We start from the raw sequence: 70,292 nt of genomic DNA, 5'->3' as shown, positions 1-70,292 counted from the left end.
AAAGGAATTGTATCTGCTGAGCCTCCTTGGAAAGGCCACTTCATTAAGGAAGGCTGATGAGGGCCTGTTGTCTACTTCTCAGGTCCTACAATCAAGGATGTGTTGCAGACAGCCTGCTCAGCTATTGCAAAGCCGCACAGCAAGCAAACGATGCTCATGAGGAATGCAGCTGAGCAGCCAGGTAAGGCTGGAATGCAGAAGAGCATTACAAACAAACAAACACCCTCCGGCTTTGCTTAATTAGCCTTCAAAGGAAAGTCTGGTTCCGGTTTCCAAGAATATTTTACTCCTGGCTTACAGCCGGTTTTCCTTGCTCATCAACCACCTTCGTAAATAAAGTGGCACCATTCTGGCCTCTGCCATCAGTCAGAGGATGCTCTGGGAGGGTGCCCTAACCCACCCACCCCACCTCCTTGAAAGGGGGAGACATCAGCTGCCTACAAAATACTGGCTGCAGTGAGGTTATCCTTATTCTGAGTTCAGATCAAAGCTGGTTTGGGGGAAAGTGCATCAAAAGACAGTGGTGCAGTCAGAGTAGTGAACAAAAGTGTGCACAATTTTTTTTTTTTGGCTCAGCCTGAGACAGAACAGCACATCCCTGCCCCCCCTTCTGCAAAGAATCCTGGGGGAAACTTTAGTTTTCCCATCACATAGCTACAATCCTCAGCATCCTTAACAAACTACTTTTCCCAGGATTCTTTGTGGGGGGCAGAAATGTGGATTAAACAGAGCCTAGGGCTTGCCGATAAGAAGGTTGGCGGTTCGAATCCCGCCGACGGGGTGAGCTCCCGTTGCTCGGTCCCTGCTCCTGCCAACCTAGCAGTTTGAAAACACAAAATGCAAGTAGATAAATAGGTACCGCTCTGATGGGAAGGTAAACGGCGTTTCCGTGTGCTGCTCTGGTTCGCCAGAAGCAGCTTAGTCATGCTGGCCACATGACCCGGGAGCTGTACGCCGACTCCCTCGGCCAATAAAGCGAGATGAGCGCTGCAACCCCAGAGTCATCCATGACTGGGCCTAATGGTCAGGGGTCCCTTTACCTTTATGTATGCAGTCTAAGTCGAACTAGTGCCTGGGTTTGTTTTGTTCCTCCTCCCTCCCAATCCCTTTTCCTTTTGTGTCATGTCTTTTGTTAGGATGAAGGCAGAGACTTTCTTACTACTACTAACTGTTATAAGCCACTCTGAAAGTCTTTTTTTGACCGAAGAGCAGTAAAAATGCCTATAAATAAAAACACTTACCAGGGAGTAAAGCCCCACTGAACTAACTGGGACCGCTTCATAAACATGCAAAGTATTTATCTGCACGCTTGGCTTACACATAGTTTGGAAGTAAAGCCCTGGTGGTTCAGCGGACTTTACTTCTAAGTACAGTGGTACCTCTGGTTACATACTTAATTCATTCCAGAGGTCCGTTCTTAACCTGAAATTATTCTTAACCTGAAGCACCACTTTAGCTAATGGGGCCTCCTGCTGCTGCTGCACGCCGCCGCCAGGCGATTTCTGTTCTCATCCTGAAGCAAAGTTCTTAATCCGAGGTACTATTTCTGGGTTAGCGGAGTCTGTAACCTGAAGTGTATGTAACCCGAGGTACCACTGTAATGCTATGGTCTACTTCATGGGTAGGCAAACTAAGGCCCTGGGGCCAGATGCGGCCCAATCGCCTTCTAAATCCAGCCCACGGACGGTCTGGGAATCAGCGTGTTTTTACACAAGTAGAATCTGTCCTTTTATTTAAAATGCATCTCTGGGTAATTTGTGGAGCATAGGAATTGGTTCATTCCCCCCCTTCAAAGAATAGAGTCTGGCCCCCCACAAGGTCTGAGGACCGGCCCCCTGCTGAAAAAGTTTGCTGATCCCTGGTCTAGGTAAAGGGACCCCTGACCATTAGGTCCAGTCGTGACTGACTCTGGGGTTGCGGCGCTCATCTTGCTTTACTGGCTGAGGGAGCCGGCGCACAGCTTCCAGGTCATGTGGCTAGCATGACTAAGCCACTTCTGGCGAACCAGAGCAGCACACCGAAACACCGTTTACCTTCCCACTGGAGTGCTACCTATTTATCTACTTGCACTTTGACGTGCTTTCGAACTGCTAGGTTGACAGGAGCAGGGACCGAGCAACGGGAGCTCATCTCGTTGTGGGGAATCGAACCACCGACCTTCTGATTGGCAAGTCCTAGGCTCTGTGGTTTAACCCACAGCGCCACCCACGTCCCTATGACCCCTGGTCTACTTTCTAGTATATTCCAACCTAGCAAACTTCTTGCAAGGCAGACAAAGTACCTGCTGTCTTGGCTGGTATGCCATGGTCCACGTCCGCAGACTGGACCCTGTCTTCAGAGTAATCTGAAGTATGTTTATTCAGAAGTTTGATCCAGTGGGGCTTCCCCCTAAGTGAGTTATTTGCAGACCAGAAGTTTAGCCCCCTGGTATGTGACAGTCCTGCTGTCAGCTGGGACACCAGAAAGCCAGGGTAGGGGCATTTGCAGACAGAGCTGGCCAGGACAACAAAGTCCTGTGGACAGAGAGATAGGCTAGGATAAAAGAGGATAAGCTCACGGATGTCGCTTCAAGTTGCTTGGAGAATGGATGGGTAAACAGCGGGATATGCAGCAACTTCCACTGAGATTTAGTGATCTCCACCCAGCCAAGGACTGGCTGGGTCTACACCTGCTTAGCTTAGCACAGAGTGTTCACAGGCATCCGGGAAACAAATCACATTCTCCTGGGGAGGGTTCAGAGGGCCAGATAAAAATACTTGGAGAGCCACATTTTTGCTTCCCCCATCTGAGCCCCCACCCCCGCAACAGAGTAAGTGAACGAATGTGCCTCAGATCCGGCTGCAATCCTGCACACACGCTTACCTAAGGGTAAACACCATTTAACTGAGTAGCACTTCCTAGTATATCACACGTCTGGGACTGTGCTGTTAATGTATAACTCCTCTGTAAACTTTAAGCAGGGACTTTTCTCGCGCCTTCGTCCCTGCAATTTCTGAAAGACCGCAGGGAGACATAGCAAAAGCGTGTGAAACTTTTAGAAACAGCTTCATCTCTCCTGTTCCTTTTAACCTTAAAGATTAAGGTTTGGGGCAGGGGGCGGGTGCTGCCGCCGCCAGGATTTATGTAGCGTTTTTTTCCTTAATGCACTTCACTGAGGCAAAGCAATGCAATTCCTGAACACACCCACTTCCACAAAGTAGAAGCTGTAAGGTGTGTCCCCCCCCCCCATGGTAACGTAATTCACCTGAGGGTAAGATACTAACACTTCTCTCTTGGAACTCTTCCTGGGCCTCACCTCCGCAGACACACTTTCCTTGACCTCCGCTTGGGAATATCTCCAAAACAGGTCAGGCTGATTTGCAAAGAAAGCGAGAGGCAGAAGTTTAGCTGTCAAGCATGGGGGGGAGGGAACGCAGAAGGGGCGGGGCCAAGGCACGGGAGGGCGGGGCCACGAGGTGGGGCGTGGGCGGGGCTACGGAGGCCAGGTGAAACTGACTCCGGGAAGAAGTTTCATCCTGGGCGCCGCCCCGGGGGAGAGCGCGCGTGTGCGGCGGTTTCTGTTCCCGAATGCCTCGGGCGTGCGGAACCGCGGCGGGGCTGGGGAGGAGATAAGCTTGGCGAGGTGGAGCATGGCTGGATGGAGGAGGAAGCAGCGGCGGCGGCGGCAGCAGCAGCGAGAGCCGTGCGCGCTGGGCCGGCGGAGGTGATCCGTGCGCCGGGGATTTCGAGGTCATCATGGCCAAAGAGCTGAGCCAAGCCGAGGTGCTGGACTTCCTCTGCCAGGCCGGCGGGAGCGCGGCCAACGCCGCCTTGCTGAGCCACTTCAGGCACTTCTTGCGGGACCCCGACGCGTCTCCGGCTCAGCTGCAGCGCCGCCGAGAGCTCTTCAAGGGATTCGTCAACTCCGTGGCCACCGTGAAGCAGGACGAGCCGCCCGGCGCCGCCAAATACGTGGTGCTCAGGAAGCGCTACCGAGAGCTGGTGGGAGAGGAGCCCAAGGCACCTGCCGACGATGGCGCCCAGAACCAAGCCGCCAAGCCGCCGCCACCGCCTCTGGAAGTGGCAGTCGGCCGGGGGGCGCTGCAGGGCCAGGCCGGGGCGCAGCGCGCGCCCAGGGCGCACGGCCAGGAGCCTCCCCGGCGCCAGGTGGAAGAGGAGCGCGCCGGCCCAGGCTCGGCCCACCAGCTTAGGACTTGCCCGGAACCTCGCAGGTGCCACCCGGGGGGGCTGGGAGGGCGATCGGGGGCGCTGTTTCCGCCAAACCCCGCGCTAGGCGGCCGGAGAAGCCCCTCGGAGCCGTGCGCCCTGCTTGGAACGGAGCAGCACAGCCAAAGGGAGCCCCGGCAGGCTCCTCGCGGGGACCCTCCGCTCCTACTAGGCGGGGCGCCGCAGTCAAATGGCCCCTATTTACCCGTCGGGAAAATGGGCGCGCCTCCAAGTGCCGCCAGCCCCCAGCAAAGGATCCGCGAGTGGGTGGAGAGGGCGCATGCCGTTACGCACCAGTCCGCCCTGCCTGACCCCCTTCTGCAGCGCGAAGAAGGTTCCTCCTGGCCAGCCCGCCCGTCGCCCCCCAGCTCGGTGGGGAGCGCCTGCCTTTCTCAGGATTCCTTGCCCGGGCTGGGTGCCCGGCGGGACCCCGCGCCCGTCTTCCGGAGCATCCGGTGCCAACTCTCCTTGCAAGACCTGGAGGACTTTATCGAGAAGGCGAGCTCGGCGAGCGAAGACGGCAGCAGCGCCAGCGGAGGCAGCGACTCCTATCGGCCTGAAGGGCGCGCCGGCGTCCTTCGCCAGCCCTTCCCTGCCAGGCAGAACGGCCACGGCGGTAATTCAACAGGGACAGCCCGGGCCAGGCCAGAGAGCCTTTGCTACAGACCCCACGGAAGTGGCTTGGCCAAGGATGGCGCCATCCCAGAACACCTCGCCTTGCTCAACCGGGTGGTGAGCAGAGCCGCCTCCTGGGACAAGCTGTGGGACTCCCCCAAACCCGGCAAGGAGCCCCCCAACCCCTGGAAAGTGACCAGACTGTCTCCCTCTCCCCTGGAGACCCCCCTGAGCCCACGGCTGGTCCAGAGGCAAGGATGCTCAGCCACTTCTAGTGACGTGCAAGGGCTGGGCCCAGATCCAGATGCTCCGAGCGAAGGCAGGTCCTCCTCTGTGCCCTTGGAGCCTCGAGAGCACGCCTGGCTGGTGAAAGTGGCCACCGGTTCGTGGATGCAGGCCAGGGCGCTCTTCCTGGAAGACCCCCACCTGGCCACCCGCAAAGACTTCATCATGGGCTACACTGTGCTCCACTGGCTGGCCAAGCACGGGAACGTGCAAGTGATGCAGGACTTTGTCGCCGGCGCCAGGAAAGCCGGCGTGGACCTCGACGTGGACGCCAAGTCCGGCTGCGGGTACACCCCTCTGCACCTGGCTGCCATGCACGGCCACCAGCTGGTCGTCAAGCTGCTCGTGCAGAAGCTGCGGTGCAGCACGCAGGTGCGCGACAGCAGCGGCAAGAGGCCCTGGCAGTACCTGAGCAGTGCCACGTCGGGGGAGGTGTGGCAGCTCCTGGAAGCTCCTCAGGGCAAGACCATCTTCCCGGCCCACCCCATAGCCAGGAGCTCCACCTCGCTCGGCCCGAAAAAAGGCAAGAGCCCGGAGCTGGGCAGGAAAGTCAGCAGGAAGACTTCCTTGGCGGCGTACTTGAAACCTCAGCACATCAAGTGGAAAATGGGGAGCAGGTTCCAGCTGCTGCAGGAGAAGGAGGAGGAGTATAATGACTGAGGACCGCAGGGGATGCTCTCAGCTAAACCAATGGAGAGATTCACAAGGGCTTTGCCTGCAATGTGGCTGGATTTGGCGAGGGACTAGAGGACAGCAGCATTGAGCACTTTATCCATATTTATTTTAATTGATTTTATTTTTTTCCAATTATCCTAGGCAGGTGCTTCTACCGGGGTCAATTGATGGAGAAGTCTCGCAGCACCCACTCCTTCAAGTCTTGTTGCTCTGTGCCTCATCGCAGAGAAACTTTTTTTAACCATGTTCTTATTAGTGCCCCGTCTTCAGGATCAGGTGTGGGAGAATGTACACTGTTTGGATGCTGGTGGGGACAGCTTTGACCTCTTAGGAATGCTTGTATGGAAGGGTGAACCAAACAGCTAAGAATCTCAAACCCATTTTTAACTCCCCCTCCAAAGAGTGGGGGTTTTCTGTATGCAGGAGAGCTTTTAATATGTAGGTGCCTGGGGAATTGGGGTTGGTGGATTTGTAGCTGAAACCACCATAATAACAGTATCCAGGATGTCACTTCGGGGTGAAGATGGCCAGGCTTTTGAACTGGGGTGTCATTTGCCACAATTAATTATTTGCCTTTAGGAACAGGTTGTGAATGAGACAGGCAGACTGGGGACTCCTTTTTAATAAAGCTGGGATCACCTTTTAGAGGAGTTTAAACCTAAGGAAAACAACCACAACAAAATTCTGGAGTGGGGTTGAAGTGTTATCTCAAATATCGGGTTAATGAAATGAAATCCTTTCCCTCTATGGCCACCCCAAAGCACAATCAGCAAAACCTCGGAATTTATTTTACTGTGTTATTTTTAAAAGCCTGTTAATAAATTTATTTTATTTTTCTTTGCTCCTTGATATATATTCAATATCATTTGACCTGTGTTAGGCATATTGTTTATGTTGCTGGAATGCTGGGTGGCACAATGGGCTTCCTTTTTTTAATCCACTTTTTTGTTGTTGAACAAACCTTGGTTACAGTTCATGGCAAGCGAGGGAAAGAAATTAACTGTGAGCTTAACTTGTTTTGGGCTAAGTCATAAAGGTAAAGGAACCTCTGAACATTAGGTCCAGTTGTGGCCGACTCTGGGGTTGTGGCGCTCATCTCACTTTATTGGCCATGGGAGCCGGCGTACAGCTTCCGGGTCATGTGGCCAGCATGACTAAGCTGCTTCTGGCGAACCAGAGCAGCACACGGAAATGCCGTTTACCTTCCCACCGGAATGGTACCTATTTATCTACTTGCACTTTGACATGCTTTCGAACTGCTAGGTTGGCAGGAGCTGGGACTGAGCAACGGGAGCTCACTCCGTTGCGCGGATTTGAACCACTGACCTTCTGATTGGCAAGTCCTAGGCTCTGTGGTTTAACCCACAGCGCCACCTGCATCCCTCTATGCTAAGTCCTACCTTGGTTTAACTCGGTGTGAGACAGCAGCAAAAAGGACCAGGGAGATGCAAAGTGTTTAACCCACAGCAGAGGGGGTCAGACTGCCTCGGCCAAAGGCCTGGTGGAACAGCTCTGTCTTGCAGGCCCTGCGGAAAGATGTCAAGTCCCGCAGGGCCCTAGTCTCTTGTGACAGAGCGTTCCACCAGATCGGGGCCACAGCTGAAAAAGCCCTGGCTCTGGTTGAGGCCAACATAACCTCTCTGTGGCCCGGGACCTCCAAGATGTTTTTGTTTGAAGACCGTAAGGTCCTCCGTGGGACATACCAGGAGAGGCGGTTCTGTAGGTACGAGGGTCCTAGGGAGAATACTGTTACACTTGGATCCAGCTATAGGCATCTGTTTGGCCACTGTGAGAACAGGATGCTGAACTAAATGGGCCACTGGTCCAAGCAACACCCACCCACACCCACCCACCCACCCACCCACCCCCCCCACACACCGCTGGCACTTGCAGCTGCTGCCCTGCTGGATCCTGAGCACTGTTCAGTTTCACTTGTTCTGCTCTTTTGTTGATGAAGGAAATCTTTCTCCAGCGCATGCAGTCTTGTTCTTTTCGTGCACAGACGATGAGGCTGCAGAAGAGTGAACATCTTGTGACGAGCACAGCATGCAGAATCAAGCAGCCTATTGCCATAGGAAGTCTCCTGCCAGCTTTATCCTCGCAGGTGTTGCCTCCTTTGTTCCAGAGCATGTATAGGAATTTGTGCCAAATAAGCTGCTGTGCGTTTTGAAGTCGGGTACCGTTTTTCTTTTTTTTAAAAAAAGAGGGACAGTGTTTAAATCACCTGAAGGTTTAGGCTGCACACATGATGACTGGGAGCCAGGATGGAGCTACACATTCTGAAACCTGCACCTGTCAAGGACATCCAAATTGGAGGGAATGGGGCATTTTCAAGGGACATTGGGCTGGAATGCAGATGGAGTTTTCCCAGACAGGTTTTACTTACACATTTTTCAAACACAAAGCTCTGAAAGTTAACAGTTCTTCTGACAACAGTGCAGAGCATACATGGGGAGGGGGGCAGGACTCTAAAAATAACAGGGAGGGATTTGCTCAGGGTTAAGGGACCATGTAGTTCCTTGAACTCTGCAGAGTAAATACAGTGGTACCTCGGGTTACAGACGCTTCAGGTTACAGACACTGCTAACCCAGAAATAGTACCTCAGGTTAAGAACTTTGCTGCAGGATGAGAACAGAAATTGTGCGGTGGCAGTGAGAGGCCCCATTAGCTAAAGTGGTGCTTCAGGTTAAAAACAGTTTCAGGTTAAGAACAGATCTCCGGAACGAATTAAATACTTAACCCGGGGTACCACTGTACTATAATGTGGGTCTCTCTGACAGTAAATTTTTTGAGGAGACTACAAGCACTCTGCTAGGTCACCACAATGGAATGTCTGTTTGCCAGGGGGGTTGGACTAAATGACCCCCCGGGATCTCTTCCATCGCTAAGACTCTATAATCTCAACTACATTGCTTGCTCTTACAGTGGTTTAACCGAGGTACCACTGTACAATTCACTTGTCCCAAGAAAGAGAAACACGCACAGGGGAAATGGAAATGGTATTAACTATGGAGTAAGGGGTGGCACTGTGGGTTAAACCACTGAAGACTCCCTGGGAAAGACCCTGATGTTGGGAAAGATGGAGGGCACAAGGAGAAGGGGATGACAGAGGACGAGATGGTTGGACAGTGTTCTCAAAGCTACCAGCATGAGTTTGATCAAACTGTGGGGGGCAGTGGAAGACAGGAGTGCCTGGCATGTTCTGGTCCATGGGGTCACGAAGAGTCGGATACGACTAAACGACTAAACAACAACAAAGGGTAGTTGTAGTTGGACGCGGGTGGTGCTGCAGCCCAGCTTCCTGTTCTCACAGTGGGTCCACTGTGGGTCCACCACAGAACCTAGGACTTGCCGATCAGAAGGTTGGCGGTTCGAATCCACGCGACGGGGTGAGCTCCTGTTGCTCAGTCCCAGCTCCTGCCAACCTAGCAGTTTGAAAGCACATCAAAGTGCAAGTAGATAAATACCTTCCGGCGGGAAGGTAAACGGCGTTTCTGTGCACTGCTCTGGTTCGCCAGAAGTGGCTTAGTCATGCTGGCCACATGACCCAGAAGCTGTACGCCGGCTCCCTCGGCCAATAAAGCGAGATGAGCGCCGCAACCCCAGAGGAGTCTGCAAGTGGATCTAATAATCAGGGGTCCCTTTACCTTAAGGCAGAGGTTTGTCAATTGCAGTCGCCAACCTTGCACCCCGAAATCTCCAAGTAGTCACTGTTCTTAACCTGAAGCACCACTTTAGCTAATGGGGCCTCCCGCTGCTGCCATGCAATTTCTTTTCTCATCCTGAAGCAAATATCTTAACCCGAGGTACTATTTCTGGATTAGCGGAGTCTGTAACCTGAAGCATCTGTAACCCGAGGTACCACTGTACCTCGGTTTTCGAATGTAATCAGTTCCAGAAGTCCGTTCGACTTCCAAAAAGTTCAAAAAATGAGGATCAATGGGCTGTCAGCAGGTTCCATTGAGAAAAAGGGAGAAATGTGCCTCGGGAGCCGTTCGACATCTGAGGTGCATTCAAAAACAGAAGCATTTGCTTCCGGGTTTTCAGCGTTTGGCTTCCGAAACGTTCGGCAGGAGACGTTTGGAAACTGAAGTTTGACTGACCTACTTCACAGACTGCATAGCTAAGCTTTAGAACTGACTTCCAGATGTGGCAGTGATAGCCACCAACTTGGATGGCTTTAAAATTCATGGAGGATAAGATTACCAACAGCTACTAGACCCCATGTCTATGCCTCCAGGAACAGGGGCGGTAATCCTTCTGATACCAGTTGCTGGAAACCAAAGGAAGGGAGAGAGCTGTGGTCCTGCTTCCATGTTTTTCTCAGGTTGACCCACTGTGAGAACAGGAAGCTGGGCTGCAATGCTGCCTTCCTCTTCCAGCTTTTGGATCATATATCTGTATTCTGTGTTTCTTTTCTTATTTCTTTTTCTTTTTATGATTTTTATTAAAGTTTCTGTTTTACCATTTAGAATATTGATTTAAACAACCCTAAAATATCAATGACTTCCCTTCTTTTCTTCCCATGGTTCATTTTACATAACGCAAATCCCTGCATATTTCATATAAACCAAACCAATCAGTATTCCATTATTACAGCCATCAAAACTTATTTACACTGTTGAATTTATCTTAATGCTGCCAATGTTTTGAAGTGTACACAATTCCCCCCATATATTCAACAATCATTTCCCAATCTTCTTTAAACGAATGTTCTTCTCGTTCTCTTATTCTATATGTTAGATCTGCAAGCTGCACACATTCCATCAGTTTAAGTTGCCATTCTTCTTTAGTTGGGACCTTGCTCGTTTTCCATTTTGGGGCTAACGAAACATGGGCTGCAGTTGTGGCATACATAAATAGCCTTTTTTGACACCTGGGTATTTCCATCTGAATTATCCCCAACAAAAAAGACTTTGGTTTTTTGTTTTTAAGTGCTTTAAAACATTTTTTTTTTCAATTCAATATAAATTTCCCAATACTATTACCCTTTTACAGGTCCACTGCATATGACAGAACATACCCTCAGCCTCATTACATCTAGCTGTAATGGTATAAAAGAATATGAAAAAATTATAATATATTAAGATTAAAGATCAGGATAAAATAAGGAGGGAAAGGAATTGCTGAAGTAATAAATTGAACTGGAATACAAAAAAGGGAGGTATGAGGAGGTCCGGGAAACAAGCAAATGAAAGATAAAAACAATTCCATCTTTTTGTCACTTAACTGTTTTTTACTTTGTATTCTTTCTTTTTTCTTTTTCTTTTTCATTATGTAATATTGTGAAAACTTTAACAAATATTTATTTTTTTAAAAAAACCTCATTGCATTGTATTCTGCCATTTCTAAGGTCTTCCAAGGTGGTGGATTAACAAGAGAAATGGAAAACACAGGGTTGACTTCTAAGCCACTCAAACAGTAACAGCAAGGACAGCAGCGGCAAAGTCAAAATGTCAGCACATTTTATAAGCAGTCTCAAGGCTGCACGGCAGCAAGGCGTAGGAAACTTGTGGGTTTGTTTTCGTTTCTTTTTTTTTTATGCGGGCGACTCGGTTCTGCATTCTGCACCAGTGGATGATTGCAGAATAAACACAGCCACCCTGGGCGTAATCTGCAGAGTTTCACTTCTGGGTGCCCACAGACAGGTGACAGTGACAGGACAAACTCCTTGTTGTCTTTAATTTGTACCTGTTTTCCTTGGCTTCCTTTGCAGGTGCCTGGAGAAAACTTCAAAGCGTTCGGATTTTACGAGCCATTATTACAAAGGTTATCATTTAGAGGGTGCTTTTACAGAATGGCCTTCTTGAAGCACAGAGGATTTTGACATGCAGAGCGAGAGCAATGCAGTCCTCCCCCCTTCCACTTTTTAAAACAAGCTTTTCTCCAGAGGCACCCAGGCTGCCAAGGGCAGAAACTGGCAGAATGGCCTTGTATGTGCTGGAGGGGTACACAAATAGATGCTTCATCTAGCAACACGGCAGCACATGCTCATTTGCGACTGCCATCTGATCTCTCCTTCATCCTCTCCATCTGTTTGCTGCAATTGCTAGGCCTAGGGATTGCTGATCAGCCTAGGGCTTGCTGATCAGAAGGTTGGCGGTTCGAATCCCCGCAACAGGGTTAGCTCCCGTTGCTCGGTCCCTGCTCCTGCCAACCTAGCAGTTCGAAAGCACGTCAAAGTGCAAGTAGATAAATAGGTACCGCTCTGGCGGGAAGGTAAACGGCGTTTCCGTGCGCTGCTCTGGTTCGCCAGAAGCGGCTTAGTTATGCTGGCCACATATAGCCATTATAGCGAGATGAGCGCCGCAACCCCAGAGTCGTCCACGACTGGACCTAATGGTCAGGGGTCCCTTTACCTTAACCTGCCCACCAACATAGCAAGGTGTGAGGCAGCTAGAAATTCCTAAACTTGAGAAGACGCTTTGATTCTGATCCTAAACAGAGCAAACAGCAGTCGATCAGATCTTATTACTCAAGCTGGCCTGAGATGTAAAACCAAATGGTCAAAAGGCATATCATTCTGAGACATCCTTTCACTCTGCATAAACGTAAGATGTTCTCGGAGACATGAGGACGGTGACTTGTTGATTGATTGTTGCTTAGCCTCCTCCATTGATTGTCTTGGGACTGGGAGCTTAGAGCGGGGAAATGGATGAGGACTGCAAGACTTGGCAGCAGCTGACCTCCAGGAAAATCAAACCAGACGCAGAACAATCCTGGTTTTTTGGGACATTTCACCCAGTGGCGTAGCGTGGGGGGTGCCAGGGGTGCCGGCCGCACCGGGAGCAACATTTGGGGGGGGCGCATTTGGCCGGCCCTCCTCGAGGAAGCAGGAACCCCACTGTCCTCGGACCTCCTCCGAAGCCTGGCAGTGGGGCGGAGAGACCTTCTCCCCGCGCCAGCCTTCGGGTGGCTGTCCTGAAGACTTGTGGTGGGAGCAGTGGCGTAGCGTGGGGGGTGCAGGGGGGCCTGCTGCACCTGTCACAACATCTGGGGGGGGGAAGAGACTCGAGTGCTAAAATCCACGGGTTAGGGGGCGCAAATTACTTGCCTTGCCCCGGGTGCTGAGAACCCACGCTACTCCACTGATTTCACCCGATATTTGGATTAAATGTATACCTGAAGGAGCGTCTCCACCCCCATCGTTCAGCCCGGACACTGAGGTCCAGCTCTGAGGGCCTTCTGGCGGTTCTCTCATTGCGAGAAGTGAGGTTCCAGGGAACCAGACAGAGGGCCTTCTCGGTAGTGGCGCCTTCCCTGTGGAGCTCCCTGTGGAGAGGCTTGACAACCATATGCCAGGAGTGCTCTGATGGTGTTTCCTGCTTGGCAGGGGGTTGGACTCGATGGCCCTTGTGGTCTCTTCCAACTCTATGATTCTATGATTCTATGAAAGGAGTCATGGCATCCTCTCTCTCCAGCTCTGAGAGAAGAAACAGGAAGAAGTAAAAGCAATAGTACAGTACAATAATACATACAGCGGAAGAGATAAGACTGTCTTCCGTTCCCACACTCTTCCCAGACAGGCATGTGATTTACAACCAATCTCATCTGCAGCATCGGAGGCGTGAAATACTAGCAGTCCTAAGGGAAAGCGGGACATTCTGGGATCAAATCAGAAACCAAGATGGCTTCTGTAAATCCAGGACTGTCTCAGGAAAATAGGGACATTTGGAGAATCTAGATTCCTGTGCACATGAGTGGGAGTGCTATTTTGGAGTCACATCTTTGTCCAAATGCTTTCGGAATGAAATGAGAAATAAATACGAGCTCCCCCTCTTGATTTCTTTTCTCTCTCTCTGACTATTAATGTTCTATAGGTGGCTGCAGGGAAGTATTAAGCCTTCTCCACTAGTCAGCAGGGGAGGCATTTTCCTCAATTTGGTCCCATTTTATTGATTACTTGGTGCAATTAAGTGCTGCTGAAAGGTGATAAGAGCTGACAGGTCTGGAGAGCAAAGCGCTGTCTCCTCGCAGCTTCCTCCTTGCCCTGATGAACTGACAGAGGAGCTCAAATTCCTTCAGACGTGGCCTGGGGCCTGAGGATTCCTGTCCTTTGCACCCTGGTGGGATTGTTGAGACAATCTCCCTGCTCTGCCAAAGGCCTCTTGTCAAATGACAGTATCCTTTCAAGATGTGAAAAATTCAGCTAAGAATGGGATTCAGGATTTCCACCCCACCCCCGAATAATAAGCCTCTTTTAGCAATGAAAGCTACAGTTAAAGCTATGGTTTTCGCAGTAGTGATGTATGGAAGTGAGAGCTGGACCATAAAGAAGGCTGATCGCTGAAGAGGAGGAGGAGAAGTTTGGATTTGATATCCTGCTTTATCACTACCCGAAGGAGTAGAGAAAGGTTGTTTTCTGCTGCTCCAGAGAAGCGGACACGGAGCAATGGATCCAAACTACAAGAAAGAAGATTCCACCTAAACATTCGGAAGAACTTCCTGACAGTAAGAGCTGTTCGACAGTGGAATTTGCTGCCAAGGAGTGTGGTGGAGTCTCCTACTTTGGAGGTCTTTAAGCAGAGGCTTGACAACCATATGTCAGGAGTGCTCTGATGGTGTTTCCTGCTTGGCAGGGGGTTGGACTCGATGGCCCTTGTGGTCTCTTCCAACTCTATGATTCTATGATTCTATGAAAACAGCTAACAATCTCCTTTTCCCTTCCTCCCCCACAACAAACACTCTGTGAGGTGAGCGGGGCTGAGAGACTTCAGAGAAGGTGACTAGCCCAAGGTCACCCAGCAGCTGCATGTGGAGGAGCAGGGAAGCGAACCCAGATCACCAGATTACAAGTCCACCTCTCTTAACTAATACACCATGCTTTTGAATTATGGTGCTGGAGGAGACTCTTGAGAGTCCCATGGACTGCAAGAAGATCAAACCTCTCCATTCTGAAGGAAATCAGCCCTGAGTGCTCACTAGAAGGACAGATCGTGAAGCTGAGGCTCCAATACTTTGGCCACCTCATGAGAAGAGAAGACTCCCTGGAAAAGACCCTGATGTTGGAAAAGATGGAGGGCACAAGGAGAAGGGGACAACAAAGGACGAGATGGTCGGACAGGGTTCTCGAAGCTACCAGCATGTGTTTGACCAAACTGTGGGAGGCAGTGGAAGACAGGAGTGCCTGGCGTGCTCTGGTCCATGGGGTCACAAAGAGTTGGGCACGACTAAATGACTAAAGAACAACAAGCAATGAAAATGCTACTGTAAAGGAGGACAGGGGATGGCGGCTCCCCAAATTAGCTTTTTACTTTGAGGCGTGCCAGTTCCACCAAGTGTGCATAATGATGCCTGAACGCAGTCACCCTTGGGTGCCTTTGAAGGAACAAACATAGGCCTCTTATTTCCAAGATCTGTGATAAAACAGGTACATTTGTCTTGATACTTAGCTCCCCTGCTGACCACAGGAGCTTAGCTATGAGAAAATCGAGAATTCTTCCTCTTCTACATCCTCTTTTCCATTTGGCGCTTTTAAAATGTGGCACAGATGGGCCAGAGGCAAAAAAATAAATAAATCTTACTTTGCACATGTTCCTTAAGTATGTGTTGTATGCTTGGTTGTAGAACAGCTGTATGAAAGCTACTGGTTTTTTCTTATTCTCAAAATAACATTTGGTTTTGAATGGTCCTGTGGTTTTTTAAAAAACTTTTCCACCAAGATGAATTGGGTTCAGTAAAGGTCATCGATTCACCTGCCTTCTGCTTTTAAAAAGCTAAAGGGGCCCCTGACCATTAGGTCCAGTCGTGACTGACTCTGGGGTTGCGACGCTCATCTCGCTTTATGGGCCGAGGGAGCTGGCGTACAGCACAGAGCCTAGGACTTGCTGATCAGATGGTCAGCAGTTCGAATCCCCGCGTCTTCTGCTTTTAGGTTTTTTTAAAAACACATTTATTAATTACCTTTCCAATAACAGAGCTAGAACAATGAAGCTCACCAACCAGAATCCAGTCACGTCTTTCAGTCTGGCCCACCTCACAGGGCTGTTGTTGGTTGAGGCGGGGACCATGGATGCTGCTTTGGAGGAAAAGTTTAAGAGCATAACAGCCCTGTTGGATCAGGCCAAAGGCTCAATATAAAGGCAGGGTTTAAATAAAATACATGCACACACACATATACACACACAACCAAAACCCTAAGTCTTTAAGATGTTTTACAACGCATTAAAAACCAATCCATCACAGCAAGAAAACACTATTTGGCAGCAGGAAGAACGCTTATTAACCTGTTCTCACAAATGCTTTCGAAAGAAATGATTTTCTGATAGCAGCACCGTCACACAATTATAATTTCCAGATTTCCTTGGCTGAAAAACCATAAAAGGTCTGAAACAGGTTTAGCAGAGGAGAAACTGGTTTGTCTGGGCAAAGAACTCATCAGTTAACTCCAGATGCAAGGCGCATAATGAGTGGTTAGCTGCAGATTTATGACATATTTGCAAATAACAACAAGTAGTTTACATGGCAGTCTTCATTCTTAACTATGTTTTAGGACATATACTGTGAACTGCAGCCAATTAATTCACTTATTAAAATGTATATTTGTTTCCTGTGTCACAGCAAAAAATGGGAGGTACCTGCATAAATTGCCCCAGTCAGACTAGTCTATTTCTTCAGATCCCGAAGTCTCCCTTGTGGCTTTGGCTAAGATTAAATGTCATTTACAGACAAAAAGGAGTCTATATGCTGACAATCAGTTGGCTGACTCTCTCTCTTAAGCTCCAAGCAAGCTAGTACATTTTTATTACCCCAAAGCTTTCATGGCGGTTTAAGGTGTTTCCTTATTTTAATGCTGAGTGGTTTTAACCATGCTCCCTGGTTTCACTGTTATGAATTCAATTTCAGCATTTGAACTGTTTTTATTGTAATTTTAAAATATATTTTTGCAGGCCACTTGGAGTGGGGCAGACATTTTGAGGCAAAAAAATACAACATTGCAAACTTGCTGGAGATAAGCAGGTCTGGCTCTGGCTGAGGGGCTGCCTAGGAACTTCATTAGTTCTTGCATTTATACCCCTTTCCTTCAGGGCCTCAAGGTAGTGTGCATTATTCTCCCCTCCGTATTTAATCTTCACAACAGCCCTGTGAGGTGAGCTTCATGGCTGTATGAGGATTTGTGTTTTTTTTTTAGAAAATTTTTATTGCGTTTTTCCAAATACAAATAAACAAGAAAAGCAAAAAGAAAAAAGGAAGAGAAAAAGATAAAAGAGAAAAGAAAAAACAAACCATTTCATCAACTTATTTCAACTTTCCAACGGACTTCCCCACATCTCCCGCACAGAGCATTCTTAGCAATAAATTTATCAACAAATTATAACCTTATTTCGTATGTTTCTTTTATACTTTCAGTTACAATTTAAGTTTAAATTCCTTATTTCCCATTTACTCTATAATATCCTTTTTTGACCGTTTAAGCATTGATTTTTCCATTAACATTATCTAATTTCATATATATTCCACTCTCGTTGCTGGGGCTAACATTCAAAGTCATGCGAAAACCTATAGTTCATATAACTTATAAAACTTTTGCAAATAGTCTTTAAATTTTTTCCAGTCCTCCTCCATTGCTTCTTCTCCCAAGTCTCGGATCCTGGCAGTCATCTCAGCCAACTCCATGAAGTTCATCAATTGCGTCTGCCACTCTTCCAGTGTGGGCAAATCTTGAGTCTTCCAATATTTGGCGATAAGAATTCTTGCTGCCGTGGTAGCATACATAAAAAGAGTTCTATCCTTCTTTAACACCTTTTGGCCGACAATGCCCAAAAGGAAGGCCTCCGGTTTCTTAGGGAAGGTGTACTTAAACACCTTTTTTAACTCATTGTAAATCATTTCCCAGAAGGCCTTCACTCTTGGACAGGTCCACCAAAGATGAAAGAATGTCCCCTCAGCCTCCTTACATTTCCAACATTTATTATCAGACAAATGGTATATCTTAGCAAGCTTGACTGGGGTCATGTACCACCTGTATACCATTTTCATAATGTTTTCTTTCAGGGCATTACATGCCGTAAACTTCATACCGGTGGTCCATAACCTTTCCCAGTCCTCAGACATAATATTATAACCAATGTCTTGAGCCCATTTTATCATGGCTGATTTAACCATCTCATCCTGAGTATTCCATTTAAGCAGCAAGTTATACATTCTCGATAATACCTTGGTCTTTGGTTCTAGCAACTCTGTCTCAAGTTTCGATTTTTCCACCTGGAATCCTGTTTTTTTATCCAACTTAAAAACCTCATTGATTTGGGCATAATGAAACCAATCTTGCACCTTACCCTTTAATTTTTCAAAACTCTGCAACCTCCAATTATCTCCAGTGTTTTCTATTATTTCCCAATATTTCGGCCAACCGGCCTCCATATTAGGTTTTTTTCCGAGCCTTGGCCTCATGGCTGTATGAGGATTTGAACCTGCATACCTGAAGGAGCGTTTCCACCCCCACCAGTGGCACCCGCTTTGTGGAACACCCTCCCATCAGATGTCAAGGAGATAAACAACTATCTGACTTTTAGAAGACATCTGAAGGCAGCTCTGTTTAGGGAAGTTTTTAATGTTTGATGTTTTACTGTGCTTGATGTTTTAATTTGTTGGATCCCACACACAGTGGCTGGGACAACCCAATCAGATGTGCAGCAAATAGATAATGATAATAATAATAATAATAATAATAATAATAATAATAATAATAATATTTTTTTATTTATACCCCACCCTTCCCAGTTCAAAAACAGGCTCAGGGTGGCTAACAACAAATTTAAAACACTTAATTGTAAAAGCGGCATAAAATGCAGTATAAAAACATGAATAACAATAAAATTCAAAGTTCAAAAATCAATTTGGGGAAAATCAATCCAATAAGCATTAGATAGTCACCAGGGCTAGCTGGCTGAATTAGTCCTACTTGGGCCAGCGAGGAGGCCAGGGGAGAATTTGCTGTGGGGTCTCAGAGCAGGTGATCTTCATAAAAGGGGAGGGGGGAAGAGAAGGGAAATAAAAGATAGGGCTGAATTCAAATTAAAGATGATAGATAATTATTTATTAACTCCAGGACTCAGCTATACAGCTGCAAATATAACGTTTTAAGTGTACTTTAAGTGTATTATACAAATGTGATACTAGAGGGCGATGGTGAGCTTATGGTAAATTCAATGTTTTTCAAAATGTTTTTGAAAAAGGCCAAAGCTCTAACCATTCCTCCAAATACCCCTTGAGTTTCATGATGGAGGACATGTGGGATATATAATCAGTTGTGTAGTTGGGCAGCAAGGATGAAGTCCCATGAGGGATGGAGGAGGAATCCCCCAATTTGGATTCCAGAGCAGACTCACCTGGGCCAGAACAAGTGGCTCATAGAATCATAGAATCATAGAGTTGGAAGAGACCACAAGGGCCATCGAGTCCAACCCCCTGCCAAGCAGGAAACACCATCAGAGCACTCCTGACATATGGTTGTCAAGCCTCTGCTTAAAGACCTCCAAAGTAGGAGACTCCACCACACTCCTTGGCAGCAAATTCCACTGTCGAACAGCTCTTACTGTCAGGAAGTTCTTCCTAATGTTTAGGTGGAATCTTCTTTCTTGTAGTTTGGATCCATTGCTCCGTGTCCGCTTCTCTGGAGCAGCAGAAAACAACCATTCTTCCTCCTCTATGTGACATCCTTTTATATATTTGAACATGGCTATCATCTCACCCCTTAACCTCCTCTTCTCCAGGGTAAACATGCCCAGCTCCCTTAGCTGTTCCTCATAAGGCATCGTTTCCAGGCCTTTGACCATTTTGGTTGCCCTCCTCTGGACACGTTCCAGTTTCTCAGTGTCCTTCTTGAACTGTGGTGCCCAGAACTGGACACAGTTCTCCAAGTGAGGTCTGACCAGAGCAGAATACAGTGGCACTATTACTTCCCTTGATCTAGATGCTATACTCCTATTGATGCAGCCCAGAATTGCATTGGCTTTTTTAGCTGCCGCGTCACACTGTTGGCTCATGTCAAGTTTGTGGTCAACCAAGACTCCTAGATCCTTTTCACATGTACTGCTCTCAAGCCAGGTGTCACCCATCTTGTATTTGTGCCTCTCATTTTTTTTGCCCAAGTGCAATACTTTACATTTCTCCCTGTTAAAATTCATCTTGTTTGTTTTTGCCCAGTTCTCTAATCTGTCAAGGTCATTTTGAAGTGTGATCCTGTCCTCTGGGGTGTTAGCCACCCCTCCCAGTTTGGTGTCATCTGCAAATTTGATCAGGATGCCCTTGAGTCCATCATCCAAGTCGTACAGACATAGTGTGTAAATAAATACATAGTTTAGCTCTACGATGTTTCACACTTCTTGCTGCGTTATGCTAGAAGATTAGTGTGCATATATCATTTGATATCTGTCGCTGAAGTGCACTGGAGAAGAAGGGAAATGCCTTTTCCAGAGCTGCACATACTGGAGGATACCGGAGGACGCTCAGAGTTTCGGGGCTGCAGGGCAACCCCAGCACTTTACTTCCGAGTTTCGCTGCTTGCACATGCACAGACACTCAAAATGACATCACGTGCATGCACTGAAGTTGCAAAACATGACCTGCACAAACGCAGATGCGCTGTTGGATCTTACGTTCCATTCAGGATGCGAACAGGGCTCCGGAACACATCCCATTCGCATCCCAAGGTACCACTGTACTGCAAACCTGGAAGTGAGTGTTCTGGTTTGCAAACTCTTTTCAGAAGCTGAACGTGCTCCGTTTTGAGTGTTACACTTCCAGATTGAGTGCCACGCTTCCGTTTTGAGTGTTATGCTTCTGATTTGAGTGCCACATCTGTTTTGAGTGTTACGCTGTGGTCAATGGCAGAGCTTCATGCTCTGGCACCAGGGGGCAGAGAGCAGGCGGGGGCAGGGTTGGCACGCATCCTGGGGGAGTGGCGCGCTGCCTGCGGGGGCGTGGCGCCCAGCGCGGGCAGGGGGGGCAGCTGCAATGGCACCCCACCAGGATCGCGCTGCCAGGGGTGGTACGCTCCCCCCGCACTCCTCTTCCTCCTCCAGTGGCTGTGGTCTATCTGTTTTTGCTATTTATTTTGTGGTTTTGTTTTTAAGGCTTTTTTGTTTTGTTTCTGTGACACTGTGGAACCCAGTTCAGCTACTGATTGATCATAGCTGTCAACATTTCCCTCTCTTTAAGGGAAATTCCCTTATTCCGAATAGGATTCCTCGCAAGAAAAGGGAAAAGTTGAGAACTATGTGATTGATTGATTGATTGATTGATTGTGTGACTGCAGTCGATTGTTTTATTGCTTTCATTTTATGGATCAATGGTCTTGTTAGATAGTAAAATTCATGTTAAATTGATGTTTTAGGGGTTGTTTTTTAAAAGTCTGGAATGGATTCATCCATTTTGCATTACTTCCTATGGGAAAGCGCTCCTTGGTTTTGGAACGCTTTGGTTTTGGAATGGAATTCCAGAATGGATTAAGTTTGAGAACCAAGGTACCTCTGTATATAGAAAGCAACCACCCTCTCACATGAGGACTTGGGAAGCTCCGGGCTGGGCCTGATGTGGCCGATGACATCACAATGAAAACAAACTACCACCAAAGAAAACACCAAATGGAATGGCTCCTCTCTTCCTCTCCCGCAATTGCAGGGATGGAGAACCTTTTTCCGACTGAAGAACACATACTGAGCAACCTTCCGAAGACCTCCTGCTGGTGGTAGGCGGGGCCAGAGGCAAAAGTGGGCGGAGCCACAAATGTGAATTTTACCTTTGTACGGTACGCTAGTTTCTACCTGCACTCAGGCAGTCCTCTCTGCCCTCCATCCAGACAATAATAAAATAGTAGAATTGTAGAGTTCAAAGGGACCTCAAGGGTCATCTAGTCGAACCCCTGAAATGCAGGAATCTCAGCTAAAGCAAGAGGTATTTTTTAAAAAAATACTTTTCAAATTTATACATTTCATTAATTTTACAATCCATTTAACAATTTGACTTCCTTCCCCCTCTTTCTGTGGTTCCTTCAGTTTATTTTTTCATATCTGTCTTGGGTCTCCCGCTGTTTTCAGACTACAGTTCCCATCATCCCTGACCACTGATCTTGCTAGCGTAGAACAATCTGGGGGCCTCCAGATGTTTAGAACATGCTGTCTGCAGCTGATGTGAGTTGTAGTCCAAATCGTTGACCTAGGTCTGCTGTTGTAATGTAGTCTGACCAACCTAGAAAGCTTCTCCTTTAATGATAGCTGCCAATCTCCTACCAATTCCCACATTTCATATGGGGACAGATAAACTTTTCCCTGCAATTATCTTTTAAAATTTTTTTATTGATTTTAACATATAAATTATAAAATGTACCACAAAACTTATCACTTATACAATATTTTTAGACTTCCATCAGCACCTCTGATGATCCACCATTTTAACCTTATGAGGAACGGCTAAGGGAGCTGGGCATGTTTAGTCTGGAGAAGAGGAGGTTAAGGGGTGATATGATAGGCATGTTCAAATATATAAAAGGATGTCACATAGAGGAGGGAGAAAGGTTGTTTTCTGCTGCTCCAGAGGAGCGGACACGGAGCAATGGATCCAAACTACAAGAAAGAAGATTCCACCTAAACATTAGGAAGAACTTCCTGACAGTAAGAGCTGTTCGACAGTGGAATTTGCTGCCAAGGAGTGTGGTGGAGTCTCCTACTTTGGAGGTCCTTAAGCAGAGGCTTGACAACCATATGTCAGGAGTGCTCTGATGGTCTTTCCTGCTTGGCAGGGGGTTGGACTCGATGGCCCTTGTGGTCTCTTCCAACTCTATGATTCTATGAACCACTTCTTATGCATTTCTTAACTTTATATTGCCTTTACATCTCTTAACAGATCATCCTTCCCCTTCTCCAATTTTGCAATACTTCCAATAATACTCCTCACAAAACGTCTTGCAAACCTACAAACGTCATCTGATCTTCACAAATACTTTTCAAGTAGTCCGTAAATTTACTCCAGTCTTCCGTGAATTTATGGTCCTGCCGGTTTCGAATCCTTCCTGTTAGTTTATCTAGTTCTGCATAGTCCATTAACTTCATTCTCCATTCTTCAATCGTCAGTAATTCTTCTTGCTTCCTGCAAGAATTATCAGCTCTATATGCAGCTAGCCAGCCGCAGACCGTGGGGTCTCAAATTTCAGCGGCACCCTGAGCGATGACAAAGTTTGGTGCTCCCCCCACCTCTCGCCTTCCATTCTACGTCATAGTTGTGGTGCCCCCCCTGTTGGGATGCTGTTGGGAGTTGAGGGCAATTGGCAGGCCCCCAGCTGGCTCCAGCCACCGGCCGGCAGCCGGGCGATACTCCGGTTCTCAGGACAGCATCAAAACTGCGACTCAAGCCCCAGAGACCTTTAGAGACTCTGAGCACACAAACCAGCAGAGATAAAACCTCTTTGCAGCAGAAGAGGCGGACAGAGACATGTGTAAGCATTATTTGTTGTTGTTGTTGTTGTTTAGTCATTTAGTCATGTCCGACTCTTCGTGACCCCATGGACCAGAGCACGCCAGGCACTCCTGTCTTCCACTGCCTCCCGCAGTTTGGTCAAACTCATGCTGGTAGCTTCGAGAACACTGTCCAACCATCTCATCCTCTGTCGCCCCCTCCTCCTTGTGCCCTCCATCTTTCCCAACATCAGGGTCTTTTCCAGGGAGCCTTCTCTTCTCATGAGGTGGCCAAAGTATTGGAGCCTCAGCTTCAGGATCTGTCCTTCCAGTGAGCACTCAGGGCTGATTTCCTTCAGAATGGATAGGTTTGATCTTCTTGCAGTCCATGGGACTCTCAAGAGTCTCCTCCAGCACCATAATACAAAAGTATCAATTCTTTTGCGATCAGCCTTCTTTACGGTGGTACGTATTTACAGGCATTTTATTCAGCATAGTTCAGGAACAAAGGAAAACATGTCTGCTTCCCTTCGTCTCCAGCAAAACAGCAGCAATACGAAAGCTATATACAAACGGAAGTTCCCAGCAGATCTGTGCTGGAAGTAAACAGGTATGTGACACACAACAGTCATGCCTGTACCCTTATAAGGTGGAACGGAACTATATCCTAACACCCCCAGGCTCTGCACCCATTGCGACGAAACCAGTTGCACCCCCCTAACTCTGACTCCAAGTTAGCTTCTCTGCCTTGTCAACTCAGTTAGACTGCTCTTTAGACACGGCATAAGTTTTTGGCCAGACAACACGCACATCCCTGAGGCTGGCTGATTTCTGAATCTCTCTGGGCTTTTCTCCAAGTCAAATCCCCCCCCCCCAGCAGGGCCTAGAGAAAATAAAATGTTCATGATCAGAATAATCGTAACTGACAGAACTTATTAAGAAAAATGCGAGTCTCTGCTCCCTAGGATTTCTCTCCCTCCTATCAGGCTTTGGAAAATAAAATAATAATCATTTTAGCAATATTGACAGTCATGAATTGCGACAACAGCGCGGTTCCATGTCTCAGACCTCTCAAAAGAATCCAAAGGCATCGGCCAGCATCTGAGCATAACGACTGATCACTGAGTAATTGGGAAAATTTGAGATGAATTGGAGCAGAGAGGAATAGGGAAATGGTTGGCAAACAGATATTTGGGGACTCTTAATTTTAGGGTTCTGGATTCCCATGTTAGGCAAAATCTTCCTGCATTGACCTGCATAATAATAATAATAATAATAATAATAATAATAATAATAATAATAATTTATTATTTATACCCCACCCATCTGGCTAAGTTTCCCCAGCCACTCTGGACGGCTTCCAATCAAATGTTAAAAACAATACAGCATGGTCTCTTCCAACTCTACAATTCTATGATTCTATGAAATGAATGGAGACAGAAGGTAACAATGATTTATGGCAGTGATGGGGAACCTATAACCCTCCAGATATTGCTAGACTACGGCTCCCATCTTCCTTGGCCATTGGCCATGCCTGCTGGGGTTGATGGTATTTGGAGTCCACAAAATCTGGAGGGATTCCCTGCCGCTGCTATAAAGAGGGAGAATATTTTTAGTACCTTTGGGGGCTGGTGATTGTGTTTGACTGCTGCAGAAGACAATAAGAAGTGCTTTGCTGGCCCACACCAAGGTTTACCTAGTTATTTCCATTTATTTAAAATATTTATAATCTGCCTTTCATCACAGAGTGGTACCAAGGCACAATAAAAGGAATTAAAGCCAAGAGATCTCAATAAAACAGATAAAAAGGAGCAAATAAAATCGCATCACCATCAGTGGGACATGTTGTTTACATTCTGACATTTGTCATTGAGAAGTATATTGCCTCTCAACATGGGGGTTCCATCTGTTAGAAATATTTCCATGGTGCAGCCTTCTCAAGGCAGTTCACAAAGAGTTTCCATAAAATCACACCAGCAATTTACTAAATAGCCCCACCTACTGAACAGGTGCAGATAAACGCAAGTACTGTATTGGTACATCAGTCAGACAGAGACTGAAATCAAGTCTTCAAGGTCGTCTTAAAAGGCAGAAGCAAGAGGGGGATGCACAGCTCTTTGGGGAGTGAATAACAAAGGCATGGAGCCACCCAGTGCCGGATTTACGTACAGTGGTACCTTGGGTTAAGAACGTAATTCATTCTGGAGGTCCGTTCTTAACCTGAAACTGTTCTTAACCTGAAGCACTACTTTAGCTAATAGGGCCTTCCGCTGCCGCCGCACCGCTGGAGCACGATTTCTGTTCTCATCCTGAAGCAAAGTTCTTAACCCGAGGTAATATTTCTGGGTTAGCGGAGTCTGTAACCTGAAGCGTCTGTAACCTGAAGCGTATGTAACCCGAGGTACCACTGTATAAGCTAAACAGGCTATAGCTTAGGGCCCCACTCTCTTGCCCCCCCCAAAAAAAAAAATTTAAAGGGGAAAAAACGGGATGTACTGTACATTTCCAAAATACAAGATAAAAAACAAATAAAATAAAACCTACATACAGCAACAGTGTTTTGTGTTGTGTAGGCTCCTATGATGTGAGTAATGGGCTCCACCTGCTAGCCTGCTCCCTAAGATATCATGGGTTTGCTCATTTCTATATATAGGGTGCCTACATTCTGCATGTGCAAATGGCTTTAGAAACCTATTAGGTCCATAAATTACCATATAGCATCTATTCAACACGGAAACAGTGACAATTTGGTGTTGACAAAGGACAGCTGGACATAGAAAGGGCCCCATGACCTTCAGTAGCTTAGGGCCTCATCAAACCTAAATCCGGCCCTGGGGCCACCACAAAAAAGGACCTGGTTCTGATACCTGCATATCTAGCATATCATAATGGCAGGGCATAGCTAGCTTATAGCTAGGAATGGATTTTGACTCTCCATTATTTCCTCTAATGCTATAAGTATATAACACCACACTTGGCAGTGGACCCTGTCCAGCGATTTTTAAATGACCCTGCTCTGGGGCCACTTCGCCAATAAATCAGAAAACAATAGCTTAGACAAAAGTATTGTGAAAAGTTAATGCTTACAGCAGTATGTCTCTGCTGCTATCAGGCCTCATGCAAATACTCTTTACCTGTCTGACAGCATCCACTTATTCTCAGTCTTTCCTGGAAGTAAATCCTCCCCTGACTTCAGCGATTCTTATTTCCTCTTAAGTACAGTTAAGACGGCAGCCAAATAACATCCTTTGATGCTCCACGTTTCCAACAAGCTGTATTAACGTGCCAGCTCCTTTCCTTGACAGCACAGCTTGCAAAATCGAGAAATTATATCAATGGAAAGATTCAAAGTGACAACCAGCCGCCTGATGTGATGCCACCAGCCTCAGATGGAAACAGGGGTCTTGATTCTGCCGTGAGCGTCTCTTCGTTCCCTTCAGCTGCTCACACAATTAATAACAGGGACAGACATTTCAATGAATAAACAGAAGGGATTTGGTCTGTGCAATTAAAAGGAAGTTCGGCAGAACTCTGCAGAGCTTTTATTGATATATATAATCATAATAACCATAATTACCTTTTGTTGAGGGTGAAAGAGCGCAAAATATGGTCTGAAGCTCAACATCAAAAAAACGAAGATCATGGCCACTGGGCCCATCACTTCCTGGCAAATAGAAAAGGGGAAGAAATGGAGGCAGTGAGAGATTTTACTTTCTTGGGCTCCATGATCACTGCAGATGGTGACAGCAGCCACGAAATTAAAAGACGTCTGCTTCTTGGGAGAAAAGCAATGACAAACCTTGACAGCATCTTAAAAAGTAGAGACATCACCTTGCCAACAAAGGTCCGTATAGTAAAAGCTATGGTTTTCCCAGTAGTGATGTATGGAAGTGAGAGCTGGACCATAAAGAAGGCTGATCGCCAAAGAATTTATGCTTTTGAATTGTGGTGCTAGAGGAGACTCTTGAGAGTCCCATGGACTGCAAGAAGATCCAACCAATCCATTCTGAAGGAAATCAGCCCTGAGTGCTCACTGGAAGGACAGATCCTGAAGCTGAAGCTCCAATCCTTTGGCCACCTCATGAGAAAAGACCCTGATGTTGGGAAAGATGGAGGGCACAAGGAGAAGGGGACGACAGAGGACGAGATGGTTGGACAGTGTTCTCGAAGCTACCAGCATGAGTTTGACCAAACTGCGGGAGGCGGTGGAAGACAGGAGTGCCTGGCATGCTCTGGTCCATGGGGTCACCAAGTGTCAGACACGACTAAACAACAACAACAACAACAATAACCATAATATTATTTCAATCCTGCCTTTTCTTCAGACAGCTTACAGCTAAAAATACAAAAACACAGGGCTTGAGTTTGATCTGCGTCTGTCCCTGTTTCAGCAGAACATTATAGGTAGCCAAATTTGTGCGGGGGAGGTTTCTGTCCCCAAAGGGCTAATCCAAAGGAATAATTCACCTGTTCATCTTTGAGGGAATTGCATAGGAATGCTTTTCTCCTTTGCAGAATTGGAACAGCTAGTCACTTTGTGAATGCATATGCAAGCAACAAAATCACAAACAAATGTTTACCGGGCAAGGACACTTGTGACTCTACTCTTAGGAAACTGTCCGGACGTGTCTTTAAAAATGCCTTGAACTATATGAATGAGTAGGCGAAGGTTTCCAAAGCAGGGAGATAAGCCATTTTGACCTCCCGGTTGCTGCATTTAACAGCTTCTGTTAAAGGCACAGCCGCAGAACCTGATTGGAAAAACTGGCAGCTCCAGAATCTGCAACAGCTGATGCAACAGCACCCCACGAGGGCAGAGGGATTTTTAATGGTCTCTGCAAGTCTTTGAAGATGCCTTTCAAGCTGATTCACATTGCTGCAAGATTGCTGCTGACACTTTTTTTTTGCTGCTGCCTCTTGCACTGGGCCTCTGTAAAGAGTCTGTCTCCAACTATGAGGAGAAATTAATGGACCTGTCAACAATGTCGATTAATTACAATGCGCACCCCTCCCCAGCATTGGGCCAACATTAGATGCAACCCAATATTATCTCCCCTCCAAAACAATCTGTATATATAGAAATGTTGTATTTATGAACTTTATATTTTTAAAATATTATGCCACAATGTACTTGTTCAAAGGAAGCCTGGTTAGAGTCATGTCAGGCTGGGACAGGTGACAATCCAGTCACCTCAGCCACAATCCAGTCTTTATTCTCCAGCCCATGGGTAGGCAAACTAAGTCCTGGTGGCCAGATCCAGCCCAATTGCCTTCTCAATCTGCCCCACGGACTCATGTTTTTACATGAGTAGAATGTGTGCTTTTATTTAAAATGCATCTCTGGGTTATTTGTGGGGCATATATTTCCCCCTTCAAAATATAGTCCGGCCACCCACAAGGTCTGAGGGACAGTGGACCGGCCCCCTGCTGAAAAAAATTGCTGACCCCTGCTCCAGCCCTTCCACACTGAAGACCAATAAAAGTATTTTAACAGGGTGTTTCCCAAACGTGGGTCTCCAGCTGTTTTCAGACTCCAGTTCTCATCACCCCTAACCATTGGTCCTGCTAGCTAGGGATGATGGGAGTTGTAGTCCAAAAAAACAGCTGGAGGCCCAGGTTTGGGAGACCCTGCTCTAACTCCTCCTTTTCCATTGGCTCAGTTGCTTGCTGGCCTAATGTTGTGATGTGAATGAGAGGAAACCATGTACGCCATCCTGGGTTTCTTGGAGGAAGAGTCAGGGCAAAGATGTCCTCTCCAGACGTTTTGGACTACAGCTATCATCACCCCAACCTGCACAGGTGAGGGCTAATCCTGATGGGAGCTGGGGCCGCCAAAGCATCTGGAGGGTACCAGGTGAATGAAGGGCAGCAGGAAGACATAGCACCAGCCATGGGGGAACTCCCCCCCCCCATTTTCCTTTGCATGAGATTTTTCTTTCAATGCTGTTCTTTCAGTGCTGGTGATATCAAATTAGAAATCAATTTTTCTGTACATGCTATAGTTATCTTTCAGTTTACGACTTTTGCTGATATGTCATATTTACACTTGGGATAAGTGCACACTGACACGTTGATCTACCCTAACCACATGGTAATTATTGTATTGCAAACTTATTTTTTTCTTAATTTTTACAGTTTTTTAAACCTAAATATTTGTATTTTTTAGATGGACCATGGCTTCTTCAAGTAGACAAAAATGTGTCTCTAGCATGGAGTACTGTGTCCAGTTCTGGGCACCACAATTCAAGAAGGACACTGACAAACTGGAACGTGTCCAGAGGAGGGCAACCAAAATGGTCAAAGGCCTGGAAACGATGCCTTATGAGGAACGGCTAAGGGAGCTGGGCATGTTTAGCCTGGAGAAGAGGAGGTTAAGGGGTGATATGATAGCCATGTTCAAATATATCAAAGGATGTCACATTGAGGAGGGAGAAAGGTTGTTTTCTGCTGCTCCAGAGAAGCGGACACGGAGCAATGGATCCACACTACAAGAAAGAAGATTCCAGCTAAACATTAGGAAGAACTTCCTGACAGTAAGAGCTGTTTGACAGTGGAATTTGCTGCCAAGGAGTGTGGTGGAGTCTCCTACTTTGGAGGTCTTTAAGCAGAGGCTTGACAACCATATGTCAGGAGTGCTCTGATGGTGTTTCCTGCTTGGCAGGGGGTTGGACTCGATGGCCCTTGTGGTCTCTTCCAACTCTATGATTCTATGATTCTATGTACCGGTACACGAAAATCGATTTCAGATTTGAATGTATATCAGCATTGAAAGAACATATAAGAACAGTTGAAAAATCTCATGCAAAAGAAAATGGATTTTTTTTTTTGTTCCCCAGTATACTGCGTATCCCAAGGCAATACATTTTTTTGCATACCTCCAACTGTACATAGATATACATGTCATTTTCAATGCTATACATGTCATGTTTAGTGCTTTATAAGTCACTTACATTTATACTCATATTGTACTACTTTGGCTATGTGTTTAATAAAATATTGAATTCTTGCATTATGAAAAACGAAGATTATGGTGAAAGGTGAAAAACATGAATTGCAAAAAAACTAGAGCTTACAGAACAAAACCAACTTCAGATATGAAATCAGCACATCGAAATTAGGTTACAACAACTGCAGGTGTCAATGCAACAAAAAATTTGTTCCCCATTGTAATCACTGTTCTCCTGCATTCAAAGGAGGCCAGCTGTGTTGCTTGTTGACCCTGATTTTCCTCCTCCTTGCATTTCTAGAGAGCTCCAGTCACAGCAGACCCTTTTTGTCAGGTGGTGCATTTCCCCCCAGCTACTTAAAGGCACCATGGGGCACTTTCTTTTTGCAAGGTAGCAGGCTGGTACTTCTTTTGCTGAGGCACAGAACTGAGACTGGAAGGGAGAAGGCGTCGCTGGACCCGAGCGAGATTGCATCATGGACCCCGTGAGTCCTCTTTACTGTTACTCTTAGATTATTGATCTTGAGATTGTTTTACAATCAGCAGGACCCAAACAAGGCCAGAAACTTATAAGCATCAATAGGTCTCTTTGGGAAGCGGTGTATCAGCTAGGAAAAAACACATTTTGTATGTGTCGCTATTGCATGCCTGACTTCTATCTTTTTCTCTTGCTTTGGGGCTCTTGAAAATCTATTCTTGGTGCATTGTTAGTAGGGCTGTCCTCTGTTGTTGTTGATGTTGGTGTGCTATCCATACAGTTGTGCTTTCTAGCATAAAGGGGACTGGTCTCTGCCCTGCAGAGCTTACAATCAAACGTCTACCTGTGGGAGAGATAAGTGTAATTTAGGAGGCGGATGTATGCCGATGCAGTTCAGCATACTCAAAAAGTCTTTCTAGAAGGCGTGGGCGTTGAGGCTTCACAGAAAAGGCAAGATTTGAAGAGGGCTTGGAAATGTGTGTTTGAGAAAAAAAAAATCTCCAAATGAATCTGAACTTCAATGTCTAAAATCCCTGGTAGAGGACAAGGATCCTGAGATCACGTTAAGGGTGGCCAAATTCTCTGCGATTGCCATAAAACCTAAGGAACAAGCTGTGCTGTTATAATGATTAAGGTTTTAAATGATAATTTTAGGTTATATGTTAGTGATTAAGTTTTAATTTATATATATATTTAACTGTTCCTATATCTGTATTGTCCCTGTTATACCTCATTGCAAATTCAAATGTACCCCTAACGTGTTTGATGATTTCCTTGATATTGTATGTGGGCTGGAACTGGTCTGTGACCGAAATAATAAAATTCGTTCATTCATGTGTTTGAGTGAGTATGCAAAAAATAATAATCTGTGGTTTGTTTACAGCGTCTTTAGGCTTCCCTATAAGAATTAGTGAAGGCAGCACTTTTAATTGGAGGTTGCTACTGGGAATAACATGGCAGGAGGGAGGAGTAATTGCTTGCTATGTGGGACTAGCAAGCTGCTGTAGCAAATGAAATTCTCCATGCTTCTGCCTATTGATTTATTGGCGACTCTTTCCTCTTATCCTGTCCCATAGGTATTAGGAAGTGCCCTCATTGATCCATGGACCCGGTTTCACGACAAGCCAATGAATGTAAGAGCCTTCACTTTCTTGCTTCTTTCCCTCCTAAATCTCACCATTCCACCATCGCAGCTGAAGACGTGTTTCCCTCTTCCCTAGGGGCTGGTTGCAACGGATTTTGTTCTTATGCATGGAGACACTGTCCAAGTGAAAGGGAGGATCTCGTCGGATGCCAAAGAGTAAGTTGAGAAGGAGGAAAGCGTCTTGACTCTTGTTGTGCATTCATATTACTGCTTTGGAGTACAGAGAAGTTGCTATCTCACCTGCTTGCCCCCCAAGCTGTTCATATCAGCACATGGCTTCAGTTAGTATAATAGGTAAAGGTAAAGGGACCCTTGACCATTAGGTCCAGTCATGGCCGACTCTGGGGTTGTGGCGCTCATCTCACTTAATTGGCCGAGGGAGCCAGTGTACAGCTTCCGGGTCATGTGGCCAGCATGACTAAGCCGCTTCTGGAGAACCAGAGCAGCGCACGGAAACGCCATTTACCTTCCCGCCGGAGTGGTACCTATTTATCTACTTGCACTTTTGACGTGCTTTCAGACTGCTAGATTGGCAGAGCAGGGACCGAGCAACGGGAGCTCACCCCGTCGCGGGGATTCGAACCGCCGACCTTCTGATCGGCAAGTTCTAGGCTCTGTGGTTTAACCCACAGTGCCAGGATGGAGTGTGGAGAATCCTATATTTCACACTTTGTGACTCCTGTTGCACGACAGGGCTCTCCAATCTCTGATCTGCGACTTCATTCAGGTGGCCCTCAGCCTGTCTGTAACAACGCAATTCAAAATCCTACAGCACCTGTTGCAGCACATTACAACACGCAGAAAAAAAACCACTAAGTTCTCTATGCGGACCTGTGGTGATTTTCAAGTGACCCATGGGGAGAGGGGAAATGTTGGGGTACCACTGAGTTCAGGCACTTAAGAGCCATGGGGGAAGGAAGCAGATTTGGGGGTCTGTCCTGCCACCCCAACAGTCTATATCAGGGTTTCCAAAATTTGGGTCTCCAGCTGTTTTTGGACTCCCATCATCCCTAGCTAGCAGGACCCAGTGGTCATGGGTGATAACTGTAGTCCAAAAACAGCTGGAGAACCAATTTTTGAAACCCCGGTCTATATGCCACTCTAGGTTGCTAATTCCTGTGTTATTCTCAGCACCATGAGCGCCAGAAGCATGCTTTAGTTTTATTTCTTTTTAAAGCTACTGTTCTCATGATGATAATAATAATAATAATTAATAATAATTTATTATTTATACCCCGCCCATCTGGCTGGGCTTCCCCAGCCACTCTGGGCAGCTTCCAAAAAAATATTAAAATACTGTAATACATCAAACATTAAAAGCTTCCCTAAACAGTGCTGCCTTCAGATGTCTTCTAAGTCTGGTAGTTGTTCTTCTCTTTGACATCTGGTGGGAGGGCGTTCTACAGGGCAGGCGCCATTACCGAGAAGGCCCTCTGCCTGGTTCCCTGTAACTTGGCTTCTCGCAGTGAGGGAACTGCCAGAAGGCCCTCGGCGCTGGACCTCAGTGTCCGGGCTGGACGATGGGGGTGGAGACGCTCCTTCAGATATACTGGACCGAGGCCGTTTAGGGCTTTAAAGGTCAGCACCAACACTTTGAATTGTGCTCGGAAACGTACTGGTAGCCAATGTAAGTCTTTCAAGATCGGTGTTATATGGTGTCGATACCTAAATACAGCACTAAATGTTCTCACTGTTTGGCATACAGGTAAGATGCCCAGGAGAGGGGCTGCATAGTTGTTGTTTGTTTATACAGAAGTCCAGGAAGCCTTAACCTCCATGCTCTTGTTTTCCATAACTTCCATCCTCTTCAAGTTTTGTCGTGAATCTGGGCCGTGATCGCGACAACCTCGTTCTTCACTTCAACCCCCGCTTTGACTACCAGACGGACGAGAACACCATTTTGAACACCATCGTGTGCAACTCCTTGCAGGACAGCGTATGGGGGAAAGAACAGAGAATCACCGATTTCCCTTTCGAACAAGGTGCCAAAGTTCAGGTGAGGGTGTGGCAGTCTTATCCAAGGTCCGTGTGCGAATGGAGCAGGCAGGGGAGTGGCTCCTCTGCAGAGGACATGAGTTACGAAGCCTGCAGCCTTCATGCCAGGGCCTTCTCGGTAGTGGCACCCGCCCTGTGGAATGCCCTCCCACCAGATGTCAAAGAGAACAACAACTACCAGACTTTTAGAAGACATCTGAAGGCAGCCCTGTTTAGGGAAGCTTTTAACGTTTGATGCATTACTGTATTTTAATATTTTGTTGAAAGCCGCCCAGAGTGGCTGGGGAAGCCCAGCCAGATGGGCAGGGTATAAATAATAAATTATTATTATTATTATTGTACTCCTATTGACCCCAGCCAGTATGGCCAATGGTCAGGCATGGGAGCAATACCTGAACATCTGGAAGACCCCGGTATCTTTTCCTTAGAGCAGGCACCCCCAACTCAGCCCCCCAGATGTTTTGGGACTACAACTCCCATCATCCCTAGCTAGCAGGACCAGTGGTCAGGGATGATGGGAACTGTAGTCCCAAAACATCTGGAGGGCCGAGTTTGGGGCTACCTGCCTTAGAGGGTGTGGAAGGAAGACCTTCCTCCTTTCAAAAATGCAGTTTATATGTGTAGAACTGGAATGCAGGTGTCTGAAGACTGGCTTGACTGAATAAGACTTCTGTGCTTTTATTTTTTAAAAAAATATGTGCACAGGCCAGCTCACCTTTGCCTATAAAAAACTAGCATGTAAGGATTCTAGCCTGGCCTTCCCTGAGGAGCTAGTTTTCTGCACACAGGTTCTTTCCCTCCTGTGATTCTATCTCTAGCTCTGCATTCTGTACCAGCTCCACTCCAAGCTTGGAGGAGGCCCTGCAAAATAAAAAATATAGATGGAGGTGATTTTTATGTAAATTATGCGTCTTCAGTACAAATGAGCAACTTTGTCTTAATTCTGGGTGTATATCAGTTTGCATCTGGCCTGAGCAAACACTGTAGCTGCAGTGAGGCTGCTCATTGGGAGAATTCTGTGTGCAAAATGCAAGGCTGGTACAGTGGCTTGGGCGATACCTTCTATTGTTCTAATAGAATTGTAGAGTTGGAAGGGAGATCTAGTCCAACCCCCTACAATACAGGAATCTTTGTGTAACATTTTGTGTAGCGAGCATTTTCACAAGTTTAAACATTAATATGGTACACCCCTCTCCCCATCTTATCCTGCTTGTAACATGAGGGATTAAGTCCAGGGATCAGGAAACTTTTTCAGAAGGGGGCCGGTCTACTGTCCCTCAGACCTTGTGGGGGGCTGGACTATATTTTTTTTTTTGGGGGGGGGGAATGAACAAATTCCTATGCCCCACAAATAACCCAGAGATGCATTTTAAATAAAAGGACACATTCTACTCATGTAAAAACACGCTGATTCCCGGACCACCAACAGGCTGGATTTAGAAGGCAATTGGGCCAGATCCGGCCCCCGGGCCTCAGTTTGCCTACCCATGGATTAAGACAACTCTGGTCCTTGGACTCTGAAGTGCCTCACTCAGCTGAAATGTAAAGCACTTGGGTGGAAGCAGCCTCAGACAGGAAATGGAAATGCTGAATGCCCAATGTCTATGCAGTAGTTGCCATTCCTTTTAGTCTTTCAGGGCATGTAAAGTGTTTAGCATCCTGGTTTTCTCACAACTCCTCCTCCCGCTTCTTCCAGCTTTCCTTCATTTTTCTTTCTGCGGAGATCAAGGTGAAGCTGGCAGAAGGTCACGAGTTCACCTTCCCCAACCGGCTGGGACTGAAGACCATCAGCTACATCAAGGTGGAAGGAGACTTCAGAATCAGAGCCCTCAAATTTCTCTAATTTCGCCTTGCGTCCCTGTAGTCCTGTAACAAGTCTGAATAAACTCAACTGTTCTTCAAAAACTGCCTGCGTGGTTTTAGTTTGTAACAGTCAGGGGAAATATTTTTGAGTCCAGGAGCCTCGTTCCCTACTGGAGAGCCTTCTGTGGCCCACATGACCATGGTGGGTGGAGCCAGAGGCAAAAGTGGGCGGGGCAACAAATATAAATATTGCCTTTGAACAGTAGGGTATTTTCTAGGTAAATGGACCCCTGACCATTAGGTTCAGTCGTGGCTGACTCTGGGGTTGCGGCACTCATCTCGCTTTATTGGTCGAGGGAGCCAGTGTCATGTGGCCAGCATGAGCTTCCGGGTCATGTGGCCAGCATGACTAAGCCACTTCTGGTGAACCAGAGCAGCGCACGGAAATGCCGTTTACCTTTCCTCTGGAGTGGTGCTTATTTATCTACTTGCACTTTTGACATGCTTTTGAACTGCTAGGTTGGCAGGAGCAGGGATCGAGCAACGGGAAATCACCCCGTTGTGGGGATTCGAACCGTGACCTTCTGATCGGCAAGCCCTAGGCTCTGTGGTTTAACCCACAGCGCCACCCGTGTCCCATAGGGTATTTTCTAGGCACACTCAAAAACCCCACTCACTTCTCCCTCTAGACTGGCCTCTCTCAACCTCTGTGTTATGTACAGTGGTGCCCTGCAAGACGAATGCCCCGCAAGATGAAAAACTCGCTAGACGAAAGGGTTTTGTGGTTTTTGAGCTGCTTCGCAAGACGAATTTCCCTATGGGCTTGCTTCGCAAGACGAAAACGTCTTGTGTTTTTTGCAAGTTTGTTTCCTTTTTCTTAACACCATTAATACAGTTGCGACTTGACTTCGAGGAGCAACTCATAGAACGCAGTGTGGTACCCTTTTTTGAGGTTTTTGGTGATTTTTGAAGCTTTTCCAAAACTTTTCCGACACTGTGCTTTGCAAGACGAAAAATTCGCTAGACGAAAAAACTTGCGGAACGAATTAATTTCGTCTTGCGAGGCACCACTGTACTGAGTTTAATAGGATCCAAACTGAAGCAGACTGATTGGTCCTAGAACAATGCAGCAGTATGATTGGTCAATAGGAACCACCCAATCATGCTGCAGATAGAAGTGAATCCACAACCTGATTGGCCTACAGGAGAATTCCAGAATTAGCCAATCACGTGCAGCCCATTGTGTAAATAATGTATATAAGCAGATACTTCGAGAAGACTTTCATTCTTCCTCCTCACCACTATGAGCTGAATAAAGAGCATGATATCACTTTACGACTCTGGGTATATTTCACTCAGTCCCTGGCTGTTGTTGGGCTGCAAATCCCATCATTCCTAGCTAGCAGAACCAGTGGTCAAGGGTGATGGGAGTTAAGCCAAAGTTAAGAAAGGCTGGTCTAGACTCTAGATGGGTTGTTTTCAACCAGTGTGTTATGGCACCCTGGGGTGCCTTGAATGATGGTCAGGGTGCCATGGGCAACACTGGCCTCTGTCCTTTTTTCCTTCCCTCCCTCCTTGATGCCCTCTCATGTCTCTGCCTCCCGAAGGCTTGCACAGCTGTTTGTTGCAGAAGCTGTGGCTATAAGCTCTGCCTGCAAATGATGCCTCTGGGGCTGGCCAGGGGGTTGCCAGGAGCTGAGGCGGCCTTGGAGCGAGCAAGCAAGTGGGTGAGGGAGCCCAGCCGTCTAGTCCGCCAGCCCTTGCTGTTGGGATCAGACAGACAAAAAGGAGGCAGGCATTGTGCTGGTCTTTTTGTGCTTGCTGTGTGCAAGGCCTGCCTGGGAGCTGAGTGCCCGTTGCTGAAACCTTTCTGCCATGCAGACCTGGCAGCAGCCACTGTCGCCTCCCAAGATAAGGTGCTGGTCTTATGTTCATCTTTGGCCAGTCTCTGTTGGGCCAGTAAGGCTGGGGGCATCCTCTTCCCAGGTCCCTGTGGGGCAAACCTCACTTTGGGGCAGGGGGTGCAGTTCAGAAACCAGGGGTGTGTGGCAGCGACAGCCCAGAGGACTCCCAAAGAGAGGGGAGAAGAGGCTGAGGGAACACTCCACAAGGGAGGGTGTTTGAAAAAGGGTGAGATGCAGGTAAGGGGTGATATAACTCCTGAGCTCCACATAGGTGCCACAGAAAGAATGTAGTTGGTCAAGGGAGCTGTGGACTCAAAAAGGTTGAAAACCTCTGCTCTAGACAAGCAGGTGGCATTGGGCAAGAAAACTTGGAGATGTGAAATCAGAGCAGTGAGGGGTGTGTGGCTAGGAAACCTATTGAGGGCCACACAAAGGAGTCTTGGGGACGACATTTGGCTTTCTGGACTGAGGTTCCCCATGTGTATTTTATAAAAATTGGTACATCCTGCTTTCCTGCATTTGCTGTGGAGAAAAGGGGAAATTCTGGTGCCTGTGTCAAAATGATCTGAAAACCTCTTTTGTTTGGTACCTATTTTGATGGGTTGTCCTGGCTGGCAGTTTAAATCACAGGATTTAAACAGAACAGGAGAGGTGCCCATCCACAAAAGGGTTGCAATCTCAAAGGTGTGATGCACATGTCCATGTTTTGAAGCAAGATCATGGTAATTCTTTGCACATTTGGGACGGGTAAGTAATCTAGGCGGACAAAATCATAAGCAGCCACTTACGAGGAAAGGCCACTGAGGAAGATTTCCTGGGAGTAAAATATATTCAGAAGCCACTTTATATGTGCCGTCCCCTGACCCCTGCTGCAATGACACAGTAGCTGCAGGCATGAGCGAGAGGATGCTATGAGGAACAGTGACATCACCCAAAACAGACACTTTGGGGCCTGAAACTTGAAGAGGTCTAAATGGTCTGCATCCTCGACTGTAATGAAATTAAAAAGTTTTGGAAAAGGATATACAACGAGCTGAAGAAAATGTTCCATCTAACATTTGTTAAAAAACCTGAAGCATTTTTGTTAGGGATTGCAGGAAAAGACCTGCCAAGGAAAGTGAAAAATATCTTTATGTATGTGACAACGGTGGCAAGTGTCTTAATAGCACAAGGATGGAAGAACGAGGAAATCCTGACTAAAGAATTATGGCAAGAGAAACTGATGGACTATGCAGAATTGGCAAAACTGACATACAAACTACGGGACAAGGATAACTGTGACTTTAAAGATGAATGGGAACCTTTTACAAAGTACTTAAAGAAACAACAAAGTGAACTGAACTCCTTGGCAGATTTTGATTAAACAATTACCGGTACAAACTTTTTATTGACAATAGCCAGTCAGATAATAAGGATCTATACAATTGTGTAACATGCAGAGAATAACATTTGTTGATAAACCAGAGAGAGGAGCTGAGGGAAGTCAGGGGGAGAGGGGAGGGGGGGTTACTTTATGGGGAGGGGGAGGGGGAAATGGGGAAGTGATATGTCTTTTTTGATAAAATGTCTTGTTGAAATTCCTAATAAAAAAAATATTTTAAATAAATATATGGTCTGCATCCTCCAGACATGCCTGGAGCTGTTCCGCGACTCTCTGCTTGATTGCCTTGCCCAGGAATGGAATACTGGAGACTGGGCAATAGTTGGCCATAGTGGCCAGGTCCAAAGATGGTTTAATAACTGCTTCTTTAAGGGGTTCCAGGAAGATTTCCTTACAGAGGGAAGCGTTCACCACCCCATGGAGCCCGTTGCCCAGCTCTGCCCAGCTAAGCAGCCTGTCTGCATCCTCAGAGGTAATAGAGGATGAGGCTTCCCCAGCTGGTGTGGGAGGAGACATTTCCAAATCTGCCCAGTGCTCAGCTCTGTGGGAATGTTGGCAGGAAGGTAGTGCAGTGTAGTGGTTAGAGTAGTGTCAGACTAGAACTAGCGAGACCCCAGTTCCAAGCCCTAGACATGAATTGCCAGTCAGTGCCTCTCAGCCTAGCTGAGCTTGCAGAGCTGTCATAAGACTAATGATGGGGAGCCATGCCTGCCACCCTGAGTTTCTTGGAAGGAGAGTGGGCCAGAATGTAATTATTTATAATAACAAAATAATGGTAGGGTGGATGGTTGAAAATATACTCCAGGCAAAGCACATTAGTTCACGGGAGATGCCAAAAGCACAAGCAGCTTTAAATCTATTTTTAAAAATTAAATACAGCAAATATATCTGCCTTCCTGCATGGCTGTCCCAGAACTGATCTACCTCCGTCCAAATGGATACAAAGCAATGTAGGAAGAGTCTACTGCATGGTGCCTTTAAGTATTGTTACCCACTCACCCGCCCACCACCTCGATCTCCAAGCCTTGTGAGATCCAGGGGGACTGTGTTTCCTTTTGGACAAGGAGGCTCAGCGGAGACTGTGGTGTCTTTATGTTATACGGTTTATTTGCACAAACAGTGGTGCCTTGGTTTACAAACTTAATCCATTCCGGAAGTCCGTTCTTAAACCGAAACCGTTCTTAAACTGAGGCGAGCTTTCCCTAATGAGGCCTCCCACAGCCAGTGCCCTTCCACCGTTTGGCTTCCGTTCTTAGACCGAGGTAAAGTTCGCAAACCAAGACACTACTTCTGGTTTTGCAGAGTTCGTAAACCGAATAGTTCGTAAACAGGGCTGTTCTTAAACCAAGGTACCGCTGTATACAGTAGTAGCTTGGTTTGCAACAGTTTAGGATTACAACCATTTTGGATTACAACCACGTCAAACCCTGAAATGTGTGTCCCTTTTTTTGGAATACAACCCAATTTTTTTGGATTACAACCAATTATTTTTTTTGGGAGGCCCCATTGGCGAAAGCACGCCTTGGGTTACAACCTGCTTTGGTTTACAACCGGGATCTCCGGAAAGGATTATGGTTGTAAACCAAGGTATCACTGTATACAACCTGGGTCTAGATGTTGAGGTTGGTCTAGATGGCATTCGCATTCCAAGAAGGTTCTGTTCCTTCCAGTGCTGCCGTCTCAGATTCCAAGAGACCCCAAACATCGTGCCTGACCCTCTGTGCAGCATAAAACAGACAGCCCTCCTTCTCTCTGCCCCCGACCCCAACTTGCAAAATGGATATTTGTCTCCTGTTTGATTACATCATCCAAACTGCCAACCTGAGACTTAGAATCATAGAGTTGGAAGAGACCACAAGGGCCATCGAGTCCAACCCCCTGCCAAGCAGGAAACACCATCAGAGCACTCCTGACATATGGATGTGAAGCCTCTGCTTAAAGACCTCCAAAGTAGGAGACTCCACCACACTTCTTGGCAGCAAATTCCACTGTCGAACAGCTCTTACTGTCAGGAAGTTCTTCCTAATGTTTAGGTGGAATCTTCTTTCTTGTAGTTTGGATCCATTGCTCCGTGTCTGCTTCTCTGGAGCAGCAGAAAACAACCTTTCTCCCTCCTCTATGTGACATCCTTTTATATATTTGAACATGGCTATCATATCACCCCTTAACCTCCTCTTCTCCAGGCTAAACATGCCCAGCTCCCTTAGCCGTTCCTCATAAGGCATCGTTTCCAGGCCTTTGACCATTTTGGTTGCCCTCCTCTGGACACGTTCCAGTTTGTCAGTGTCCTTCTTGAACTCTGGTGCCCAGAACTGGACACAGTACTCCAGGTGAGGTCTGACCAGAGCAGAATACAGTGGCACTGTTACTTCCCTTGATCTAGATGCTATACTCCTATTGATGCAGCCCAGAATTGCATTGGCTTTTTTAGCTGCCGCGTCACACTGTTGGCTCATGTCAAGTTTGTGGTCAACCAAGACTCCTAGATCCTTTTCACATGTACTTCTCCCACTCTGCTCTGGCATTGTGTTTTGCTAAGTACTCGGAGCGCAAGATGGGGCACATAGCCTTGCTGACGGTTTCTCTCCCTCTCTGTTTCACTAGGTCCATGACTTGGCCACTTCAGTAATGACCTCTTGATGGTTCTTCTCAATGGCTCCTCCTCCAGGTGGTCACGGAAAGCTTCCAGCTGAACCCAACAAGCACTGATTCATTCTAGCTTTTATCAGACCCAGGAATTTAGGGGGGAATCTGGCCCCTCACAAACTCACAACAGTGCCAGTGCTAGAACAGGAGCGGCCTGAGTTCGAATCCTCACTCAGCCACCAAGCAGTCCAGGGCTCCATCCATTCCCCACTGAAGACCAATCAAAGCAATGGGCATCTCAGCTCTTTCCTTTCATTGGCTCAGTTGTCGACTGGCCTGCTTTTCTGCTTGTGTGGCATCCAAAATCCAGGTCAAAGGTGGGGGTGGGAGAATGAACAAATGACTGAATGGTTACCAGCCAGGAGGCTGTTGATTTAAATTGCATAAGGCGGTGTTGGCCAACAGTGTGCCCTCCATAGGTTTCAGTCTCCAACTCCCATCAGCCTCACCTGAGCACAGGTGAGGGCTCAGGCTGATGGAAGCCGTATCCTCAAACATCTGGAGGTACTAAAGGTAAAGGTAAAGGGACCCCTGACCATTAGGTCCAGTTGTGGCCGACTCTGGGGTTGCGGCGCTCATCTCGCTTTACTGGCCGAGGGAGCCGGCGTACAGGTTCTGGGTCATGTGGCCAGCAGGACTAAGCCCCTTCTGGCGAACCAGAGCAGCGCACGGAAACACCGTTTACCTTCCTGCTGGAGCAGTACCTATTGATCTACTTGCACTTTGACGTGCTTTCGAAGTGCTAGGTTGGCAGGAGCAGGGACCGAGCAACGGGGGCTCACCCCGTCACGGGGATTCAAACCGCTGACCTTCTGATCGGCAAGCCCTAGACTCTGTGGTTTAACCCACAGTGCTACCCGCGTCCTTTTCTGGAGGTACTAGGCTGCCGTAAAGAAATAGCACCAGCTGTTTGAGCTTATCAGGTGTGTTCCCAGCAGGGTCAGATTTAGGTTTGATGAGGCCCTAAGCTACTGAAGGTAATGGGGCCCTTTATATGTCCAGCTGTCCTTTGTCAACAACAAATTGTCGCTGTTTTTTGTGCTGAATATATGCTATATGGTAATTTATGGACCAAATAGGTATCTAAAACAATTGTATTTGTTTTTTATTTTTTGTTTTGGAAATGTACATCCAGTTTTTCCCCCTTTAAATTGTTAGGCCCCTAAGCTATAGCTTGTTTAGCTCATACGTAAATCCGGCACTGGTTCCCAGTCATCAGAAACAGGCCAGCTGTTTAGCCTATTGGCTCTGATTTTCTTCGCCTTGCATTGCTAGAGAGAGGATCAGACCCTCCACTCACTGCAAACCCCTTTTGTCACGTGATGCAGTTTAAAAGGACCTTGAAACAAGCCTCAGCTATTTAAGGTGTAAGTGGGGCTTCTTTCGCAGAGGTTGGAAGGAATAAAGTTTTGGTTATTTGCTGCACCCTTGGAAGAGATCATCATGCAGCCTGTGAGTCTTGTATGTCCATTTTTGTGGTTGTTAGTATAGGAAGCAGTTGCTATTGAAGCTGCAATACCACCAAGTGCAATAGAACTATCCTGGAAATTTAGAAGGATTAATAGGAGGCTTGTTCTCTCTAGGGAAGAGCATGATTGTTTCTCAGCTGCTAACTCTTATATCTCTGACTTCTAGCCTCTGTTTCTCTGGCTACTTCTGGATACTTTATTTTAATTTTTTATTGAAAGCATTTCAACTGAGCAAAATAAAGTAAAAATAAAAAGTCATAAAGAGAAAAAGGTCTATTATATCACTATATATGCAATCAACTACAAGTGCTTCTCTAGAATACAAAGATATAAATGTTATTATTATCCAAATACATGTAGGGTTATTTATAACCATATATTTGTAAATATGTCCCAAATTTCATCATACTGCTTCTAAAGTAGGTCCAGAAGCAGCAGCTACCGCAAAATGCAGCAGGTCAGCTGTTCACTGGGGCAGGAGAAAGGGCAATATAAAAATTATATAAATAAAGGACCTCACAGGAAAACGTGGGATTTGAGAAAGGCTCGAGAACATGCGTATTTGAGTGAACATGGCTAGGTCATCTATTTTATGGTTCACTTACAGTATTTGTAAGGTAAAGGTAAAGGTAACCTGACCATTAGGTCAAGTCGTGGCTGACTCTGGGGTTGCGGCACACATCTTGTTTTATTGGCCGAGGAAGGCGGCGTACAGCTTCCGGGTCATGTGGCCAGCATGACTAAGCCGCTTCTGGGGAACCAGAGCAGCGCACAGAAATGCTATTTACCTTCCCGCAGGAGTGGTACCTATTTATCTACTTGTACTTTGACGTGCTTTCGAACTGCTAGGTTGTCAGGAGCAGGGACTGAGCAACGGGAGCTCGCCCCGTCGTGGGGATTTGAACCGCTAACCTTCTGATCGGCAAGACTAGACTCTGTGGTTTAACCCACAGCGCCACCCGCGTCCCTACAGTATTTGTAGGCTGCCCTAAAGCAGAGTTCCTGGAGGCAGCTCATTCTATTAACCCTAGTGTTAAAATTCCTGCACAGGTTCCCTAGCACTGCACTAACCAATGCTATCTATGCTCTTGTCTGTCTGTTTGTCTGTCTGTCTGTCTATTGTTGACGGCTTCCTTTTGTTCTCCTTTTGCAGCAACCGCCAAGTCTGCTCGGAGGTCCCTGGGCTCACCTTATTTCCAGGACAAAGACTGTAAGAGCATTAATTTCCCTTCCCCCTTCTCCTCCTGAATCTCATCCTGCTACCACTGCGATTGGAAAATGTCTCTCGTTTCTCTTGCTATAGGGAGTGGTTGCCACTGAGTTTCAAGTCTTGCATGGAGACATGGTCCAGATAAAAGGAAGGATCTTGCCAGATGCCAAAGAGTGAGTAGGGAAGGGGGGAAGTATCGCCTGTCTCCGGGAACTCGCGTGTAGGCACACTGTGTAAAAGGTCAAGGTCAAGGGACCCCTGACTATTAGGTCCTTTCGGAGCGGTACCTATTTATTTATTTTTAATTTAAAATATAACTTTATTGAATCATACAATCACATTTCCAGACATATCTGCAAAAAACACAATTATTTACATATTTGCCAAACATAAAGAGTAAGAAGAAACTAATAAAGCAAAGGGAAAAAAACCAAAAAGAAAATGCTGTTTTCCCTAAACAGTAATTCCAGAGTTACGCTCACACACATTATAAAATACAAATCTTAATTAAAATATCTTAAAAGACTTCCACTGCCTAAACCACACTTCTTTTGTTATTTAATTCTCCTTTAACCTCCCTCCCCCGTCGCGGGGATTCGAACTGCCGACCTTCTGATCGGCAAGTCCTAGCCTCTGTGGTTCAACCCACAGTGTGTACATAGCCCTTAAACGTGCTTCTGAGAGCGGAGAATCTCTTATGTATGCCAGGCAAGCTCTGCCCTGGTCATGCGTCCAGGACATAGCAATTCACACCTGTACCAAGATCTTAAGCTGAATGCCGAAGCACCAGATTTATTAAAATAGGGCATGGAAGGGCGAATCATGTTCTAAACAAGGATGTAGAACACAGATCCTCTCATGTTTTTTTACCTGGTTTCCTACTACAGCCACACCCTTAAAATGGAGAGTAAATTAGGAGAGAGATTGCAAGAGGGCTATGCCTGGGTGTATGGAGAAAACGCCCTACTGCACGAAAGTAAAATGTATTTGCCTACCTTCTTCTGCCTCTGGCACTGCCTGCTGTTGGCATGTTACCTAGGAAGGAATGCAAACCATCTCCCCACTGAGCTTAAACAAGTTCCCCCCAGCCTGTGCTAATGTGTAGATGAAATCTTCCTCCTTGACTTAGTTTCTACCAGCTGGCTGGGGCTGATGGGAGTTTTCAAAACATCTGGAGCAGGCTTTCTCAACCCGTGGGTCTCCAGATGTTGTTGAAGTACAACTCCCATCACCCCTAGCTAGCAAGGCCAGAGCTCAGGGATGATGGGAGTTGTAGTCCAACAACATCTGGGGACCCACAGGTTGAGAACTGCTGATTACCATACCAGGTTATGGTATGCAGTAGCCAGCAACAAAATAAATTTGCTCCATCAGCATGGCAAGCCCTTCAAAACATTTGAAGATGCCTTTCCTATAGCATCCTAACTCTCTTGTCTAGAACCTGCGTACCTTGTTGTTGTTTAGTCGTTTAGTCGTGTCCGACTCTTCGTGACCCCAAGGACCAGAGCACGCCAGGCACTCCTGTCTTCCACTGCCTCCTGCAGTTTGGTCAAACTCATGCTGGTAGCTTCAAGAACACTGTCCAACCATCTCGTTCTCTGTCGTCCCCTTCTCCTTGTGCCCTCCATCTTTCCCAACATCAGGGTCTTTTCCAGGGAGTCTTCTCTTCTCATGAGGTGGCCATTGGAGCCTCAGCTTCAGGATCTGTCCTTCCAGTGAGCACTCAGGGCTGATTTCCTTCAGAATGGAGAGGTTTGATCTTCTTGCAGTCCATGGGACTCTCAAGAGTCTCCTCCAGCACCATCACTCAAAAGCATCAATTCTTTGGCGATCCTGCCTTACCTTACTTGGTCCCATTAACCAAGTTGCCTTCCCATAGCCCCCTCATCTTCAGCAGGGGGATGTTGGGCTTCCTTACAAGGCTGTTGTAAATTATGTAATGGGGAATGTGGGATACAGGGATATTGATGTTAAGTAATTTAAGAATTACAGGGATTGGCAGGCACATTATGCAGATCTTGGGCTCCATCCTGACACCTCATTGGTCTATAACACGCTCCAGGTAGATAATTCCTGAGTGAATCTCTGCAACCACGAGTACTAGAACCTTGCTTTATTTTTAATTTTTAAAGTGTTTGCATGAAGCCCAAATCCAGCACAGTATATGAATTTGAGGTGGGTTTAGGCTATAGGCCTGGATCCCCTTCTAATTCTTGGATCCAGAATGGATACAATTCCTAGACTAGCCAGGCAAGATTCCTGGTTATTCCTAATGGCCCACTGTGGGTTAAACCACAGAGCCTAGGACTTGCCAATCAGAAGGTCGGCAGTACGAATCCCCGTGACGGGGTGAGCTCCCGTTGCTTGGTCCCTGCTCCTGCCAACCTAGCAGTTCGAAAGCACGTCAAAGTGCAAGTAGATAAATAGGTACCGCTCCAGCGGGAAGGTAAACAGCGTTTCCGTGCGCTGCTCTGGTTCGCCAAAGTGGCTTAGTCATGCTGGCCACATGACCCAGAATCTGTATGCTGGCTCCCTCGGCCAATAAAGCGAGATGAGTGGCATAACCCCAGAATCGTCCGCGACTGGACCTAATGGTTAGCGGTGCCTTTACCTTTACCTACGGGTCGTTCAGGTAGCAAAGGAAGTGGCTCGGTGCCAGAGGGCAAATGGGTGTTTCCCAACTCCCCCCCGCCCCGCCCAAGTCGCTGGTAGTTACAAAGACAAAGACTGGAAGAGAGAGTTGAGTTATGTGACCTAGAAGCTAGAAGCAGCAGGCTGGGAAACCAGGGAGATAGAGCTGTGCCTGATTTCTGCTTGAATCCAAGACTGCATCTAAGAGGGAAGCAAAGGGGGTGTTAATGTGAACATCATCATCATCATCATCATCATTATTATTTTATTTATTTATACATACATACATACATACATACATACATACCCTGCCCATCTGGTTGGGTTTCCCCAGCCACTCTGGGCAGCTTCCAACAGAACACTACAATACAATACAATAACCTATTAAACATTAAAAGCTTCCCTAAACAGGGCTGCCTTCAGATGTCTTCTAAAAGTTTGGTAGTTATTTTTCTCTTTGACATCTGGTGGGAGGGAGTTCCATAGGGTGGGTGCCACCGCCGAGAAGGCCCTCTGCCTGGTTTCCTGTAACTTGGCTTCTCGCAGTGTGGGAACCGCCAGAAGGCCCTCGGCACTGGACCTCAGTGTCCAGGCAGAATGATGGAGGTGGAGACGCTCCATCATAGGTTCAAGTTGTATACATGTGCAAATAAACTATAAAGGCAGTTCAGTTTCTGCTGCACCTCATTCTGAAGGAAAAGGGAATCCTGGTAAGCGCTTGAAACCCCTGGAATCTCACGCCCTTCAGACATTGAAGTGGCATGTAAAAATGTTCTCAATATTCTCATAGCATGGCAAGCATGTGAACACTTAGGAGAAGGGCCCTGTTGTTGTTGTTGCTGGTGCTGAAGTCCAGTAAGCCTCTCACGTTTGCTATTCTTGTTTCTTTCATAACTTTCAAACCTCTTCAAGATTTGTTGTGAAACTGGGCCAAGACCCTGAGAACCTCATTCTTCACTTCAACCCGCACTTTGACCCCCAGAAGTGTCGGAACACCATTGTATGCAACTCCAAGGAAAATGGGCTGTGGGGGGAAGAGGAGGAGAGCATTTCCAAGTTCCCTTTTGAGCAAGGCGGCAGAGTTCAGGTGAGGTCTTAGCAGTAGATCAAATGGAACCAGCCAGGCAGCCAGGCAGTTTCTCCTGGAGTTCCCTGTGGAGGGAGGGGCATCTGTAGCCTTCCAGATGACATTATAATCCCAACTCCCATAAGCCTTGGCTAGCATGGCTGATGGTCAGGCATGATGGGACCAACAGGCCCACAACGTCTGGAGGGGACGACGACACAGGTTTACTTTCCCTGGCACATGCAAAAGTGGGATGCCTCCATGTTTCATAGGAGGGTTCATTTTATATGGGCAGAACAACTGGAATGCCAGTGTTGGGGGACCTGGCCTGTCTGAACAAAAGTTGTGTCCCACTTTTAATTACAAGGGCTCGCAAATGAAATGATCATCGCCTTTGTTTTGTGGATGTTTATGAATTCCATGTGTTTTTATTACAACGCTTTAAAAAAATAAAAAAGCCTATGCTTATCAATCAAGATCCTTTATTAGGCATAGCAAACCACACATTCTCAAACAGACACCGTATACAAATTGTGCAACATACGAGCTCAACATAACAAGGTTTGTCCCGGTCAGATCTTTAACCTCAGAGAAAATCAATTTGCATAAATAATACAATACAGCACTACCAAATCCCTGATCAGTTAAGAACCACTAATTCTCTTTATAATGACCCAGCCTCTCTACATGGACAGCACTCAAAAATTCAGCCACTATTAAAGTAATTTGTTCATTCCTGTCCGAAAGCAGGTCCTGAACCGTTGGTAGCATAGAAATCAGCTTATTGAGTTGTAAGACCTCTAATTGTCTTCTGGCATAAATGCCAAACTCAAAAGAAAAGAAAATATGCTCCAAAGTAGCCTATGCTTATACACTTACATATATATATTGCAAGTCAGGTAGATACGTTTTTGGTACAAGTGACTCTATGTGGATAGACGTAAAAATGTGGCTGTCTTGGTCCTTGGGCTTTGATGTACAATGGTACCTCGGGTCACATACGCTTCAGGTTATATATGCTTCAGGTTACAGACTCCGCTAACCCAGAAATAGTGCTTCAGGTTAAGAACTTTGCTTCAGGATAAGAACAGAAATCGTGCTCCGGCGGCGCGGCAGCAGGGGGCGGCCCCATTAGCTAAAGTGGTGCTTCAAGTTAAGAACAGTTTCAGGTTAAGAACGGACCTCCGGAACAAATTAAGTACTTAACCCGAGGTACCACTGTACAGTCATACCTCATGTTACGTCCGCTTCATGTTACGTTCTTTCAAATTACGTCCTGAGGCAACCCAGAAATACCAGAAGGAGTTACTTCCGGGTTTCGCCGCTCGCGATGTACAGATGCACCGCTGCGAGTTGCGCTCTTTTCATGTTGCAAACGGGCCTCCGGAACAGATCCCATTCGCAACCAGAAGTACCACTGTACTACAGACTCATCAGCAGTGGAAAAGCCGTGGGGGTCAAAGCAGCCTTTTGTGCTGTTGTCAGGAAAGGGAAACCCAGAATGGCCAACTTGCACTGTCGAAAACAGTGACTGCCATTCCTTTAGAATCATAGAATTGTAGAGTTGGAAGGGACCCCAAGAGTCATATATTCCAACCCCTTCAATGTAGGAATCTCAACTTAAAGCATCCATGACAGATGGCCATCCAACCTCTGCTTAAAAACCTTCAAGGAGGGAGAGTCCACCACCTCCTGAAGGAGACTGTTCCAATTTAAGAAGTTAAAATGTTGCCATGTCATTTTAAAAAAAAGGTTCAGTGTCCTGCGTTGACGCCTCCCTCTCTGCTTCTTGCAGCTTTGCTTCGCATTCCTTACTTCTGAGATTATGGTGCTCCTGGACGACAAATATGAGATCTCCTTCCCCAACCGGCTGGGCCTGAGGGTCCTTGAATACATGGCGGTGGAAGGAGGCTTCCGAATCAGAGCCCTCAGATTCCTCGAATCTTGATTTCCCGTAGTCCTGTAACATGTCCGAATAAATTCAACTTGGTTATTTGAAATGGGCAGTGTAACATGGTTTTGTTTTATATATTGGGTGCATTTCTGAGCACAATTCAAAGTGTTGGTGTTGACCTTTAAAGCCCTAAATGGCCATGACCCAGTATACCTGAAGGAGCGTCTCCACCCCCATTGTTCTACCCCGACACTGAGGTCCAGCGCCGAGGGCCTTCTGGTGGTTCCCTCATTGCGAGAAGCAAAGCTACAGGGAACCAGGCAGAGGGCCTTCTTGGTAGTGGCACCTGCCCTGTGGAACACCCTCCCATCAGCAGAGGGCCTTCTCGGTTGTGGCTCCCACCCTGTGGAACGCCCTCCCATCAGATGTCAAAAAGATAAACAACTACCTGACATTTAGAAGACATCTGAAGGCAGCCCTGTTCAGGGAAGTTTTTAATGTGTAGTATTTTAATGTATTTTTAATCTTTGTTGGAAGCTGCCCAGAGTGGCTGGGGAGACCCAGCAAGATGGGCGGGGTACAAATTAATATAAATAAATAAATAAATAAATAAATAAATAAATGCCCAAGGTGGGTGGAGTCAGGGCAAAAGTGGGCAGGGCAACAAATATAAATCTTGCCTTTGAACAGTATGGTGGTTTCTAGGTGCATTCACAGACCTCCCCCTGGTCTTCATCCCGACAACAAAGAGGCATTGTCAGAGTTCAGAGAGACAACTAGGTGTAAGCTGTAGGGGTCTGTGCTTTAATACATTTATTAAATGAATTTCTAAACGTAATATAAAATATCTAAGCCAGGAACAAGAATATATAAAAATACACAGGATAAAACCAGCGATAAAGCACAATACAAAATTCTTTCTTGCAGACCTAGTCATGAGGTGAACGTTGATGTCACGAACTATGCTAGCCAGATTCTCCCTGTACAAGTATGCTCACAATTGCCTCAGGAGGTAAAAGGTCTTATGGCTGCCCAACTAATTGTTTTGCATTCCTTTTTTGTATGTGCATCTTAGGTTTAGTTTTCCACAAGGCCATAAATCTAGGCTGCACCACCTCAGATTGCAGGTGGTAATTACTTTAGGCTTCTTCATCTGTTATTATTTTTCAAATCCCTCCCAGTCAAGAGACTTAACATGCCAGCAGGCAATGAGAGAGGCTCTAGCTTGGCCACCATTGCAACATGTTGGTCTTCAATGCAGAGGGAATCTTTTGTATGCAGGTGAATTCTGTCATCTGAACAAGCTGAGGTGGTGCAGCCCAGACAGAAATATTGCTTCCTTCCTCAGTGGAAAATGTGGCTTTTATTCGCACTCTGCCAATGTGGGCAAAGCCCAGTTCCTTCCAACCTACTCCTGTTTCCTCTTTTTAGCACTCATTTCTACTTAACTCTCTGTTTAACTCACTCACTCACAACCCACCCAGGCAATGAGCAACCTTCAGATGGCTCTATTTTTAGGAAACCATCAGAATGTGCCTTTAATAGCACCTCTGGACTGTATTAGCAATTCTCACCTGCCAATTGCTGCATGCAAAAGCTACTGTTAAAGGCACAGCTGCAGAATCGGAGTGCAAAATTTGGCAACTCCACAATCTGCAACACCTGCTGCAACAGGTTTCCAATTGTTGATTGAAGATGTAAATCGCACTGATGCAAGACCAGTGGGTTCGCCTTTTTGCTACCTCTTGCATTGGACACCTGTAAAGGATTGTGTGCAACTAGGTTCTACTCAGAGAAGACCCATTGAAATTAATGGGCTTAAGTTAACCAAGTCTATTAATACCTCGGAGTAGGACTAAGGTTGGCTACAACTCCTGCTTGGCAGGGGGTTGGACTCGATGGCCCTTGTGGTCTCTTCCAACTCTATGATTCTATGATTCCAAATTATTTCTCAAAAACAAAACAAACCCTGGTGATATTTTTATAGTCCTTGTGAAACTTTAGACCACAATATTTTTCTTAGTCAAGGAAACAGTTTGTGGATTGGTATACTTTTATCATGTACAGAAGATTTTGTGGGACCACCTCCACCTCAAAATGTTTTGGTTGCTGTGTTTGCATGTGGTAACTAAAACTGTCACACAAACGGAAGCCGCCAAGAGTGGCTGGGGAAACCCAGCCAGATGGGCGTGGTATAAATAATAAAATTATTCTTAAATATAACTATTTGTTGTTGTTTAGTCGTTTAGTCGTGTCCCACTCTTTGTGACCCCATGGACCAGAGCACGCCAGGCACTCCTGTCTTCCACTGCCTTCCGCAGTTTGGTCAAACTCATGCTGGTATCTTCGAGAACACTATCCAACCATCTCGTCCTCTGTCGTCCCCTTCTCCTTGTGCTCTCCATCTTTCCCAACATCAGGGTCTTTTCCAGGGAGTCTTCTCTTCTCATGAGGTGGCCAAAGTATTGGAGCCTTAGCTTCAGGATCTGTCCTTCCACTGAGCACTTAGGGCTGATTTCCTTCAGAATGGCTAGGTTTGATCTTCTTGCAGTCCATGGGACTCTCAAGAGTCTCCTCCAGCACCATAATTCAAAAGCATCAATTCTTCGGAGATCAGCCTTCTTTATAACTATTTAAAGGATGTAAAAACCTGACCTCATGTCTTGGAAAGGGTAGATGGGTTTTTATTTTCATAGAATCATAGAACTGTAGAACTGGGTCATTTAGTCCAACCTCCCCACAATACAGGAATATGCAGCTGCCCAATACAGGGATCGAACCTGCAACCTTGGTGTTATCAGCCCCACGCTCTAACCAACTGAACTATCCATTTTAATATTGTTTCTTCTGTAATATGAGGTTTTTGGTTTTTTTAAAGAGACACTCTTTTTATTGCTTTGGAAATTGCGAGCTGGGTAGGTTAGTTTAAATGTAAACTCGATCAAAATTCTCCCTAGTCACAAGATGCTTTGGGAGGAATTCAGCATGTCACTCTGACAAATGCTCCATCTGCACAAACTTCACAGCTCATCAGATGGAATGATCCCTTCTCTCCTTCTCTTTTCACACTCCTGACTCTCACCAAGCCAATTTGGGTGGTGCCACTGAAGGCAGTGGTGTAGAGTGGTTGGAGGCCACAGGGGCAACTGCCCTGCGTGCAAAATTTCAACACCCCTGCCCCAATACAGCTGCATGTTTCCATAGCTGGGCTCTCTTGAAAATGGCTTCTCCATGCGAACCAGAAAGTGACCTCTCAAGACAACGGAAAAACTATTCTTTGCTTATCTTGGCAGCTACAATCTCCTGGGTGACGCAGATGCTGTTAGGCAGTTGAAGTTGAATGTGTATGCGTACTCTGCCTGTTTCCCTTCCTCCCACCCCTCTGCACAGCCCCGGGTGCTGGCAACCTATGCTATGCCACTGGCTGACGGGGCCTGTTAAATGACTCTCTCCCTTTGTTTCAGCAAATTAGCATGGCTACCCCTCTGAGATTTGCTGTGTCCACAGCTGAGGCTTCTCCAGATTCCAGAAGATGTGGGAAGGGACTCTTCTGCATTGGCCTAGACTAGCAAGTTCTATAGTATCAGCAGCTGGTAGGAAGCCAGTGTGTTGTAGTGGTTAGAGCTATTCCAGACTACAACAGGCAAGACCTGGTCCAAATCCCCACTCGCCCACGAACCAATCACCTTATTCCACTGAAGACCATTTATTTCCTTGGCTCACTTGTTTGCTGACCTGTCTTTTTTGCTCTGCTGGCACCCAAAACCCAGATCAAAGTAAAAAATAGAATGGACAAGTGTTCCAGTGAGTGCCAGCCAGGAAGCTGCTGATAATCAATTGCATAAAGCCGACTTTGCCAACCTTGTGCTTTCCAGGTATTTTGGACTACAAATCCCATCAGCCCATCTAGCACAGGTGATGGGAGCTGTAGTCCGAAAAGCAAGAGGTTAGGGTGGGCCGGCAAAGCAAACTAGCTTCAGCTGTTTGAGAATATCATCAGTGCTCCCATTCATCTGATTTTTGCCAATCAACCCAGGTTTTCTCTGCCTTGCATTTCTGGGTCTCTGAACAGACCACCCACTCACAGCAGACCCATTTTTGTCATGTGATGCTGTTCCTCCAGCTATTTAAAGCAGCTGGGGCTTGTTCTGCTAAAACTGCAGAGCTGAGATTAGACAGAAGAAAAGGTTGCTTACTTGTTGGCCAGACTCCTGCAAGAGTGTCCCATGGATTGTGTGAGTTCCAGGTGCTCTCTGGTTCTTAGAATAGGAGACGGTTCGGAGGGAGGCTGCAGTATAAACTGCTGGGACTAAGCAGTTCTAGAAACCTGAAAGTGTTAATAGGTAGCTTGTTCTTGCAGGAGACGAGTAAGCTTGTTTCCTAGATGACAAGTGTTGCTTGTGGTTTTGTATCTTGTTTCTAGTTCCTTGCTAAATATTGTTGGTGCTTTGTCAGGGTGAGTGTGTGTCCTGTTAATGCAGTACAGTGGTACCTCGGGTTTAGTACTTAATTCGTTCCAGAGGTCCGTTCTTAACCTGAAACTGTTCTTAACCTGAAGCACCACTTTAGCTAACGGGGCCTCCTGCTGCTGCCGCGCCGCCAGAGCACGATTTCTGTTCTCATCCTGAAGCAAAGTTCTTAACCTGAGGTACTATTTCTGGGTTAGCGGCGTATGTAACCTGAAGTGTATGTAACCCGAGGTACCACTGTACCATCAATACACACAAAGCTTTCTGGAGCTTAAAAAAAGACTGGTCTCTGTCCCTAGCAGCTTACAGTCCAAAAATCTGCCCATGGGAAAGGCAAGAACAGTGTAATTTAATGGGAAGTGGGTGGATAAATGTGGTTTTGTGTTATAAGAAAAACTAATCCCTTTCACATATGGGGTATTCCGGAGCCCATATGGAGTCCTTGAATGGGTTCCCTATCGGTAGGAGAAAACAACAGAGGCCAACCAGAGAATATTGAGAAGCAAAGCAGCTAGTAAGCCTGATCTTTATTAAAGGGACTGTCACAACAGGGTCCCCCACTCATTACACACAGGAGGTGTGCAATGGTGCGCAAGCCCTTATATAGACTTTTGAAATTGCCCACCCTGTAGTCCAAGACCACACCCCTAAAACATCCTACATACATCACAGAAGGAGATGGTCTACAGCATAGGAGGCGGTCTACAGCAGAAATCCTGACTGCGAGGATACCTGATAATGGTCACTGATTGCTTTACCTGGGCAGCCTGGCCATTCTTTTGTGATGGTAAATACTTTAGTTCAGGCTTCTTCAACCTTGGCCCTCCAGATATTTTTGGCCTACAACTCCCATGATCCCTAGCTAGCAGGACCAGTGGGCAGGGATGGTGGGAATTGTAGTCTCAAAACATCTGGAGGGCAGAAGTTGAGGAAGCCTGCTTTAGTTCCTGAATCCAGGTCGCAGGCTTGCCCTATTCAATACACAAATACGGCCTTAAGACAGGATTTGCAAGCAAAAAGATTTGGGAAGGCTTTCCCTTACTGCAGAGGAATATTTGAGGAGAGTCAAAATGGCTTCAGGATTGCTCTATTTCAGACACATGGTTCATATATTTAGATATGTGTGCATTTATGAATATTCATTCTATATTGGAGACCTTAAAATTCTTATAAGTGTGCTCAAAGGGGAATGGGTTTGAAGTAAGAACTTCACAGAAAATGTGGGTTTGGCAGAATGCATATTTGAGTGAATTGGTCCAATTGATCTGTGGTGTTATTTATTCACAGTAGTTTTACATTGCCCAGTGATGGAGTTCTTGGGACCAGCGCCATCTTTTTTAAATGAACAAGGAATAAAGGGGGGGGGCGGAAGGAGGAAAACTCTGGAGGTCCAGTGGAGTTCAGCCTTCTGACCCTAAGCAGCTAATAACTCCTGGGGAAAAAAGTAGAAAAAAGTCAGTTCCTGAAAAGCTTTCCTACCCCTGCTCTAACAAATGAGATGAGTACTTTTCCGAGCACAATTCAAAGTGTTGGTGCTGACCTTTAAAGCCCTAAACGGCCTCGGTCCTGTATACCTGAAGGAGCATCTCCACCCCCATCGTTCTGCCCAGACACTGAGATCCAGCGCCGATGGCCTTCTGGTGGTTCCCTCATTGCTAGAAGTGAGGTTACAGGGAACCAGGCAGAGGGCCTTCTTGGTAGTGGCGCCCACCCTGTGGAACGCCCTCCCACCAGATGTCAAAGAGATAAACAACTACCTGACATTCAGAAGACATCTGAAGGCAGCCCTGTTTAGGGAAGTTTTTAATATTTAACGCTGGACTGTTTTTAACACTTGATTGGGAGCTGCCCAGAGTGGCTGGGGAAACTCAGCCAGATGGGCGGGGTATAAATAATACATTATTATTATTATTATTATTATTATGCATGTGCTTCTTGTTTATGGACTCATAGCCAGCTGCTTCCTTTTCTTCTGTATTGTAGGCTTTGTGTCCTAACCTTGATGCATGGGATGAGCCTTGCTCCAGCCCAAAGACTGTAAGAGCACCAATTCCCCTTCCTCTGCTGAATCCCACCGTGTCACCGCTGCAACTCAATTTGTGTCTGATTTCTCTTTCTGCAGAAATTGACTGCCACTGAATTTGAACTTGAGCGAGGAGACGCCATTCAAGTGAAAGGGATGATCTTGCCAGCTGCCAAAGAGTATGTTGTTCTTGTGTTTTTATTTCCCTCCCTGCCAATTTTTATTTATCGTTTTCATTTTTACACTTGAAACAATAACGCTTCGCTTTTAAAAAAGAAAAACAAACCACAATTAATATCCACCCCACTTCCACCCCTTCCATTCTTCTTTTTGCACATTCTAATTTTCCCCTACATCTTATTCTTTCTCAACTTTATATCTCAATATTTCTTACTGCTGAATTTATTTTGTTGCTGTTAACTTTTTGATAGGTTTACAATACATTTCCAAATAATCTATAAAATATTTCCAGTCTTCTTCAAATACTCCCTGCCCCTGTTCCCTTGTTCTATTTGTCAGTCTTGCCATTTCTATATATTCTATGAATAGAATAATCTGATCTATTCATCTGTATCTGCCCTTAGGGTGAAAGGTGGGTAAGGAATAAAGAACCAGCAGCATGTATCTCTATCCTGTCATTCCTGTGTTTGGATGTGTTTTTCCACGAACTATCTTGGATCCAAATTCAGAAACAGAATGACCTAGCTTGAGGTTGAATCCTGACAAGACAGAAGTACTGTTTTGGGGGGACAAGAGGCGGGCGTGTGTGGAGGACTCCCTGGTCCTGAATGGGGTAACTGTGCCCCTGAAGGACCAGGTGCGCAGCCTGGGAGTCATTCTGGACTCACAGCTGAGCTGTCCATGGAGGCGCAGGTCAATTCTGTGTCCAGGGCAGCTGTTTATCAGCTCCACCTGGTACGCAGGCTGAGACCCTGTCTGCCCGCGGACTGACTCGCAAGAGTGGTGCATGCTCTATTATCTCTTGCTTGGACTACTGCAATGCGCTCTATGTGAGGCTACCTTTGAAGGTGACCCAGAAACTACAACTAATCTAGAATGCGGCAGCTAGACTGGTGACTGGGAGCGGCCACCGAGACCATATAACACTGGTCTTGAAAGACCTACACTGGCTCCCAGTACATTTCCGAGCACAGTTCAAAGTTGTTTTTCTGAAAACAAGAAAAAAAATATTCTGAATCTCAGAAGCCAGAACAGTAAGAGGGATCGCTGCGCAGTGAAAGCAGCAATCCCTCTTGCTGTTCTGGCTTCTGGGATAGCTGCGCAGCCTGCATTCGCTCCATAAGACGCACACACATTTCTCCTTGCTTTTTAGGAGAGAAAAAGTGAATCTTATAGAACAAAAAATACGGTAAGTTAGCTATGCCACTACCCCCTGAGGCAGTTTGTTCCAGCTCTTGCTGTTTCTAAATGTATGATGTGAATGTGGCCCTTCAGTCCCAAGTTCGAATTGCAGAGATGGAAGGGGCCTTAGAGTCATCTAGTCCAATCCCTGGAATGCAGTCACCAGTAACACTTTCACCCTGAGTTCACGTTTTCTCTCCCTGCATTGGTCATCCTCTTAAAGGTTTTCCGTCAATCTGGGCGAAGACTGTGACAATCTCATCCTTCAATTCAACCCGCGCTTTGACAGCCAGAATGACACGAGCTCCATTATCTGCATGTCCAAAAAACATGGGGTGTGGGGGAAAGAAGAGAGGATAACCGACTTCCCATTTGAGAAAGGTGGCAAATTTAAGGTGAGCACTTAGCTGTATATCATAGAATCTTAGAATTGGAAGGGGTCCTAGGGTCATCTAGTCCAACAATTCAGGAATCTCAGCCAAAGCAGCCATGGCAGATGGCCACCCAACCTCTGCATAAGAACCTCCAAGGAAGGAGAGTCCACAACCTTCTGAGGGCATCCGTTACATTGCTGAACAGCTCTTAGCCTCCAGAGCAGGAGAACACAAGCTTGCTCCATCCTCTACACAACAACCCTTTTGATATTTGAAGATGACTATCCTATCTCCTGTTGACTTTGTCCATGGAGTTTTCTTGGCAGGGATACTGCAGTGGCTTGCCGGTTCCTGCTCCAGGTGGATCACGTTTGGTCAAAACTCTCCACTATGACCTGTCCATCTTGGGTGGCCCTGCACGGCATAGCTCATAGCTTCTCTGAGTTATTCAAGCCCCTTCACCATGGCCAGGCAGTGATCCCATGGACTGCAAGAAGACCAAACCTATCCATTCTGAAGGAAATCAGCCCTGAGTGCTCACTGGAAGCTGAGGCTCCAATACTTTGGCCACCTCATGAGAAGAGAAGACTCCCTGGAAAAGACCCTGATGTTGGGAAAGATGGAGGGCACAAAGAGAAGGGGACGACAGAGGACGAGATGGTTGGACAGTGTTCTCGAAGCTACTAACATGAATTTGACCAAACTGCGGGAGGCAGTGGAAGACAGGAGTGCCTGGCGTGCTCTGGTCCATGGGGTCATGAAGAGTCGTACACGACTAAACAACAACAACAACATCCTATCTCCTCTGCACACATTCCAGCTTGTCAACATCCTTCTTAAATTGTGGCACTCGGAACTGGACTAGATCAGCAATATCAAAGGGTGTGTGTGAATGGAGCAGGCAGGTGTGTGGCTTCTGCAGGGGGTGGTCTCTGTGGAGGGAGTGTTTTGGGAGTGCCAAACCTGCAACCCTCCAGATGAAATTGCGCTCCCAACTCCCATCAGCCCCAGCTAACATGACCGGTAGTCAGACACAATGGGACCAATAAGCCAGCAATGTCTGGTGAACTCCAGGTTCCCCTGTGAACGGGGGGAGACTTCCTTGTAACATAGCAGGGTTCAGTTTATGTGTGCAGAACAACGGTTGGGGGTCTGGCATGTGTGAGCAGTACTTGTATGGGATTTTTAAACTGTGTGTTAAAAACCAACCCATCGTTGCCTATGGAAATCTAGCTTGTAAGTGGGCCTGTCTAATCTCTGTTGGGAGGGACTTTCTCAGAATTTGGGTCCCTAATATCTAATGCGTAGCTTTAGATACCACCTTGCCAACAAAGGCCCGTATAGTTAAAGCTATGGTTTTCCCAGTAGTGATGTATGGAAGTGAGAGCTGGACCATAAAGAAGGCTGATTGCCAAAGAATTGATGCTTTTGAATTATGGTGCTGGAGGAGGCTCTTGAGAGTCCTGTGGACTGCAAGAAGATCACACCTATCCATTCTGAAGGAAATCAGCCCTGAGTGCTCACTGGAAGGACAGATCCTGAAGCTGAGGCTCCAATACTTTGGCCACCTCATGAGAGGAGAAGACTTCCTGGAAAAGACCCTGATGTTGGGAAAGATGGAGGGCACAAGGAGAAGGGGACGACAGAGGACGAGATGGTTGGACAGTGTTCTCGAAGCTACCAGCATGAGTTTGACCAAACTGTGGGGGGCAGTGGAAGACAGGAGGGCCTGGCGTGCTCTGGTCCATGGGGTCACAAAGAGTCGGACACGACTAAACGACTAAACAACAACAAGCTTCTGGTGCAAACAAGCAATGCATCACTAGCAGAAAATCGACCCATACCAACAGGTTAACCTGGATTAATAGTATTTATTTAACTCTCTGTAGATAAGAGTAAAATGGGGGTGCAAGGCAATTCTGATGCGCCCTAGACTGCCACACTTGGGGTCAGAACAGCCTGGGGTGCCCTTGCAGGAACCATTCCTTTAAAAGCTTTCAAATGCTGCCTGGGACATGTGTTTTGTTTTTAAAGTGTTTGGCGTCCCCCGCTGGTCATGATTATTCCTTTTATTTCTTGTAGCTTTCATTCATTCTTTACACTTATGAGATCAAGGTGCAGCTGGCAGACGGCCATGACATCTTCTTCCCCAACAGGCTGGGCCTGGAGACCATCAAGTACGTTGCGGTGGAAGGAGACGTCAGGATCAAAGCCCTCAGATTTCTCAGATTATCCTAGTCCCAAGTCACTGTTGTCTTGTTACATGTCTGAATAAACACAGCTTGTGCTCTTCAATACATGTCATTTCACATGGTTTTATTTTGTAAGAGGGAGGAAGGGGGCAATTTTCAGGCCAGGAGCTGCTACCATTATAATATTATTATTATTATTATTATTATTATTATTATTATTATTATTATTATTATTAATTTACTCTGCCCATCTGACTGGGTTTCCCAAGCCCCTCCAGGTGGCTTCCAGCACATATAAAAACATAATAAAATGCCAAACATTTAAAACGTTAAGAGTTTTCAACATACGATACAATAACTAGCGTAAAAAAACAACAACGGAAAATTAAGGATAAAGGAGCAAAAGAGGAAAGAAAGAAAGAAAAGAGAGAAATAAATTAATATAATAAAACACAAAGAGACGATAGAGAAGAAGAAGAGGAGGAGGAGTTTGGACTTTATATCCCGCTTTATCACTACCCGAAGGAGTCTCAAAGCGGCTAGAGAGATATATAGAATCTCCTATCACACTTGTTTCTTAATTTTCAATCTGCATACAGAGAATTTAATTCTCCCAGCGCTTCCTCCTTCCTCAATCTCACACCCCCAAAAAATCACTCTAGCTTGCCTCTCAGACGGCTCCCTTTCTCTTTGGTCTATTACCTCTCTGTATCTACCTTCATTTATCCTGATTATATGTCTTCAGAGATCAAAACATTCATATGAATAACATTACTTGAGAACCATAAAAAATTAGATCTTTGGGAATGGGTGGGGGTGGGGGTGTTGAGGAAAAAAGCCTTTGAGGGCCACATTCCACTGGTGAGTTGGGGTTGGGGCCCAATATAGGTTGAGGAACAAATGGAAGTTTTTCCTTTATGGCTTCTGTGCGCACACAAGCAGAGCACTTTGCAACAGTAGACCCTACCCCAAAGCGACGGGTCAGGCCATAGCTTAGACATGGAATGCCTGCTCTACATGCACAAGTTCCCTGGTCCAATTCTTGGCTCAATTCTCCAGGTAGGACTAGGAATGTCCCTCATCCGAAACCTTGGACAGGCTCTGCCAGTCAGTCAGGGCTGGATTTAGGTTTGATGAGGCCCTAAACTACTGAAGGTAATGGGGTCCTTTATATGGGGCAGCTGTCTACCAGCTCCACCTGGTATGCAGACCCTACCTGCCCATGGACTGTCTCACCAGAGTGGTGAATGCTCTAGGTATCTCTCACTTGGACTACTGCAATGCGCTCTATGTAGGGCTACCTTTGAAGGTGACCCGGAAACTACAACTAATCCAGAATGCAGCAGCTAGACTGGGAGCGGCCACTGTGACCACATAACACCAGTCTTGAAAGACCTACACTGGCTCCCAGTATGTTTCTGAGCACAATTCAAAGTGTTGGTGCTCACCTTTAAAGCCCTAAACAGCCTCGGTCCAGTATACCTGAAGGAGCGTCTCCACCTCCATTGTTCTGCCCGGACACTGAGGTCCAGCTCCGAGGGCCTTCTGGCAGTTCCATCTCTGCGAGAAGCAAAGCTACAGGGAACCAGGCAGAGGGCCTTCTCGGTGGTGGCGCCTGCCCTGTGGAACGCCCTCCCATTAGATGTCAAAGAGATAAACAACTACCTGACATTTAGAAAACACCTGAAGGCAGCCCTGTTCAGGGAAGCTTTTAATGTGTGACATTTTGATGTATTTTTAATTTTTGTTGGAAGCCGTCCAGAGTGGCTGGGGAGACCCAGCCAGATGGGCGGGGTACAAACAAACAAACAAATAAAATGTCCAACTGTCCTTTGTCAACAACCAATTATCACTGTTTTTTGTATTGAATATATGCTATATGGTAATTTATAGACCTAACAGGTATCTAAAGGCATTTGCATATGCAGATTGTAGACACCTTATATATAGAAATGAGCAAACCCGTGATATTTTAGGGAGCAGGCTAGCAGGCAGGGCCCATTACGTATATCACAGGAGCCTACACAACACAAAACACTGTTGCTGTATGTAGGTTTTATTTTATTTGTTTTTTATCTTCTATTTTGGAAATGTACATCCAGTTTCTTTTTCCTTAAAAAAAATGTTGGGCCCCCAAAAGAGTGGGGCCCTAGGTTATAGCTTATTTAGCTTATATGTAAATCCGGCACTGCAAATGGAGCCGTGCACTGTCTACTCAGAAGTAAGTCCCACTGTAATCAATGGAGCTTACTCCCAGGTAACTGGGTAAAGACTGGGTAGCTTTATACTGCAATCCTAAGCATTTTTACTCAGAACTAATTCCCACTGAGTTCAATAGGATTTACTCTTTGGTATGTTCCTGAGCATTCTCAGTTTCCATCATTTTTATTATTACTATTACTATATTCCACCTCTCTCCCCGACAGCGACTCAAGGCCGCTTTCAGCTAAAATTTGATTTCATTCCATTTATCTGCGGAAGCTGTTGTATACGATCCCTTCCCACATTTATTCCCTTCTTCACATTTATTCTTTACAACACTCCTGCTAGGAGTGTTTGTAATTGGCTCAAGGTGATGTAGATGTGTGTATTCAATCTATGTGTTTGGCGAGATCAAATGCAGGAGTAATAATAATAATAATAATAATAAATATTTACTTATACCCTGCCCATCTGGCTGGGTTTCCCGAGGGAGAAGAGGATGTCCCCATTTTCATCAGAGAAATTAGCTAAGGCTGTGTTTAAAATAGTGCTTTTGCGGGCCCATGAAGTTTGTTGGAATAAGCAACAGACTGCAATGTCCACTGTGCTGAGAGAATATCAGCCACCAAATGGTTATTGAACCCAAGAACAGAAAAGCCAAGTGGCCCTTCTACATTTTGTGCTTTGCTTTCTCTTTAAGCTTTCCTGCTTCTTTCTGCTGTATCCCAGAACCGCCTGCTGAAATTAAAAGTTTACAGCAGATATCAGGAGCACTTCCCTGCTGCAGGCCTATAAAAGGGATTTACATCTAAATTTAATTTACCGGTAATTGGCCGGCCGGCCTTTGCTGCTTGTGCTGCTTTCCAAAATCCATATCAAATCAAAGAAGCAATGACCAAATATTTCAAGGAGCCCAAGCCAGGAGGCTGCTGAGATCAATTGCACATGAAGAAGTAGCACCAGCTGTTTGAGTTTACAATTAGTGTTTCTATTCATTTGAAAGCCGCTAGCTTCCCACCCCATTGACTGATTTTTTCCTCCTTGCATTTCTGCCGGTCTTCACTCAGAGGATAACCTTTTTGTCATGTGATGCAATTTCCCCAGATATTTAAGGGCAGCTGGGGAGTCTTTGCTGAAACCTTTTAAAAAGCAGCTGGAAGTGGCTTGATTTATTGAATCTCAGAGAGAAGAAAGTATTGCTTACTTGCTGGACCCTAGTGAGATTGTATCATGGAGACGGTGAGTCCGGGGTTCTCTGTTGCTGCTGTAAGACTAGGAGACAGTTGGTATTGAGGTGGTAATACAAGCAACAGGCACTGAACAGCTGAAACTTATCAGCTTGGGAATGAGTTAACAGTTATCAGCTAGGAAACAATCTATGCGTGGCACTTGTAGCCTTCCCTGTCTTGTTGCTTCTGGTTTCTTTAAATTCTTTTTTTGTGTTTTGTCAGTGGGACTCTCCTCTGTTTTTGTTTGTTTGCTTTTTAAAATTTATTTAATCATTTTTTTGATGCAAACAACAACCACAAAAGACACTACAACAAAAACCATAATAATAATAACACAATTTGACAGTTCAGATTTAAATACACCAATGTACCTATGACTGCACCTTTTAAACAATATTTTCCCACCTCTCTCTCCTCCCCCCACTTCCTCCCACTATCCGCCTTATGGCTGAAATATTCATTCCAGATTTCTTCATATTTATCCATTCTTAATTTGCGTCGACATGCAATTCGTTCATATGTAGCTAATCTGTCCATATTCTCAAGCCATGTGCTCAATGGAATCTTTTTCTCTCCTCTGTTAATGACGAGACCGTATTATCAAAATGCATGGTGATTTCCAGCATAAATGAAATGATGAGTCTCACCGAACTTACACACAGTGGTTTACCTGTGGGAGAAGCAAGTATAATGTGATTTTAGGGGGTGGCGGTGTGCAAATGTAGCTTTTCATGCTCAAACTGCCCAAGGCAGGTAGTTCCCTGTGAGGGGCCCCAGACTCTGAGCTTCTATTTTAAAAATAGAAATCTCTGGCCCACTAGAAGGAAAGTTATAGAGCAAAAGGTGCAGGTACCCTTCTAAGCAATTTCTGCAAGGTAATGTTAGCCTGGCTCCTGATGCCTTGCAGTGTTTTTAACCAGTGAGTGAAGTCATTTTTTTATTATTATTTCATAAAATTTATATACTGCTTGATTGTAGGAAACTTTAGTGTAGTTTACCCTGCTCTGCCCCTCCTATGACAAATGAGATACCGTGGTACCTCTGGTTAAGTACTTAATTCGTTCCGGAGGTCCGTACTTAACCTGAAACTGTTCTTAACCTGAAGCATCACTTTAGCTAATGGGACCTCCGGCTGCTGCTGCACCGCTGGAGCCCGATTTCTGTTCTTATCCTGAAGCAAAGTTCTTAACCTGAAGCACTATTTCTGGGTTAGCAGAGTCTGTAACCTGAAGCGTATGTAACCTGAGGTACCACTGTATTACCTATGCTCTTGTCTATTTGTTTGTTGCTGGCTGCATCCTTTGGTCCTGTCTTGTAGAAATTAGAAAGTCTTCTCCACCCATGACCCATGGGCTCAATTTGTTTCCTGGCCAAAGATTGTAACGGCACTAATTTCCCCTCTCCTTTCCTCTGTCTCTCCTAAATCTCACCATGCTATCTCTATGGTTGAAAACCTGTCTGGTTTCCCCTGCCGTAGAAGCTGATTGCTACCCACCTTCAACTTCTGCACGGAGACACGATTCAAGTGAATGGGAGGTGCTGGGAAGATGCCAAAAGGTAAGCTGAAAAGGCGGGGAAAGTGATCCCAGGACTGCAGTGGTGAGGAACCTCAGCCTTGGGGCAAAATGCGGCCCTCCATCTCTCTGTCTCTGGCCTGCAGACCTGTCTCGGACTGCATATTTCCCTGGCCCTGCTCCACACCCTTCCTAAGTATTTTGGCCTGGCTGGAATGTGTCCTTGAACTCCGATATGCCTCTTGCTTGGTTGGAGAGAGGAGTGACAATGTGTATAGACATTATCTCACTGTAAAAGGTAAAAATTGCAACCAACGTTTGCCTCTGGCATGTTGGGTTGACCTGGAAAAGGTTAACCCCTCTCCCTGCTGTTCTAGTGTGCACATGAAATCCTCCTCCTTGCAATCTGAACTCATTGGTTTCATTCCCACCCTTTAGATCAGGCTTCCCCAACCTGCTGCCCTCCAGAACTGAAATCCCATCAGCCCCTGACTGCTGGGTATGTTGGCTGGGGCTTGTCCCAAACATTTGGGACCAGGTTGTGGAAAGTTGCTCTTTAACCAACAAAATACAGTTGGGGCGGCTGATCTGCCAGTCCTTCAAAACATGTGCAGGTGGGGAACACATAGCCCCCTTGACCATTTTTTCTCTAGGTTCTGCTTACCCTGCTCGGTCCCTTAATAATAATAATAATTTATTGTTTATACCCCACCCATCTGGCTGGGCTTCCCCAGCCACTCTGGGCGGCTTCCAACAAAATATTAAAATACAGTAATGCATCAAACATTAAAAGCTTCCCTAAACAGGGCTGCCTTCAGATGTCTTCTAAAAGTCTTGTAGTTGTTGTTCTCTTTGACATCTGGTGGGAGGGCATTCCACAGGGCAGGTGCCACTACCGAGAAGGCCCCCTGCCTGGTTCACTGTAACTTGGCTTCTCACAGTGAGGGAACCGCCAGAAGGCCCTCGGCGCTGGACCTCAGTGTCCGGGCAGAACAATGAGGGTGGAGACGCTCCTTCAGGTATACTGGGCTGAGGCGGTTTAGGGGCTTTAAAAGTCAGCACTTTGAATTGTCCTTGGAAGTGTACTGGGAGCCAATGTAGGTCTTTCATGACCGGTGTTATGTGGTCTCGGTGGCCGCCCCCAGTCACCAGTCTAGCTGCCGCATTCTGGATTAGTTGTAGTTTCCAGGTCACCTTCAAAGGTAGCCCCACATAGAGCACATTGCAGTAGTCCAAGCAAGAGATAACTAGAGCATGCACCACTCTGGCGAGGCATAGAATCATAGAGTTGGAAGAGACCACAAGGGCCATCGAGTCCAACCCCCTGCCAAGCAGGAAACACCATCAGAGCACTCCTGACATATGGTTGTCAAGCCTCTGCTTAAAGACCTCCAAAGTAGGAGACTCCACCACACTCCTTGGCAGCAAATTCCACTGTCAAACAGCTCTTACCGTCAGGAAGTTCTTCCTAATGTTTAGGTGGAATCTTCTTTCTTGTAGTTTGGATCCATTGCTCCGTGTCCGCTTCTCTGGAGCAGCAGAAAACAACCTTTCTCCCTCCTCTATGTGACATCCTTTTATATATTTGAACATGGCTATCATATCACCCCTTAACCTCCTCTTCTCCAGGCTAAACATGCCCAGCTCCCTTAGCCGTTCCTCATAAGGCATCGTTTCCAGGCCTTTGACCATTTTGGTTGCCCTCCTCTGGACACGTTCCAGTTTATCGGTGTCCTTCTTGAACTGTGGTGCCCAGAACTGGACACAGTACTCCAGGCAGTTTGTGGGCAGGTAGGGTCTCAGCCTGCGTACCAGATGGAGCTGGTAGACAGCTGCCCTGGACACAACTTTCTGCAAGTTGTTAGCCCTCATCTGCAGTAGAGGGTTAAGAATGCCAGCTTACATTGCAAGGTTGTTGTAAGTTCCTGCATTGCAGGGGGTTGGACTAGAATGATGATCCTTTGGGTCCCAACTCTACAATTCTATTAGAAGCTATTTTAAGGGTGGATGTGGGGTTGTGGGATTGGCATGAGTTAAGTAACTTAAAAGCTACGCAGAAGGAAGGCACAACAAGCAGGGAGTGGGCGCTGTCTTGCCACCCCATCAATATACACCAGGGGTCAGCAAACTTTTTCAGCAGGGGGCTGGTCCACTGTCCCTCAGACCTTGTGGGGGGCCGGACTATATTTTGAGGGGGGGAATGAACGAATTCCTATGCCCCACAAATAACCCAGAGGTGTATTTTAAATAAAAGCACACATTCTACTCATGTAAAAACACGCTGATACCCGGACCATCTGCGGGCTGGATTTTAGAAGGCGATTGGGCTGGATCTGGCCCCCAGGCCTTAGTTTGCCTACCCAGGATATACATTCAGCTCCAGGCAGACAAAGACTTCATTACAGTGGTACCTCGGGTTAAGTACTTAATTCGCTCCGGAGGTCCGTTCTTAACCTGAAACTGTTCTTAACCTGAGGTACCACTTTAGCTAATGGGGCCTCCTGCTGCCGCTGCGCTGCCAGCGTGTGATTTCTGTTCTCATCCTGAAGCAAAGTTCTTAACCCGAGGTAGTATTTCTGGGTTAGCGGAGTTTGTAACCTGAAGCATATTTAACCCAAGATACCACTGTATTCTCTGCAATCTAGAACTTTGCTTTATAGTTAAGAGTTCTCACGAAACCTAAATCTTTGGGCTGAAGACTCCTAGCTGCATAGTCCATATGTCAATACCTGGTCCTGTGGGCATGTATTAGTTGCTCTGCTGGTTTCACTCTGCATCCTTGCTTCGTATCTGTTATCCTCTCCCAGCTTTGTTGTGAATCTGGGCCAAGACTGTGAAAACGTCGTCCTTCACTTCAACCCTCGCTTTAACTACCGGACCGATGTGAACGTCATTGTCTGCAATTTCAAGAAGCTGGGGAAGTGGGGGAAAGAGGAGAGACTAAACTTCTTCCCTTTTGAGCAAGGTGGCAAAGTCAAGGTGAGGACTTGGCAGATGTGGGGTGGGTGGGTGGGTGGTTTCTCTGCAAGTCCTGGTTCCATTATGGTGGAGGTACGCTGGGGGTGGTGAACTTGTGGTCCTCCAAGTGACATTGCACTCCAAACTCCCATCAGCCCCAGCCAGCTTGCCCAGTGGTCAGGCACAATGGGGCCAGCAGTCCCAACAGCACTTGGAGTGCCTAAGTACAGAACACCTGGAACCCCACTGTGTGTCGTCTTCTCACCTTCCCAGCTGTTTTTCAGCCAAGCTGGTGCCTTCCAGGTGTGTTGTCTCAGGCTGATGGGACTTGTCATCCAGAAGATGAGGTTGATGTAAAGGTAAAGGTAAAGGGACCCCTGTCCATTAGGTCCAGTCGTGGCTGACTCTGGTGTTGCTGGAAAGGCAAGAAACAGAGCAAAACTTAAACTGGCAATTCCGTAGACCAGGACCATCCAATGAATATAAGTTATAGAAGGATTAGGGTAGACTAAAGGAAGTATTCACAGAACACATGGTTAAACTATGGCATTCTATACCACCACTTTAGTAAAGGGACTCCTGACCATTAGGTCCAGTCGCGGCCGAGGGAGCCGGCGTACAGCTTCTGGGTCGTGTGGCCAGCAAGACTAAGACGCTTCTGGCAAACCAGAGCAGCACATGGAAACACCGTTTACCTTGCCACCGGAGCGGTACCTATTTATCTACTTGCCCTTTGACGTGCTTTCGAACTGCTAGGTTGGCAGGAGCAGGGACTGAGCAACGGGAGCTCACCCCATTGCGGGGATTCGAACTGCGGCCTTCTGATCGGCAAGTCCTAGGCTCTGTGGTTTAACCCACAGCGCCACCCGCGTCCCTGAGGTTGGTGTAGACTCTGCTAAACTCACAAGTTCACACCAAGTCAACCAGCCCTCCTAGGCCATCCTGCCAGCTGCCCTAACAATACTTTGGCTATTATGGTCCCCTAATCTAGCTAGAGGGATGCAGGTGGCGCTGTGGTCTAAACCAGAACCATTCAAAAACCAAGATGCAGCTGCTGATTGGCTGCAGGGGCATCCTGCAGTCAATTGGAAACTGTGCCAGACGTTGGGCTTCCAAAAATTGTTCAGAAACCGGAACACTCACTCCCAGGTTTCGATCGTTTGGGAGCTGATTTGTTCGGGAGCCCAGGCGTTTCAGATCCAAGGTATGGCTGTACAGTCTTTTAATGTATTAACATGTAGCGTTAAGACAGGCCTGGCTCTTGGGCTTTGGAAGGGCACAAACTCGGCCACCATGAAGAGCCCTGGGGTCAAAGCAGCTCATGAGGCTCTTGCACAAGACCTGGACACTGAATGGTCAAGTTGGAACGTCTCCAGAATGACTGCCATTCTGTCAGAAGTCTTCAAACACCATCAGGCTTTGTAAAAAGTGTTTCGTGTCCAACGCCAATTGTGATTCCTCCTTCTGCTTCTTTCAGATCTCCTTCACCTTTCTTTCTTCAGAGATAAAAGTCTTGGCAGAGGGCCATGAATATACCTTCCCCAACCGTGTGGGCTTGGATGTCATCAGCTACATAGCAGTGCAAGGAGACATTAACCTCAGAGTCCTCAAACTTGTCACCCCTCGTCCTGTGGATGAATAAATTCAATTGTGTTATTCAAAGAAAGGCCGCATCACATGTTTTGATTTTAGAACGGGTGTGGTGAACCGTTTTTCAGCTCGAGGGCCTCATTCTGTCCTAGACAACCTCCAGAGGGCTGCCATGTGGGAACAGTTGATTGGGTCAGAGGCCCAACACATGGGAATTTCGCCTTTCAGGTTCTCTGCACACTCACCCAGCCTTTTCTGGTCCTCCATCCAGGCCACCAAGAGAAATGGTCAGGTTTCAAGAACACATTGAAGGCAGGCAAAACTCATGGAATACAGAGTAATAATAAATTTATTATTATTATTATTATTTACTCCCCGCCCATCTGGCTGGGTTTCCCCAGCCACTCTGGGCGGCTTCCAACCGAATATTAGAAACACAATACAGCATTAAACAATAAAAAATTCCCTAAACAGGGTTGCCTTCAGTTGTCTTTTAAAAGTGAGATAGTTGCTTATTTCCTTGACATCTAATGGGTTGGTGAGGGTTGTAGCCTGGGCATACTTCCAAGGGCCAGATAAGAAGGTCCTGGGGGCCACATTTGGCTCCTTGTCCTGAGGGTCCCCACCTGTATTTTAT

The 70,292-nt window shown here is 46.4% G+C and overlaps 5 protein-coding genes across 6 annotated transcripts; all 5 read left to right on the top strand.

Annotated features, from left to right (window-relative positions):
- The first annotated feature begins 2,802 nt into the window (after window positions 1-2,802).
- Window positions 2,803-6,617, top strand: SOWAHB (sosondowah ankyrin repeat domain family member B). Its single transcript, XM_082236446.1, has one exon. The coding sequence runs from the start codon at window positions 3,736-3,738 to the stop codon at window positions 5,764-5,766; it is 2,031 nt and encodes a 676-aa protein (XP_082092572.1). The 5' UTR covers window positions 2,803-3,735; the 3' UTR covers window positions 5,767-6,617.
- A 14,731-nt stretch (window positions 6,618-21,348) lies between these two features.
- LOC309540107 (16 kDa beta-galactoside-binding lectin-like) lies at window positions 21,349-35,601 on the top strand. Of its 2 annotated transcripts, none has more exons than XM_082236796.1 (6): window positions 21,349-21,473; window positions 30,423-30,606; window positions 31,676-31,732; window positions 31,820-31,899; window positions 33,556-33,739; window positions 35,435-35,601. In XM_082236796.1, exons 2-6 carry the CDS (start codon window positions 30,598-30,600, stop codon window positions 35,579-35,581), a joined length of 477 nt encoding a protein of 158 aa, XP_082092922.1. In that variant the 5' UTR covers window positions 21,349-21,473; window positions 30,423-30,597; the 3' UTR covers window positions 35,582-35,601. The 2 variants fall into 2 exon arrangements, with proteins under 2 accessions (XP_082092922.1, XP_082092923.1); XM_082236797.1 differs by having other exon boundaries at window positions 21,362-21,513.
- A 7,259-nt stretch (window positions 35,602-42,860) lies between these two features.
- LOC309540108 (16 kDa beta-galactoside-binding lectin-like) lies at window positions 42,861-49,796 on the top strand (the record flags this gene model as incomplete). Its single annotated transcript, XM_082236798.1, has 5 exons — window positions 42,861-42,924; window positions 44,095-44,151; window positions 44,245-44,324; window positions 47,695-47,869; window positions 49,644-49,796. The coding sequence occupies exons 1-5, from the start codon at window positions 42,916-42,918 to the stop codon at window positions 49,794-49,796; spliced, it is 474 nt and encodes a 157-aa protein (XP_082092924.1). The 5' UTR covers window positions 42,861-42,915.
- A 4,125-nt stretch (window positions 49,797-53,921) lies between these two features.
- LOC309540109 (16 kDa beta-galactoside-binding lectin-like) lies at window positions 53,922-60,250 on the top strand. The gene is made up of 5 exons (XM_082236799.1): window positions 53,922-53,977; window positions 56,195-56,248; window positions 56,334-56,413; window positions 57,820-57,991; window positions 60,053-60,250. Exons 1-5 carry the CDS (start codon window positions 53,969-53,971, stop codon window positions 60,206-60,208), a joined length of 471 nt encoding a protein of 156 aa, XP_082092925.1. The 5' UTR covers window positions 53,922-53,968; the 3' UTR covers window positions 60,209-60,250.
- Window positions 60,251-63,495: 3,245 nt separating this feature from the next.
- LOC309541047 (16 kDa beta-galactoside-binding lectin-like) lies at window positions 63,496-69,707 on the top strand (the record flags this gene model as incomplete). Its single annotated transcript, XM_082238463.1, has 4 exons — window positions 63,496-63,603; window positions 65,071-65,150; window positions 67,915-68,086; window positions 69,543-69,707. The coding sequence occupies exons 1-4, from the start codon at window positions 63,595-63,597 to the stop codon at window positions 69,705-69,707; spliced, it is 426 nt and encodes a 141-aa protein (XP_082094589.1). The 5' UTR covers window positions 63,496-63,594.
- Window positions 69,708-70,292: the final 585 nt, after the last annotated feature.

Source organism: Podarcis vaucheri (assembly GCF_965113315.1).
Source record: "Podarcis vaucheri genome assembly, chromosome: 9".
Classification (NCBI taxonomy): domain Eukaryota; kingdom Metazoa; phylum Chordata; class Lepidosauria; order Squamata; family Lacertidae; genus Podarcis; species Podarcis vaucheri.
Note: the sequence above shows the minus strand (reverse complement) of the source record. Positions and strands in the feature narration are given on the sequence as shown.

What these genes read in the sequence shown, in the direction of transcription:
- LOC309540109 (XM_082236799.1), top strand. An exon ending in CTTGCTCCAGCCCAAAGACT is followed by an intron (nt 56,249 to 56,333) that starts GTAAGAGCACCA and finishes CTCTTTCTGCAG; the next exon opens with AAATTGACTGCCACTGAATT. An exon ending in ATCTTGCCAGCTGCCAAAGA is followed by an intron (nt 56,414 to 57,819) that starts GTATGTTGTTCT and finishes ATCCTCTTAAAG; the next exon opens with GTTTTCCGTCAATCTGGGCG.
- LOC309540107 (XM_082236796.1), top strand. An exon ending in TTCACGACAAGCCAATGAAT is followed by an intron (nt 31,733 to 31,819) that starts GTAAGAGCCTTC and finishes CCTCTTCCCTAG; the next exon opens with GGGCTGGTTGCAACGGATTT. An exon ending in AACAAGGTGCCAAAGTTCAG is followed by an intron (nt 33,740 to 35,434) that starts GTGAGGGTGTGG and finishes CGCTTCTTCCAG; the next exon opens with CTTTCCTTCATTTTTCTTTC.
- SOWAHB (XM_082236446.1), top strand. Translation starts at nt 3,736, where the DNA reads ATGGCCAAAGAGCTGAGCCAAGCCGAGGTGCTGGACTTCCTCTGCCAG.